This window comes from Gorilla gorilla, chromosome X, assembly GCF_029281585.2.
Source record: "Gorilla gorilla gorilla isolate KB3781 chromosome X, NHGRI_mGorGor1-v2.1_pri, whole genome shotgun sequence".
In the NCBI taxonomy this organism is placed as follows: Eukaryota; Metazoa; Chordata; class Mammalia; order Primates; family Hominidae; genus Gorilla; species Gorilla gorilla.
This window is the reverse complement of record NC_073247.2, coordinates 156868003-156940091: the sequence shown is the minus strand read 5'-3', so window position 1 is coordinate 156940091 and position 72089 is coordinate 156868003. Positions and strand designations below refer to the sequence as shown.

At 38.6% G+C, this 72089-nt stretch overlaps 1 protein-coding gene across 1 annotated transcript; it reads right to left on the bottom strand.

Annotated features, from left to right (window-relative positions):
- Nucleotides 1-32981: 32981 nt before the first annotated feature.
- On the bottom strand, nucleotides 32982-42191 carry SPANXN1 (SPANX family member N1). Its single transcript, XM_031006100.3, is given in 2 exon segments — nucleotides 32982-34009; nucleotides 42012-42191. Coding segments are annotated over 2 exon segments (369 nt in total). The 5' UTR covers nucleotides 42087-42191; the 3' UTR covers nucleotides 32982-33715.
- Between the last annotated feature and the right edge of the window lie 29898 nt (nucleotides 42192-72089).

Genomic DNA, 72089 nt, shown 5'->3' with positions numbered 1-72089 from the left:
CCACACTCTCCAGCTGACCCAGGGCCCAAGACTGTCCCAGTAGACCTTTGGTGCCAAACTGAATCCTATTGACTAAGGATTCAAGTCACTCCTCTGGACTCAGGCACCAGGCTAGCCTTGATGTATACAAACTGTCAGATAAAGAATATAACATTATTATTTTAAGCAAGATCAGTGGAATTCAAAAAATACAGTAAAACAATTGAATGAAATTAGAAAAACAGTACATGATGAAAATGAGAAATTTAAAAGGGTAATTGAAATTACTTAGAAAATCAAACAAAAATTCTGGAGCTAAAATATATAATGAAGTGGAAAAAGCAATGGAGAGCCTCAAAAGCAGAATTGATCAAGAATAAAGAATCTGTAAGCTCAAAGACATTATTTGAAAATCTACAGTCAGAGGAAAAAGAATGAAAAGAAATAAAGAAACTTATGGAATTTATGAAACAGCAGAATAAGAAAAATTGTTTGAATTACAGAAGTTTGTGAAGAAGAGACAGATAAAAGGATAGAATCCTTATTTTAAAAAATAATAGCATAACACATTTCAAATTTGGAGAAAGATATAAATATCCACATACAGAAAGGTGAAAAGTCTCCAATCAGATTCAATCCAAACAAGACTACACCAAGATGTATTCTAACCAAGCTGTCAAAAACCAAAGACAGAGAGGATCCTGACTGCAGCAAGAGGAACTAATGAAATAACCTATAAGGGAGTTTTAATGAGGTTGAAAGCGAATTTCTCAGCAGAGACCTTAAAGGCCAAGAGAGAAAGGAATGATATACTCATAGTGCTGAAGAAAGCAAACTTGCCAAACAAAAACACTGTACCCAACAAAGGTGTCCTTCAGAAATGAAGGAGAAATAAAGACTTTTCCAGACAAATAAAAGCTGAGGGAGTTTATCACCACCAGACATCTCTTAGAAGAAATACTAAAGGGAGTTCTTTAAGCTCAAAGAAAAATATGCTAATTAGTAACACAAAACATGTGAAAGTATAAAACTCAACTTGTCAAAGTAATTACACAGTCAAATTCAGAAACTTTAACACTGTGATGGTTAGGTAAATCACGTACATCTTTAGTATAAAGGTTAAATACAAAACTATTAAAATAATAATAGCTACAACAATTTGTTAAAGAATACACAGTATAAGATGTAAGTTGTGACATTACAATTTTAAAATGTGGGGGAATGGTAGAATAAAAGTGTAGAGGTGTTTCTGTGATCCAAATTAAGTTGCTAGCTGGGCATAGTGGCATGTACCTGTAGATTTAGCTACTCAGGAAGGGGAGGCTGAGGCAGGAAGCTGCAGTGAGCTATCATCACAGCAGCCAGCATGACTGAGTGATACCCTATCTCTTAAAAAAAAGAACCCAAAAAAACCATTAAAAATGATAGTGGTAAGTTCTTATTAATAATTATGTTGAATGGAAATGTATCAAGTTCACTGATCAAAATATCTAGAGTGGTTGAATAGTTAAAACACAAGACTCAAATATATGCTGTCTACAAGAGTCTCACTTCACCTGTTAGGACACACATAAACTAAAAGTAAAGGGATGATACAATACTTTCCGTTCCAATGGAAACCAAAAGAGAACATATGAAGCTATATTTATCTTAGATGAAATATCCTTTAAGTCAAACACTTTAAGACAGGACAAAGAAGGTCATTATATATTGGTAAAGCAGTAAATTTATCAACACAATATAACATTATAAATATATATGCACTTAACATTAGACACCTGCATATATAAAGCATATGTTAATAAATCTGAAGGGAGAGGTAGACTGTAATACAATAATATTAGAGAGCTTCAATACCCTACTTTCTGCAATGGCCAGATCATCCAGAAAGAAAATCAGTAAGGTAACATGACACTTAACCTACATTTTAGACCAAATGGAACTCACAGATATATGAACATCCCATCCAACAGCAATGGAATACATATTTGTCTTAAATGTGCACAGGACATTTTCCAGGATAGATTCAATGTTGGGCCACAAAACAAGATTTAAATTATATTGAGTATATTTTCTGACCACAATATTATGAAACTAAAAATAACAGGAGAAATTTTAGGAATTTCAAAAATAAATGGAAATTTAAATATGCTTCTGAACAATAACAAAATTAAAAGAGAAATTAAAAAGTCTGAGATAAGTGAAAATTGACAAACAAAATAAAACATTGTATGCACCTAAAGCTGTTCTAAGAGGGATGTTAACAGCAATAAATGCCTACACATAGCAAAAAGAAAGATCTCAAACAACTTAACTTTGCACATCATGAAACTAGAAAAGAAACAAATCCCAAAATTAGCAGAAGAAAGGAAATCATAAAGATTAGAGCAAAAACAAATTGAATAGAGACTAGAAAAACAATATGAAAGATTAACGAAACTAAGTTTATTTTTTTAAAGATAAACAACATCAACTCTAAAGATGCTACCAAAAAAAAAAAAGTCCTGTTAGACTAATAAACAAGTAAAACTGCAGGATTTAAAATCAATATACAACAATCACAATCATTCCCTTACTCCCTTTAAGTGCTCTCTTCAGTTGGCTTCAAAACACCTCCTTCCTTACTCTTTTCATTTACTGTGATATCCTCATTCTTTTTTTTTTATTTTTATTTTTGTACTGCTTCTTCCTACTCTCACTGATCTCCAAACTTTGAAATGCTCCAGGGCTCAGTCCCTGGATCTATACTCTTTCCTAATTATACTCACTCCATAAGTAATTACAACCAGTTTCATGACTTTTAATACCATCTATCCCCAGCCAAGATATGTCTTTTGAACTCTCAACTCATATATCCAATGGCCTACATAATATCCCTACTTGAATGTCTATTAATATGTAAATATGATCTTTCCTTCTCCTATAAATATACTCCTTCAGCAGTCACTCTCAACTTACTTAATGACAACTCTATACATAGTGTTCAAGGAAAACTTGTTTATATTATTTATTCCCTTCTTTCTCTTTCCCTGACTCTCCCGTGTCAGTTAAGTACAAGCTATTCTGATTGATTCATTCAATTCATGGAATAATTATAATGATATTTATGTTATGCTAATGAGAGTTATATGCAATTAATATTGATGAGTAAGGTTTATATAGAAGACAAATTTTCTCTAATGTTAATTTTATTTTTATTTATTTATTTATTTAGAGACAGGATTTTACTCTCGTTGCCCAGACTGCAGTGCAATGGCATAATCTGAGCTCACTGCAACCTCTGGCTCCTGGGCTTAAGCGATTCTCCTGCCTTAGCCACTCAAGTAGCTGGCACATATCACCATGTCCAGCTAATTTTTGTATTATTTGTAAAGGCAGGGTTTCACCCTATTGCCCAGGCTGGTCTTGAACTCCTGAACTCAAGCAATCTTCCCACCTCGGCCTCCCAAAGTGCTATGATTACAGATGTGAGTCACTATACCTGGCCTCTAATGTTAATTTTATTGAAGTTTAGGGGAAGAATAACACTATTTAAGTAGAAAACAGCTGCCAGTATATCATTTTACTACATATATTAAGACCACCTTGAGCTAAAGTAGGTTTGCCACATCTTGATTCTTCTCTTCTTACTATTCATTACCATCCAAAATAATTTTAAATATATTTAGTTACTGATTAATCTATTTTCTGATTCCCTTCCCTAAGAGAATGTGATCTCCCTGAGGCCAGTGCACATAATCTTTTTTCTTTTTAAGCTCCACACCTAAACAATGCCTAGAACTTTAAGAAACTCAGTAACTATCTGTTGGAAGATTGCATGAATGGATGCATGGGTACAGAAAGCAACTAGTAATTCTGAAATTCAGAGAAAGCAGGAGAAAAGTTGAGGACTCTGATAAAAATGAACTTAATGCAGCTCGTTAAAGGCAATTAACACAATGAAAATAAGTTAAATATTAATATAAAGTCAGCAGTTTTTTTCTCCCTTGGACATGGGACTTCTCCAGAACCCTATCCCATAGGGGACATACATCATGGATCAAGGAAGCATTTGTCAGTGTGATATGTCTTTTCTAAAAAACCTTATATTTCTGAAACTTTCTTTCCATTCGTGCCTAGGGCAGGATTATTTCCACAAAACAGTAAATTATAGTATTATCTCAATATTTAAAAGTAACATTTCAGAAGACTATTTCAAATGTCAAATTTTTTATAACTGATATTGCAACTTTTCTTAGCCAAGCCGTATAGTTTCTGAAAATTATTAATATTTTCTAATGAATCATCCTTTTATTTTAAAAAGTCCTGGTGTTCAGTTATTTTACTCAGGGTTGCCTTTCACATATACAAATATACAAATACAACTCTAGACAATGGTAACAGAAAACATGTTTCTTTATAAATGAGCTTATATTTCAAGGTATACTGAGAAATTATGCAGTTGTTATTTGAGATTTATTGTGTGGTAGAAAAATACAATGAATAATGTCTGGTAGTAAAATAAGAGCAAAAAAGACAAAGCACTCCAGATTCTAAAGTGCATTAAGGAAATTATTTAAAAAACTGAGTCCTGAGAAATGTTACATTGATTGGAGGGGGCTTTCTGGAAGAGATATTTAACTCTGTATAAAAAGAGGATATTCTATAGTATACATCAGAATAATTATGCTATTAAATGCTATTTCCATTTTCTCCAGTATTGACCCACTTACGCCTGCCATATATTTATTTCTACTTTAACCATTGGTGAAAAGTTTTAATAAGACCTCAGTGAAGGAGGTCAGACAAATAGGAAAAAAAGTGTGAAATAGTAAACATTAATTTACAAGGTCCTTGTATTAGTCCATTTTTATGCTGCTGATAAAGATATACCCAAGACTGGGCAATTTACAAAAGAAAGAGGTTTAATTGGACTTACAGTTGCACGTGGCTGGGGAAGCCTCACAGTCATGGTAGGAGGTAAGGAGGAGCAAGTCATGTCTTACATGGATGGCAGCAGGCAAAGAGAGAGAGATCTTGTGTAGGGGAGCGTCTCTTATTAAAACCATCAGATCTCGTGAAACTTATTCACTATCACAAGAACAGCACAGAAAAGACTTATCCCCATGACTCAGTTACCTCCCACCAGTTCCCTCCCACAACATGGGAGAATTCAAGATGAGATTTGGATGGGGACACAGCCAAACCATATCAGTACTTAATGGACTGAATTCATCAAGTGATTACAAGTAAATATTTTTCTTTTTAAAAATTTAACAAATATATTATATTCCTATTTGTTATTATTTATAAATAATGAATATATCAAGCAATAATTATCAAATGCTATATTTAAATGTCTAGTGTTTTTAGGAATATTGAATATCTTATTATTGTTATACTTTACTGATTAAAATGCCATGAATTAACATACATTGTATCCTTGCTTTACATATTTAGGTATAGAACCAGAAAATTAATTGTCTAAAATCTACTCCACAGTTAACTAATGCTGTATCTTCTTTGTTAATACACAAATTACCAGCACAAGAGGTTGAATAAAAACATGTGGCCAAATAATTTTTGTTTAATGTGTAAGAATATGCAAAAAAGGCCGGGCGCGTTGGCTCACGCCTGTAATCCCAGCACTTTGGGAGGCCGAGGTGGGCGGATCACGAGGTCAGGAGATCAAGACCATCCTGGCTAACACAGTGAAACCCCGTCTCTACTGAAAATAAAAATTAGCCAGGCGTGGTGGCGGGAGCCTGTAGTCCCAGCTACTCAGGAGGCTGAGGCAGGAGAATGGCATGAACCCAGGAGGCGGAGCTTGCAGTGAGCAGAGATTGCGCCACTGTACTCCAGCCTGGGAATCAGAGCAGACTCTGTCTCAAAAAAAAAAAAAAAAAAAAAAAGAATGTACAAAAAATTTATTTTTATTTATTCAGCGAATTAAAATTATTTATACTGAATCAATTGGCAGTGATTCCATATAGACATGGATAGAACTAAATTTTAGATAGTAATAGAAAATTAAAGTGCTATTAATTAAAATAAACTGTTTCAACAAGGAATGCCAAGTACTGGAAAGCATCAGTATTGCACTAACAAAAAGTCAGGGATTATACAATTATTTGATCTTTTACTGTTATCAAAAGTGAGCTGAAAATTGAGTATACTAATACAGAAAATAGGAAAAGTGATTACAAAAGGCTAGAATAAAAAAAGCTAGCAAATGGAAATCGAGCACTGGCAGATTCAGTATCAATTTTATGATAAGTAAATAATCATTCATGGTTCAAGCAATTGACTTTTTAACAAAATTATATATAATATGTATAATTTTGAAAACACTACCAGTTCCACGGAATATTCAACATACAACTACCGTATAATTCAAAAATTCCACTCTGGGGCAAGGAGGCATAGCAAGACAGTGGAATTGAAGGCTCCACTGATTGTTTCCCCAAGAAGGACACCAATTCAACAACTATTAATATCTGCACAGAAGAATCACCTTTATAAAAATTAAAAATCAGGTGAGCACTCAAAGTACCTGGTTTTCACTTTGTAATGCTGAAAGAGGCACAGAAGTGGTAAAAAGAAACAGTCTCAAGTTGCAGACACTACCCCTAATTTATAACCTGGCAGTGGCGGCATGATCCAGAGAGCATTTCTGAGTGCTGGGAGAGGGAGAACGCAACAATTGTAAGGCACTAAACTCAGTGCTGTCCTGTTAGAGCAGAATGTAAAACGAGACGAAACTCAGCCACTGCCTTCCCTGGAGGGAGCAGTCAAACCAGCTCTAGCCAGAGGAGAGTCACTGATCCCAGTGTTCAGAATTTCAATTACTGCAAGCCTCACCACCACAGCCTAAAGTACAATGGGGATCTAAATAATTGTGAAATACAGTCTAGGCCAAAAGAACTGCAACACTGAGGCAAGTGCTACTGCTGAACTGATCCCAGAACCAGTAGACTGGGGGGCACATGACCTACTGAGACACCAGGTGGAAAAGCTTAAGGAAGTGCTGGCATCACTTGTCCCCTAACCCAAGGCTACAAAGCTCACGGCTATGAAAAACAAAAACAAAAACAAAAACAAACAAAAAAAAAACCCTTTATTCCACTTAAGGAGAGGAGAGAAAAGAATGGGGAGGAGTTTGTTTTGCATATTGGATACCTGCTCAGGCACAGCAGAATATAAAATTGGTCAGAATCATGAGGCCCTCTTTCCAGGACCTAGCTCCCAGATAATATTTCTATACACACCCCGGGCCAGAAGGGTACCTGTTGTTTTGGAGGGAAGGACCAGCCTTGGCAGCATTCATCCCCTCCTGACTGAAGAGCCCTTGGGTCCTGAATAATGAGCAGTGATACCCAGGTAGTGCATTGAGGGCTTTGGGTGAGCCTCTGAGATGTGCTGGATTCAGTTAAGACTCAGCACATTAACAACTGTGGTAGCTATAGGACAAAACTCCTTCTGCTTGAGTAAAGCAAAGAGAAAATAACGGGCACTTTATATTGCATCTAGGTACCAGCTCGGTCACAGCAGTGTCAAGCACCACGCAGGCTCTCAGGATCCCTGATTCCAGGACATGGTTCCTCGACGCCATTTCTGTAACTGCTCTAGGCTGGAAGATAGCCCACTGCTCTGAAGTTTGAGTCCCAGGCCAGGCAGCATTTATCAAAAGCTGACTGGAGAGCCCTTGGGCATTAAAGGAACATTGGCAGTAGTCTGACAGTGCTCCCATTCAGCCTGTGGTGGCAGTGGCCACAAGGTGAGGCTCCTCTACTTTTGGAAAGGGGAAGAAAGAGTGGTAAGGATGGTGTCTTGCAGTTTGAGCACCAGCTTAGCCACAGTAGAACAGAGCACCAGGTAGAAATCTAAGGTTTTTGAGTCTGGTCCCTTGCTCTTGATGGTACCTCTGGACCCACCGAGGGCCTGGGGAATCTCACTGCCCTGAAGGGAAGGACACAGGACTGGATATATCTGTCACCTGCTTATTTTAGAATTCAGGGTCTTGAGCAAACAAAAAGTAGCCAGGGAGTGGTTACTGCAGGCCTTGGGTGAGACCCACTGTTGTGATGGCTAGAGGTCTGACCCAGTGCAGTCCTAGGGGTGTGACCAGAGGGGTGCTTGTGTCACTCCACCCCCAGCATCAAGTGGCTGTGAACAGAAAGAGACATTCCATTTGTTTAAGATAAAGGAAGGGAAGATTACTCTCCCAGGTTGTGTTCAAGACTGTCACAGCAGTATCTCTACAAGTCTGGAAGAACCACGTTACTGTGCTTGAGAAACCCCATAAGCATATACAGCTTATATCACAACCCTCAAGTCATTGTGAATATCTGGAAAGACTTCCCAAGAAGGAAGGGTACAAACAAGCCCAGACAGTGAAGAGTAAAATAAATACCTAACTCTTCCATCCCCATACATACACAAAGTATGAAGACAAACATGACCGAGCAAAGTATTCAGAAAAACATAACCACACAATGGACTAAATAAGTCACCAGAAACCCATCTTGAAGAAAGAGATATGGGACCTTTCAAACAGAAAATTCAAAATATATATGTTGAGGAAACTGAAAGAATTTCAATATTACACAGGTGGGAAACTCAGAATTCCATCAGATAGATTTAACAAAGAGATTGAAATGCAAAGAATCAAGCAGAAATGCTGGAGCAGAGAAATGCAATTAGCATAGTGAAGAATGCACCCGAGTCTCTTAATAGCAGAATTTATCAAGCAGAAAAAAAAATTAATGAGGTTGAAGTCAAGCTCTTTGAAAATACACAGTCAGAGGAGACAAAACAAACATGCAAACAAAAACCAATGAAGCATGCCTACAAGATCTAGAAAAAACCCTTAACAGGGCAAGTCTAAGTGTTAAAGAGGAGGTAGACAAAGAGAGAGGGGTAGAGAGATTATTCAAAAAAATAGCAACAGAGAATTCCCTGAACCTAAACAAAAATATCAATATTCAAGTATAAAAATGTTATAGAACATGAAGATATAACCCAAAGAAGACTGCCACAAGGAATTTAACAATAAAACTCCAAAGATCAAAGGTAAAGAAGGGATCCTAAAAGCATCAAGAGAAAAGAAGCAAATAACATAAAATGAAGCTCCAATACATCTGGTAACAGAGTTTCTAGTAGAAACCATACAATCCAGGAGAGAGTGGCATGATATATTTACAGTGCTGAGGAAAAAATAACTTTTACTCTAAATATCATATTCAGTGAAAATATCCTTCAAACATAAATGGAAAACAAACACTTTACCAGAAAAACAAAAGCTGAAGAATTTAATCTACATCATACCTGGCCTATAAGAAATGCTAAAGCAAATACCTCAATCAGAAAAGAAATGATGTTAATGAGCAGTAAGTAATCACCTGATGGTATAAAACTCACTGGTTATAGCAAGTACACTGAAAAACACAATAGATTATAATACTGTAACTCAGGTATGTAAACTCTTCTTATCGTCAGGATAAAATAATGGTGAACCCATCAAGAATGATAACTACAACAACTTTTCAAGACATAATTCAATAAGATGTAAATAAATACAGGGAAAAGATAAGGGGGGAAATGTAAAGGTGTAGAGTTTGTATTTTTTATTGGTTATGCAAACAATGTGAAGTTATCAGGTTAAAATAATGGGTTATAAAATAGTATTTGCAAACCTTATGGTAACATAAAACCAAAAAACAAAAAATGGATACACAAAAAATAAAAAGCAAGAAATTAAATTATATCACCAGAGAAGATTACCTTCACTAAAGAAAGAGAATAAGGAAAGAAAGAAGGAAGAAAAGACTATAAAACAATGAGAAAACAAATAACAAAATGATAGGAGTAAGCCTTTACTTATCAATGGTAATGTTGAATGTAAATGAACATTTATGTCAAAAGACATAGAATGGCTCAGTGGATGAAAAAACAAGATGCAATGAATAACCCGTTTCCCACAAAAAACACACTTCACCTCTAAAGACACACATAGAATGAAAATAAAGGGATGGAAAGATATTCCATGCCAAAAGAAACAAACAAACAAACAAAAAGAAGCAAAAATAGCTAAGCTTATATCAGAAAAAGCAGATTAAAAAAAGGTATAAGAAGAGACAAAAAAAGTCACTATGTAATGATGAGCAGGTGGACTAAAAAAGAGAATATAACAAATGTAAATATATATGAACCCAATACTGTGCCACCCTGATATATAAAGCAAATATTATTATAGCTAAAGAGAGATACCCCAATACAATAACAGCTAGAGTCTTCAGCACCCCATTTCCAGCTTTGGACAGATCTTCCAGACAGAAAATCAGGAAATAAACATTGGACTTAATTTGCACAATAGACCAAATTGATTGAAGAGATAAATACTTACAGACTAATTCATTCGTGGCTGTAGAATACACATTCTTTTCCTAAGAATATCGATTATTTTCAAGGATTGACCATATGTTAGGCCAAAAACAATTAACCATTTAACAAATTTAACCATTTAACATTGTTAAATAAACCATTTAACAAATGGAAATAATATTAAGCATCTTTGACCACAGTTGAATAAGATGAAAATCAATAAGAAGAGGAATATTGGAAACTATACAAATATATAGAAATTAAATCATATGCTTCTAAATGACAAGTGGGCCAATGAAGAAATTAAGAAAGAAATTGAAAAAAAATTTGAAACCAATTATAATCAAAACACAGCATACCAAAACCTATGAAACACAGCAATAACAGTGCTACCAGGAAAGTTTACAGCTATAAGTGCCTGCAAAAACAAAACAAATGTAATATTAGAAGAAGAGAAATAATAAAGATCAGAGCATAAATAAATAAAACTGAAGAAATAAAACAAAGATCAATGAAACAAAAAGGTGATTTATTGAAAAGTTACACAAAATTAACAAACTTTTAGCCAGACTAAAAAAAATCAAAATGTCAGAGATGAAAAAGGAGACAATACAACTCATACTGCCAAAATTTGAATAATCATTAATAGCTACAGTAAGTCTATAAGTCTCAGACAAAGGAACTTTTACCACTCACAGTCTTCACCAGATGCTCAAGAGAAAGGTATGGTACAGGGAGAGAGTACTGAGACACTATTTGCTGTGGTGCTGGCTTGAGGAAAGAGCACTGTAGCCACTGATGGAAGTAAATGAGGACCTTCTACATTTTTCTCCTCTCACTCCCCTATAAAACAAAAGGCTTAACCTGCTGGGGAAATAGCAATTAACACTGCTGCCCATAGGAAACTACAGAAGACCAAACATAGCTTAGGGAACTAAAAAGAAAAATGATTTTCTAGCTGTAGGAGAGAGACAGGATTGTGTCCTGGGCCCAGATCATTTGAGACTGGCCATAATAGACAGCAGGAAAGTCTTTGACATGGTCTCACTTGAAGACTCAGAAACACATAAGGTACATTAAGGCCTAAAACTGAGGCTAGATGAAAACAAGAGAATGGTTTATGACATCCCCACCATCATCCTAGTGTAACAGGTTTACAATACCAAATGACAGCAATATACTTGCTCAGTATAAACTGGGTAAGGGACAAGAACGCAGAGACAAACCCTCTCTGGAGTACATGCAACAGTTCAGATCTAAAGCTAAAGGTGGAAAGGGCATTGTGAAAAATCCCTTTGACAAACCTGTCCTCATCCTAAATACAAAGCAAAACAAGTGGAGTTTTGAATCCTGCTGTGCACTGAGAGTAACCATAGCAGGAACAAAACTCAAATAGCTCAACTGCAGACTATATTGACTTAATACCCCACACTAAGCGCCTAGCAGAAGAAAAAATACGCTTATTTACAGCCATAAAATGTATTTACCCTAGTCCCTATTTTCTACAAAAAAAAAATCCAGCTTTCAACAAAAAATTTTGAGAGAGAAGAAGCAAGAAAAAGAAAAACAGTGTCAAGACACTAAGAAATCAACAGAACTAGATTCAGATATGACAGACAGAGCTGTTGGAACTATGTCAGACACGAAACTGAAAATAACTATGACTAAAATGATAAAAGGCTCTAATGGAAAAGAAAAACGTCCATGGTTAAATGGATAATTACAGCAAAGAGTTTCAAATTATAAGAAAGCATTAAATGGAAATGGCAAAAAGGAAAAACAGTAACAGAGATAAAGAATGCCTTCTATAGACTAATGACTAGAGTGGAACACGCTGAGAAAAGTATCACTGAACTTGAAGAAGATAAATCAATAGAAATTATCCAAAGTGAAGCAGAACAAGAAGAGTAGGGGGAAAAAAAACAAAGAGAACATCCAATATTTGTGAGACTATAAAAACAGCCTAGTGTTACCGGTAGAAGAGATTTGAGTTACCTCGAGTAACTTACGGTGGTGTATCCATAAGGGTCTGCAGCCACTTCAGTTCTTGCCTTCTCAGAAAAAAGAATTCAACTGTGGGGCATAAAGCAGAAAAAGAGACCAAGGCAAGTTTCAGGGCAGGCATGGAAGTTTATTTACAAAGGGTTTAGAACAGCAAAGAAAGAAAAGTTCACTTGGAAGAGATCCAATGAGGGCGCCTGAAGGTCAAAGAGGGTCAAAAAGAGGCATCTAACCTTGCTTGGTTCTAGGAATTTATGGGCTCACCTCTTTTCCATGGTTCTTCCCTTAGGGTGGGCTTCCCATATACAAGGTGCTCTTCTCACCCTTGGGAAGTGAGCACACACACTGTGTTTTGTAAGTTGTATCCATGCCCATCTGAGGCTTTCTTCCCTTTCTCCGGTGGAGTGTCCCCAGAAGGTCATATTTCCCAGTTTTGTCTCTTAGTGCCCAAGCCCAGGACGTTTCTTCTCCCTGGCATCTGCATACAATTAACACTTTAATGGCAATAGCTGTGGGTCACCAGGAAATGGCTTCTCCCTGGTACAGGGCGATGGGGAGGTGGGGGCGCGGGGCTGCCCAATTATCATTTTTAGAGAGACAGTGTGATAATTGTCAAACCATCCCCTGACATCCCCAGTGGGTGGGAGAGAAGAGCCCTCTAGTGTCCCACTCATGCCAACCTAACTACCTGTAACACTAGCATATGTGTAACTGGAATTGTAGAAGAAGAAATGCTAGGGAAGAAGAAATAGCTGAAGACAATTTGCCCTGTTTAATGGTGAAGATTAAATGGAATATAAAAATGAATTCAAAAGAAGGTATAAAGGAAGAAAAAGGACACAAAGATGTAACAAGTAGCAAACTACTAGCAAGATGGTAGATTTTAATCTAACCATAATTGTCATTTAACTATAAAGTACCTAGGACACAAAATAAAATACAAGTTGGATTTTAGTAGAAAGACACATATATATGCTACATACTAGAAATCATTTAAAATTAAAGACATAGATACATTAAAAGGAAAAAAATATATAGTGTGAAAACAAAAATCTAAAGAAGGATAGAGTAGCTATATTAATATTACACAATATACACTTCAAGAACTATTACGAGAGATAAAGAGGGACATTACACAATTATAAAAAGATCAGACAACATAACAATCCTAAGTGTATGTGCACCTAACAATAGAGCTTCAAATAATAGACCTGAAAGAAGAAATAAAAGAATCCACAATTACATTTGGAGACTTCAACATTCTTTTCCTAGTAATAAACGCAATCATTAGAAAGAAAATCATTAAGGACATTGAAGAACTGAACAATACTTTCAACCACATTTATCTAACTAATATTTATCAAATACCCCATCCAACAACATGAGTATAAACATTAATTCAATTCATATAGAATATATACTGATATAAACCATATTCTGGGCCATAAGGAAAGCTCATCGAATTTCAAAAAAATTCAAATCATACAAAATATTATTTCTGACCACAAAGAAATGAAATTAGAATTCCAAATTGGAGATATATCAGGAAGACACCCAAATACTTGGACACTAAATAACACACCTCAAAATAAACCATGGGTCAAAGAAAAAAAATTAGGTAGCATTTTTAAATGAATGAAAATAAAAACACAATTTATCAACATTTGTGAGATGCAGCCAAGGTAGTGATTAAATGAAAATTTAGAGGATTAAAGTCCTAAATAAGAAATGTCACAAAAGTTAGGCCAGGTGCGGTGGCTCACTCCTGTAATCCCAGCACTTTGGGAGGTCGAGGCAGATGGATCACTTGAGGTCAGGAGTTCGAGACCAGACTGGCCAACATGGCAAAACCCCATCTTTACTAACAATACAAAAATTAGCCGGGTGTGGTGGCATATGCCTATAGTCCCGGCTACTCCGGAGGCTGAGGCAGGAGAATCACTTGAACCTGGGAGGTGGAGGTTGCAGTGAGCCGAACCGAGATGGCACCACTGCACTCCAGCCTGCGTGACAAAGTAAGACTCCATCTCAAAAAAAAAAAAAAAAAGAAATGTCGCAAAACTTAATCCAAGTTTCCACTTTAATAAGCTGAAAAAAAACAAAGGCAAATTAAATCCAAATAAGCAGAAAGAGGTAAATAATGTCTATGGGAGCTGAAACCAACAACTCCATATACCAAAAATATTTGTATGGCACATGTTGTACTTATTGTTGCAGGTGGATGCAGTGATTTAAATTAAACTACTACTTCTCCAAAACCATGTCCTGTCATCTGAGAAGAGGTGACTATAACGGAAGAAACCCTCCTTATCTAAATGGTGCTCACAAAAGTATGCAAATTACTTTAAATTTAATTAAAATTTAATTAAACCAAATCCAAATATTATGAGAATCATCAAACTTTCTAAAGTATCTAATTATGTAAAGGCAACCATAAAATCAGAAAAAATTGTGCTGGAAGTTTAGGTGTGTGTTTGATTCTCAGGGAGACAACTAATGCCCTTAAAACTCCAATAAACTCAAAACTGTTGTTTTATATATATATATAGTAAGTATATGTGTGTGGGGTATATATACATATACATATACATATATATCCTACAAATCAATACGAAAAAGACAACTCTATAGAAAAACACACAAAAGATTTAAATGGTTCCTTAAAAACAGGAATTTTACATACCTCATCAGTGTTTGAAATGGTGCTCAAGCTTATTAGTAATCGCAAAAGTATACATTAAAACCACAGTATGAGACCATTACTCACATTCCAGATTGGCAAAATTTTAGAAATCTGCTAGTATTCAGGGGTGAAGAGGATATTAAGGAAGATAAATTTGAATAATCTTCTGGTGGAAGTGTACAATTAATAAAACCACTTTGAAAAACATTTGGGAATTATCTAGTAAATTTGAAGACACATGCACTGTGTAGCCCATCAATTACACTCTTGAGTAAATACATCATAGAAAAGTGCATACATATATTTACCAGGAGACTTTGAAACAAATCCTTGTAGAAGTACTCTTCCTTACAGACAAACTGGAAACAATCCATAGGAACAGTATTGGTGAAGCTGGAAAAAAATGTGGCATTTTTTCCCATTATCAGCATAGAAATTCTAAATATGGAGTGTATCCATATTTTCTGAAATGACTATTTTCCTCAAGATTTTTTTTATAACTATGGAAACCGTCAGAGCTCAGGGCAGGCTCCATAAAATGGTATTGCACTCTGCTCTAGGAGTAACTGAGACCTTTACCAAGGTTTGCTCTATTTTTAAAAGTATCATGATTTTCATAGTCTTACTTAAAATTTCACTTAATATATATTAGCATATTGAAACCTACACAATGCTAAAGAAGCATCACCCTATTGTTATTATATTAATAGGCATGTTTAATTCACTTAGATTTCATTTTCCTCATCTATTAAATGATGATGAATCCCAACTCCATTAGCTAAGAATGTATAACCACATAACAAAGTACCTGAATAATGGTGATACGGTTTGGCTGTGTCCCCACCAAAATCTCATCTTGAGTTGTAGCTCCCATAATCCTCATGTGTTATAGGAGGTAACTGGTGGGGGGTAATTGAATCATGGGGGCAGGTTTTCTCATGCTGTTCTCATCATAGTGAATAAGTCTCATGATATCTGATGGTTGTATAAAGGGCAGTTTCCTGCACACACTCTCTTGCCTGCAGCCATGTAAGACATGCCTTTGCTCCTCCTTCGCCTTCCACCATGATTGTGAGGCCTCCCCAGCCATGTGGAAATGTGGGTCCATTAAACCTCTTTTTCTTTATACATTACCCAGTCTACAGGTGGCCTGACCAAATAGAGGTTATCTTCTCTCACAACAGCAACAACAAAAAATCCAAAAATAATCCATTGCAGCCATTGTTTTAAGTACTCAACAATGAATTAAGGGACCCAAGCTCTTTCTAACTTTCTGTTTCACCATCATTACCATCTGGCTGTAAGATGGCTCCTGTACTTCTAGGCATCATATTATATGCCATTTTCAGAAAATGACGGTAAGGGAAAGGGGCTACACCAACTACATCTGTCACTCCTTTTATCGGTAATCACAGAACACTACTTAGCTCTTTCCTTTTTTATATCTTTTTGGCTAGAACCATGTTTCAGCGAACTGGAAAACCAAGAATTCATTTTTCTAGTATCTAGGGTAGAAGAATGCAAAGAGAAGTTGAGAAATGAACATCATAAGTACCAATAGAACCTGGGGTAGTCTCGCCTTACCTACCTCATTGGATTGTTATGAAGATCAATTGTACTATCATATTTGAAAATCTTTGAAATGTGCAAAGTGCTAAAGAAGTGTAAGGAATTATTGTGTGCTGTCTTTTGAAACTAATGATCTTTAAGGTATTTTACTAAACTCAAATTACGATTCAATGATTAAGTACTAAAAAAGGTCTTATGTGCACACATTGTACTAGATGATAAAAATCTATCTGTCTTTACCTATGTTAAACACCAGCTAGCATCTGCTTTCAGTACAGTTTGGGGCTTTGCTCAGGTTAGAATATTTCAACTTAATGAACCAATGTGGAAAATCCCTTTCTTTTCTAGGAGATGAATCTGGAAAGGTTGCTGTATTATTTATCTCTGACTAAAGTTTCTACTGTGGACAGGTGGAAAGCAAAGAGAAAATATTCCCTATAGAAATATGGAAGGGAAACTGATATTGATTTTTGCAAAATAAATTCAGAGTAACTCTCAGAGGCTTTGGGTATATCTAGGTCACTGGGAAAAAAAATAAGCATTTTGCTGACAGGAGAAATATGGTTATTTCTTACACATGGCTATTAAATGGATTCAGAACCTTTTTATTATTATACCAAGATTATTCCAACCGAATAGAAATTACATACATATATGAGCAGAATGCAGGAAAAAAATCTTTGACAACATTATGAATTTAGATCAGTTTTCCATAAGGAATTCATGGTTAAATTCAAAATCTCAAATAAGATTATGCTAATGGATTCTGGGCTTAATACCTAGGTGACGGTTTGGTCTGTGCAGCAAACCACCATGGCACACGTTTACTTTTGTAACAAACCTACATATCCTGCACATGTACCTGGAACTTAAACCTTGAAGGAAAAAACATGTCAGCTACTTTGCATACGATTATGTGGCCCAACACAGAGTGAATAAGTCATGGGCTATGTCTCTCTCTTTGAACTCCAAAAACATGCAGGGTACAACATGGGCACTCTAGCAGCTATCAAAATATTGGCCTTCAATATTTTCCGTAGTAATAATTTAGCAATCTAAGCATACGAATCCAATGGACTAGAAATAAAAATGTCTTCCTTAGCCAGGAGTAAACAGTAAAGGTTGAAATAACGTATTTGACGCCTTAATCAGTCAACAAAGAAATATTAAGCACCTAATATGTGCCAGGCTTTCTGTCAGGCATTGATGATTCAATGGAGAACAAAAAGACATGATATCTGCTGTTATGGTGTATACAGTGTAGTGCAAAACACACATTTTAAATATACTTACATGAGATCATTTTTTTTGAAGCTTGTTTTAACTTTTCAGCTCTAGATAGCTCTTTTTTCACTTTAATTTTAGGTTTAGGGGTACATGTGCATGTTTGTCTTATAGATAAATTGTGTGTCACTGGGGTTGGGTTTACAGATTATTTCATCGCCCAGGTAATCAGCACAGTACGCGATAGGTAGTTTTTCAATCCTCACACTCCTCCCACCCTCCACCTTCAATTAGGCCCTGGTGTCTGTTGTTCCTTTCTTTGTGTCCATACATACGCAGTGTTTAGCTCCAACTTATAAGTGAGAACATGCAGTATTTGGTTTGCTGTTTCTGCATTATTTTCCTTAGGATAATGCCCTCCAGCTCCATTCATGTTGCTGGAAAGGCCATGTATTTCATAGGGTATATGTACCACATTTTCTTTATCCATTCTACCATCGATGGGCATTTAGGTTGACTCCATGTCTTTGCTACTGTGAATAGTGCTGCAATGAACATGCACATGCATGTGTCTTTATGGTAGAACAATGTATATTCCTTTGGGTATGTACCCTATAATGGGATTGCTGAGTTGAATGAAAATTCGGCTTTCAGTTCTTTGAGAAATCACTGAACTGCTTTTCACAATGGCTAATCTAATTTACATTTCCACCAGCAGTGTATGAGTGTTCCCTTTTCCCCACAACCTTGACAGCATCTGTTATTTTTTGACTTTTAGTAGTAGCCCTTCTGATTGGTGTGAGTTGGTATCTCATTGTGCTTTTGATTTGCATTTCTCTAATGATAGTACTATTAAGCATTTATATATGCTTGTTGGACACGTGTATGTCTTCTTTTGAAAAGCATCTGTTCATGTCCTTTGCCCATCTTATAACTGGGTTGTTTTTTCCTTGTAAATTTGTTTAAGCACCTTATAGATTTTGAATATTAGACCTATGTCAGATGTATAGTTTGCAAATATTTTCTCCCATTCTGTAGGTTTTCTGTTTACTCTGTTGATACTTTTTTTGTTGCCACACAGAGGCCCTTTAGTTTAATTAGGTCCCATTTGTCAATTTTTGCTGTTGTTGCTATTGCTTTTGGAGTCTTCATCATGAAATTTTTTTTCCAGATCCCATGCCAAAAACTCCCTAGGTAATCTTCCAGGATTTTTGTAATCCCCAATTTTACATTTAAATATTTAATCCATCTTGAGTTGATTTTCATATATGGTACAAGGAAAAAAGTATAGTTTCAATCTTCTGCATGTGGCTAGCCAATTATTGCAGCACCATTTATTGAATAGGGAAACCTTTCCTCATTGCTTGTTTTTGTCAGCTTTGTTGAAGATCAGATGCTTGTAAGTATGTGGCCTTATATCTGGGCTCTTTATTATGTTCCAGTGGTCTATGTGTCTAGTTTTGTACCAGTACCAAGCTATTTTGGTTACTGTAGCCTTGTACTATAGTTTGAAGTCAGGTAATGTGTTGCCTCCAGCTTTTATCTTTTTGCTTAGAATTGCCTTGGTGATTTAGGCTTTAAGTCCCATATTAATTTTAAAATAGTTTTTAAATAATTTCATGAGAATGTAGTTGGTAGTTTGATAAGAATAACCTTGAGTCTGTAAATTGCTTTGGGCAGTATGGCCATTTTAACAATATTGATTCCTCCTATCCATGATCACGGAACGCTTTTTTATTTGTTTGTGTCATCTCTGATTTCTTTGAGCAGTATTTTGTAATTCTCACTGTAGAGATCTTTCACCTCCATGGTTAGCTGTATTCCTAGGTATTTTATTCTTTTTGTGTCTCTTGTGAATGGGATTGTATTCTTCACTTGGCTCTCAACTTGAATATTGTAAGTGTCTAGGAATGCTATCAATTTTTGAATATTTATTTTGTATCCTTAAACTTTGCTGATGTGTTTTATCAGATCAAGGAGCTTTTTGGCAGAGACTAAGAGGTTTTCTAGGTATGGAATCATATTGTGTGCAAACAGGGATATTTTGACTTACTGACTTCCATTTTGGATGTCTTTTCTTTCTTTCTCTTGCCTGATTGCTCTGGCTACAACTTCCAGTACTATGTTGAATAGGAGTGGTGAGAGAACGCATCCTTGTCTTGTTCCAGTTTTCAAAGGGAGTGCTTCCAGCTTTTGCTCATTCACTATGATGTTGGATGTAGGTTTTTCATACAAGGCTCTTGTTACTTTAAAGTATGTTCCCTCAATGCCTAGTTTATTGAGTGTTTTTAACATGAAAGGATGTTGAATATTATTGAAAGCCTTTCTGCATCTATTGAGATTATTATGTGGGTTTTGTGTTTAGTTCTGTTTATATGGTGGATCACATATATTGATATGTTGAACAAACCTTGCGTCTCAGGGATAAAGCCTACTTTATAGTAGGGGATGAGCTTTTTGATGTGCTGCTGGATTCTGTTTGCTAGTATTTTGTTGAAGACTTTTGCATCTATATTCATCAAGGATATTGGCCTGAAGTTTTCTTTTTTAGTTGTGTCTCTGCCGGGTTTTGGTATCAGGATAATACTGCCCTCATAGAATGAGTTAGGGAGGAGTTCTTATTCCTCAATTTTTTGCAATAGTTTCAATAGGAATGGTACAAGCTCTTCTTTATACATCTGGTAGATTTGGCCATTATTCTATCTGGTCCTGGTCTTTTTCTACTTGGTAAACTTTTTATTATTGATTCAACTTCAGAACTTGTTATTGGTCTGTTCAGGGATTCAATTTGTTCCTGCTTCAGTCCTGGGAGGTTGTATGCTTCCAGGAATTCATCCATCTCTTCTAGGATTTCTAGTTTGTCTGCATTGAGGTGTTTATACTAGTGTCTGTGGGTTTTCTGTATTTCTGTGCAATCAGTTATAATGTCTCCTTCCTCATTTCTGATGGTGTTTATCTGGACCTTCTCTCATTTTCTTAATTAGTCTAGCTAAGCCTCCCCTTTCTCATTTCTGATGGTGTTTATCTGGATCTTCTCTCATTTTTCATTAATCTAGCTAGCAGTCTATATTGTTAATTCTTTCAAATAATAAACATTGACTTGTTGATCTTTTGTATTTTTTTTATGTCTCAATCTCTATTTGTTCAGGTCTGATTTTGGTTATTTCTTTTCTTCTGCTAGCTTTGGGGTTGGTTTGCTCTTGGTTCTCTAGTTCTTTGTGTTGTGATGTTAGGCTGTTACCTTGAGATATTTCTAAACTTTTCATGTGGATGTTTAGCATATAAACTTTCTTCTTAACACTACTTTAGCTGTGTCCCAGAGATTCTGGTATGTTGTCTCTGTGTTCTCATTAGTTTCAAAGAATTTCTTGGTTTCTGCCTTAATTTCATTATTTACCCAGAAGTCATTAAGGAGCAGATTATTTAATTTTCATGTAATTGTGCGATTTGGGGTGATTTCTATTTAATTTTATTTCTATTTTTATTGCCTGTAGTCTGAGAGTGTGGTTGGTATGATTTTTTTTGAAATTGGTAAGGATTATTTTATGCCTAATTAGGTGGTTGATTTCAGATTGTGTGCCACGTGCAGATGAGAAAAATGTATATTCTGTTGTTTTTAGGTGGAGAGTTCTGTAGATGTCTGTTAAGTTCATTCGATCAAGTGTTGAGTTCAGGTCACAAATATGTTTGTTGGTTTTCTGCCTTGATGATCTGTCTAATGCTGTCAGTGCAATGTTGAAATATCCCTCTATTATTGTGTGTATATCTAAGACTCTTCATAGGTCTCTAAGAACTTACTTTATGAATCTGGGTGCTCCTGTGTTGAGTACACATATATTTAGGATAGTTAAGTATTTTTAAATTGAGCTCTTAACCATTATGTAATGTCCTTCTTTGTCTTTTTTTTTTTTTTTTTTTTTTTTTTGCTATTTGTTGGTTTGAAGTTTGTTTTGTTCGAAATGCAAAATGTGAATAACAATCCCTGCCCTTTTTCTGTTTTCAATTTGCTTGGTAGATTTTTCTCCATCCCTTTACATTGAGCGTATGGGTGTCACTGCATGTGACATGGGTTTCTCGAAGATATCATACTATTGTGTATTGGCTCTTCATCAACTTGCCACTCTGTGCCTTTTAATTGGAGCATTTAGCCCATTTACAGTCAGGGTTAGTATTGCTGTCTGTGGATTTGATCCTGTTACCATGTTGTTAGCTGGTTATTATGGAGACTTGTTTGTGTGGTTGTTTTATAGTTACTAGTCTGTGTACTTAAGTGTGTTTTTGTAGAGGCTGGTAACAGTCTTTCCTTTTCATATTTTGCACTCTTTTCAGGACCTCTTGTAAGTCGGGTCTGGTGGTAACAAATTCTCTTCGCATTTGCTTGTCTGAAAAGGATCTAATTTCTCTTTTGATTATGAAGCATAGTTTGGCTAAATATGAAATTCTTGGCTGAAAATTTTTTTCATTAAGAATGTTGAATATAGGCCCCCAATATGTTCTTGCTTATAGGGTTTCTGCCGACAAGTCTGCTGTTAGCCTGATGAGGTTCCCTTTGTAGGTGACCTGCCCCTACTCTTTTGCTGCATTTAACATTTTTTTTTTCATTTTAACCTTGAAGAGTCTGATGACTATTTGTCTTTGGAATGGCCTTCTTTTGTAGTATTTTGCAGAGTTTCTCTGCATTTCTTGAATTTGAATGTTGGCATCTCTAGCAAGTTTGGGGAAATTTTCATGGATGATATGTTAACACATGTTTTCCAGGTTGCTTGCTTTCTCTGCCTCTGTTTCAGAGATGCCAGTGAGGGGTGGAATTTGCCTCCTTACATAATCCTGTATTTCTTCGAGGTTTTATTCATTCTTCTTTATTTTCTTCCCTTTTTTTTGTTTGAATTTTCTAGCTCTGAGATTCCCTCATAAGCTTATGCAATTCTGCTGTTAACACGTGCAATTGTATTATGAAATTGTTGAAGTCCATTTTTCAGCTCTATCAGATCAGTTTGTTTCTTTCTTAATATGTCCATTTTGTCTTTTGTCTCCTGTATCATTTTATTGTATTCCTTAGAATCCTTGGATTGGGTTGTGACTGTCTCCTGAATCTTGATGGTCTTTGCTCCTATTCATATTCTGAATACTATTTCTGTCATTTCCATCATTTCCACCTCTCTAAGAACCATTGCTGGGGAACTAGTGCAGTTGTTTGGAGGTAAGAAGACACGCTGGCTTTTTGACTTGCCAGAGTTCTTGCACTGGGTCTTTGTCATCTTTGTGGTTTATGTTCCTTTAATCTTTGAAGTTGCTGTCCATTGGATTTTTTTTTCATTTATCCTCTTTGATGTCTTTGGGGGTTTGATTACGTTATAAGGTGGGTTTAACTGACTGGCTTCATTTTTGTAAGACATAAGGGGGCCAAGGCTCAGCGCAGTATTCCTGGGCTTCATGCTAGGGGCTGGTATCAGGTCCCCGGCTTTGTTCTCTAACTCCTCAATGTTAGGAACCTGCTGTGCTGGAGGGGCCAACCTGTTCCCCGACCAGTGGTCACAATAATCCAATGGGTGGTTTCAGCCAAAGCACTTCATCAGGCAGTGACAGCAGGATCAGTGCTCATTAACATGTGCCAGCAGTAGTGTCAGTGCAGTGGGGTGTACACTCATCAACTGGGGTGTGGCACTGCTGGGTGCATGGGTGCTGGCCTTCATGCAGGTATTCACAGAGGCAGCATTGGTGACATGGCATGGTGGGGATAGGACTGCTGTTGTATGTGTATGTGTTCATGCTGATGGTGGTGTTGGTGTGGGGGCAGGGCACTGGCAGATGTGTGGGTGGTGCCCTCCTTGTGCACATTCATGCTGGTGACAGTGGTAGCATAGGGTGAGGGGGGCGAAGATCATTTTTAAGTGCCTACCACAGTATGTGACATACAGTAATCATTCAATAAGTGCCAGCTACTACTATTACTATTGATAATGCTAATGCAAGCATAAATAAATAAATGTAAAAGCCTATAAAAGTATAAAGCAGGAGGACGAAATCTATTTTGAGGTGATCATAAAAAAGCAGCAAAAAGCAGCAATGGGACCTCATACCCCTATATGCCAACTCTTAAACATACCCTTTTAAGTTTACAGCAATAAGAACAGGGCAAAAGAGGGAAAAATAAAGACAAAAATCCAAAATGTACAATTACAAATAGTTACTTTAATCCCCCTGCCCCTGCAGGGATATTCATTTTGAGAAAATGTTGCCAAATAAGCATCTGGGATGCCTAGACAAGAACCCTCAACTCACCAGCACCTAGGACAGAATCAGTGTGCCTACTATAAGCAAAAGGGCCATTGGCAATGAAAATGTCCTAACTATCCCTGGTGAGAGGAAAACAAAAGCTCCCTATCAATACTAGAGCTAACCTTATTCCACCAGCCTCAATAAGCTGCCTTGCTGAAGTAAGTTTGCTGGGAGTCTTGGACCCTGGACCCATCAGAAAGCTTCACGCAGTGGCAGACAAGCAGCTGCCCAAACATTTTTCTTCAGTGTCTCCACTATTGTGTGAGTTCTCTGGTGGCTCAGGGACTCCAGGGTTTCCCCTGAGCAATGCAGTTTGCACCCTCCCTTCCATATTTGATGCTGTAGGATTCACTTTCCTCTGTCTTCCTGTTTTCCACACCTATTGTGGCAAACAAAATTTGGCCAGGTAGATTGGTCATAGTTTTGTAAATGACTTGAATCCAGTTGTCTTGTATAGGTTGTTTTATTTACTATGTTTGTTTAGGTATATATACAAGTATTATGATGTGTGTTGTGTCTAGCATGTTATGAAATTGGCGTATAAATAAAAGAGCACTCATAAGTAAGACTAGTCAAAGCTTATTAGTTTCAAGAGAATGTTCTCTCTTCTAAAATTTAACTTGAAGATATTTGCATAGGTAAATTACTGATGTTCACAGGCTTTAAAATGATTAAGATGCTTTAAATGATGACTAACTTTTTGTGGTATCTTGGATCTTGGAGGAAGTCTAGATAAAACTGTTAAAAGTTAAAGAGCTAAATACAAGTGAATGAAATAGATGCTTAAATTGTGAGCTAGTTGCGCGGTTAAAATCTTAAAATGGTAGAATGGTTCTCATCTATAGAATGCCAATGTAAAATGAATAGTTCAGGACTTCTTCCTTCCTAGGCTTACATAAAATGTGCCAAAAAAGTGTATTTATTTATTTATTTTTTTGAGATGGTGTCTTGCTTTGTCTCCCAGGCTGGTGTGTAATGGCGCTATCTTGGCTCACTGCAACCTCTGCCTCCCGGGTTCTAAGGATTCTCCTGCCTCAGCCTTCTGAATAGCTGGGATTACAGGAGCATGCCACCACGCCTGGCTAATTTTTGTATTTTTAGTAGAGATGGAGTTTCACCATGTTGGTCAGGCTGATCTCAAACTCCTGACTTCATGATCCGCCTGCCTCGGCCTCCCAAAGTGCTGGGATTACAGGTGTGAGCTACCGCACCCGGCCAGGAAAAAAAAAAATAGTATATTATTTATTGAGAAAAAATAAATATATTTTTTGCTTAACTTTGAAGTTATCAAAAGGGAGGTTCAAAATACGAGGGAATCTGTGGGTAGAAAAGAGAGATATAAAGAAAGTTATGGGTAGAAAATGTATTTGTTTGTTTGCAAAGAAGGATATAAAAAAGAGTAGTTTTGTATGAGGAGGGATCTTTTATAGTACATTCTTGCCCTAGAGTAAAATGACTGGTTTTATTTAACAAAGAGGTAGTATAGGACAACTCAGAAAGTTCAAGCACATTATAGATGGTCTGTTTTAGTTGTTCAGAAAGGGGAATTTATAAAAGAAAATTTGTGGATGATTAAACTTGCTATGATTAAAGAAAATCGTTTGTGATAGGCTTTCTCGAAAATGGTCTATACAGCAGAGCCAAATTTAGTTTTGATATTAATTCACGAAATTACCAGAAATTTGGCTTTTCAACTTTGAAATCTATTTATTTGGAAATCTTCTGAGATTCCTGTAACTCTTTCCTTTGGCTTTTATGCCCGCTCCAGTGAGTTTTTCCCCTTTGGTTATGACTGCTATTATGGCCCAATGTTAAAATGTTTTGTCTTAAAGGTCCTTGGGAGCAGTGTTTTCTCCCACTACAGCTTAATTCTATTCTCTTGTTTTTCTCAATGTGTAATCTTATTTTGGCTTTTGCTTTTGATTCATATTGCTTAGAAAGGTTTTGGGGTCTGGTGGGTGCCTACCAAACTCCATTCCCTTTGGCCAGGAAGTGGGCATGGCTTCATTGTGTTGGGGGCTGTGGATTTTAATTTCAGATTTCATTTTATTCCTTTTTGTCAGTGTGTGCTGGAGGCAGCGTCAGTGTCCAAGCTTTTATTTTGTCCTGTGCCAAGGCTGGGGTGGCGTGCTACCTGCCCTGGGTCTATCATGTCCCTTAGTGGAACCCCTATGGCTGGAGGACTTGGAGTGAGAGGACTTATAGACAGTTATATGTTCTGGGCTGGAAGAGGGTGGATTTGGGCGAGCACCCATTGGTCCTTGAAACCCTTTTGAGCAGTATGGGAGCCAGGAACTGGGAGTCAGGGACTAGAAGCAGGAAAATATGGTTGTAAAACGGACTTGTCTATTGATTCTGTGTGTTCACCTGCTCCAGCAGAGGAGCCTCACCCTGTATCCACTGCCAACCCAGGCCAGAAGGAGTGCTACTAAACTTCCACTGATATTCCCTTAAGGGGCTCTTAAGTCAGCTTGTGCTGAATGCTGCCTGGCCTGGGACTAACCTTTCAGTGCACTAGCCCCTGCTGTGGCCCAGGGTAGATCCAGAAAAGCTATCCAGGACTAAAGTCCTGGAATCAGGGATCCTCAGAGGCCACCTGGTGCTCTACTCCCCTTTGATCATGTTTGTACTTGAAGAGAGCAACTCTCAGAGGCTCATCCTGGATGTAGTACCCGGGTATTGTTGCTGGTTATTCAGGGCCCCTAGGGTCCTTTAGTTAGCTGGTAATAAACGCTGCTGAGACTGGATCCTTTCCATCACGGCAGCAGATTTCCTTCTGGCCCAAAATGTATCTAGAAATGTTATCTGGGAGCTGGGACCGGGAACGGGGGCCTAATGATTCTGACTGGTCCCATATCCTGCCGTGGCTCAACTGATATCCATGGTGCAAGACACAGTCCTCCCCACTCTTCTCTCTCCTCTCCCCAAGCAGAAGAAAGGGGTCTCTCTTGGACACTGAGCTGTGTAGCCTGGGGCTGGGGGAGGGTGATGTCAGCACTCCCCTGATTGCTCTAGCTGGTGTCTCAGTATGCTGCACACTCTGCAAGTCCACTATCTCTGGGCCTAGTTCAGCAGGACTCACCTAAGAGTGGCAGTCCTTTTGGCCTAGACTGTCTTTTGAGTTTACTTGGAGACACAGCACTCTGGCCCTCAGTGGTGAGGTTTGTGAGAATTCAAGTTTAGACCCCTGGGATTGGCAATTCCCCTCTGGCTAGGGCTGGTTTAAATGCTCCCTCCGTGGGCAGGTGTCAGCTTAGTTTGGTCTGGTTTTCCTTTCTGCTCTAACAGGAAAGCACTGAGTTTAATGCCTCACGACTTGCTGCATTCTCCCTTTCCCAGTGCTCAGTGATGTTCTCTGTACCTTGCCACTGCTGCTGCTAGGGTGTGAGAGGGGTGGCATCAGCAATTCACGACTATTTTTTTCTCTCTTCAGTGCCTCTTTCAGGGATATGAAATTAAAATGAGGTACGAGGAGTGCTCACTTGATTTTTGGTTCTTAGGAACTTAGTGGATTGCTTGTGATGTGCACCACATTTTGGTTTAATGTTTATCCAATAATAAAACTGTTTTCTTTCTCTTCTATCTTCGTAGAAAGGCTTTCTGGGTTGAGAGGAGATTTGTTTAAAATTCGATTTGTTTCCCAACAATACCTCTTCTTTCCTTCCTTCCTAAAGTTTTTACTGAGCTAGTCTGTATCAGGTATTATCCCTACCTTTGGTGAAACACAGAACTTTCTTCCATACCTTTCTAATCTCAATTACTCTCACCACAAAACACAGATAGCTTTGCTAGGAGCATGTTATTGGTAAGGGAGAGGCAAAATGTTGGCTACAGTTAACTGTGGAAGTAATGTTAATTGAGTATTGGAAGACAACATTGTATAAAGTACTCTTCCTAGATTCTAGACATCTCCAACTAGAATCTACAAGTGCTGCTGTACAGAGAAGTAGGTTAGTACCTAGAGGGAGACGCCGGGTGGTGGGCGGGTGTGTTTGCTTTGCTTGTTTTGCATTTTGTTCAATAGTGGGAGTGACTGAGCATTTTTAAATGTAAGAATGTAAATTACTTAAGCCACTGTGGAAAACTATTGGGAAATTTATCAAAGAACTTAAAACAGAACTGCCATTCCACCCAGCAATCCCATTACTGGGTATATATCCAAGCGAAAATCAATTGTTTTACCAAAAAGACCCACGTACGTGTGTGATCATCACAGTACTATTCACAATAGCAAAGTCATGGAATCAATCCAGGTGTCCATCAATGGTGGATTGGATTTTTAAAAATGTGGTACATATATAACATGAAATACTATGCAGCCATAAAAATGAGTGAAATAATATCCTTTGCAGCAACACATATGCAGCTGGAAGCCATTATCCTAAGCGAATTAACAAAGGAACAGAAAACTACATTCTACATGTTCTCATTTATAAGCAGGAGCAAAACATTGGGTATTCATGGACATGAAGATTGGAACAATAGACACTGGAGACTACTAGAGTGGGGAGGGAAGGAGTGGAGCAAGTGTTGACAAACCATTAGGTACTATGCTCACTACCTTGGTGATGGGATTGTTTGTACACCAAACCTCAGCATCACTCAATGTACCCAGGTAACAAATCTGCACATGTACCCCCCTGAATCTAAAACAAAAGTTGAAGTTATATATATAAAAAACAAATGTTGACAAGAAGGAATAAGAAGCTGGTAGACAAGATTGAAGAAACAGGTGATAGAACATTTATGAATTAAATTCCCTGAAGAGGTGGTAACAAATGGGATTTGCCTCAGACTGAAGGAAAAATACCTCTTCATCTGAGATTGGAGATGGGAAGAGAGTAGGTTGAGCAAGAGTCCAGAAAATTGCAGATAGCTGGCATTTATCCTCATTTGGGTTTTGATGATCTAGACCCTGACATCTACTACCAATGCCACTATTACCACACACACACACACACACACACACACACACACACACACACACACACAGAAGCAATACCATGCCATTTTCCTTCTTGCATTTGGATTAGGCAATTGTCTTTCATGTATAGTCTTGACCCAGTCTTTATTCTCAATATCTGGCTGTGGACCCGCCAGTTTGGCCCCTAACCCTGCAGAACCCCTCTTGCCTCCCTTCTCACACCACTTGCTTCCTTTCTCTTTCTCCACCATCAGATAACTTGCAGAGACACATACACATATGGATGACACAATTCAACTGAAAACTTAGGGGCTTTTCACAACTTGTTGATTTTATTTTAATCATCACTGTGGAAGATTTAATCTCTACATTGTTAGTCATTACTCAGCAGGCATACCTCTGGAGACAGAAGAACTTTTTGAGAGGTCTGTTCTTCACTCTGCAGTCACGGGATGCACACTTCACTCGAGGTGGTGGGTTTCCCCAGGTTTTCTTAGTCTTAGTCTCCCTGATTTTGATTCACTTTCTCATTGGGCCTGTAATAATGACCAAATAGTTTTGGCCTTTGGCTGATGTAGGATTGCTTCAAGAGATGATAGTTCTTAGAGATTTTTCTCTTGAACACCCTTGAAAAACTACTGGCTACTTTTACTTTTATGATTATCTCCTGCACCTGGTAGGGAAACAGGGTGCTGTCAGGTCCTCTTCCCATAAGGCAGTGATTTAGGAGAAGAGAATGTGAAATGCATAGGAAGGACGGTTTACTGAACCTGGTTATGGGCTGAGGAGGGGATACATACCACATAAGGTTAAGGTAGGAGTCTTGGAAGTGGTAACGTAGTTAAGGGGACAGAGAAAGAACATGGGCAGCTTGATCTGACCTTGCCACTGTCTCTGGACTTGAGTTCCTATGGGATATTCATCTTCTTTCCTTTGGTGTCTGTGGTTGGTTGTTGCATGTCTGGTGTTGGTTGAACCATAGCTGTGTTAGGCAACTCCGGTTTGCCAGTTACCTCTTCCATGTTGATGTCAAGCAGTAGTATAGCCCGGGGCCCCACCCTCTCTATGTATACTCCCTCCCTCAACATGTGGGTATTACAATTTGGATTACAATTCAAGATTAGATTTGGGTAAGGATACAGAACCAGACCATATCAGTATGAAATCATGGTATCTTTGAATTTATATGGCAGAAAACATGTGCATTTACCATGAGCTTTCTGAGGAAAACTCAAGATATAATATTTATAGTGAATAGATACCAATTCAGCCTCTGTATTCAAGACTGTCTCGGTTTGAATCTCTATTTCACCGCTGGCTACGTGGCCTCCATTTCTCATTCCCTAAGGATGCTGATAGCAAAACTACCAGAATCATAAGCTTTTTATGAGGGTTAAATTACCTTATGCATATGAAGTGCTTGATATTTAGGAAATGCTAAATAAATGTTAGACATAATTATTTGAAAATGTTAGATATCATTAGTATTATTAGTAGTGTTATTCACATTTAGTGAAGCATTTCAAGGCAAAGATATATTCTTCATTTAAATGTGCATTATTTTATTTATTTATTTATTTATTTATTTATTTATTTATTTATTTATTTTTTGAGACAGGGTCTCACTCTGTTACCCAGGCTGGAGTGCAATGGCTCACTCTTGGCTCACTGCAACCTCCTCCCTTTGGACTCAATTCTCCTGCCTCATCATCCTGAGTAGTGGAGACCACAGGCACACACTACCATGCCCGGCTATTATTTTTGTATTTTAGGGAGAGATGGGGTTTCGCCATGTTGCCCAGGCTGGTCTCAAACTCCTGACCTCAAGTAATCTGCCCACCCCAGCCTCCCAAAGTGCTGGAATTACAGGCGTTAGCCACTGCACCTGGCCAAAATGTGCATTGATTTAAAGTTTACTAAAGTAAATTTATCTTTTGGGGTCTTTTAAAAATTAGGCTGTTTCTCAAAGAACTTAAAATAGAGCTACCATTTGACCCAGTAATCCCATTACTGGGTATATACTCAAAGGAAAATAGATCATTATATCAAAAGACACATGCACTCGTGTGCTCACCACCACACTATTCACAATAGCAAATGCATGGGATCAACCATAAATAGGTAGATTGCATAAATAAAATGTGGTACATATACACCATGGAATTATATGCATTCATAAAAAACAATGGAATTATGTCCTTTGCAACAACATGGATGGATTTGGAGACCATAATCCTAAGTGAATTAATGTAGTAACAGAAAACCAAATACCAGATGTTCTCATTTACAAGCAGGGATTAAATAGCACAAATGGACATAAATGTAGAAACAGTTGACACTGGAAACTACTAGATGGGGGAGGGAGAGAGGAGGGCACGGGTGAAAAAAAACTACCTATTGGGTACTGGAATCACTATCTGAGTGCAATATATTCATGTAACAAACCAGCACTTGTACCCCCGTAGCTAAAATAAAACTCGAGAAAAAAATTAAGGTTGTGTAAAATGAAAATAATAATATAATTAAGATCATTATATCTACTATCTATGCCTAGAAATTTTTTTGAGTAAATAACATCCTCAACTTTTTTGAGTAGATATCAGCCTCAGCATTGTATTAAACTTTCAACTAGAGAGACTTATTCCATTATCTTGGATATTTTGGATGTTTTTGCACTTAGATTAATGTGCTACATAGTCCCAAACATTTAGCAATTACATCTAAATTAATGGAATTAGGTACTTGGACATCACATTTAAAGGGTGTTTCTTTAACTAGCTCAAGATTATATTTTTAGTTATAACCACAGCTGGGGCTAGAACCTTATATAATATGAGTCACTATCAGTGTTTTTTTCTCATCACCATGCTACACTTCACTGTCCATGCTTGTGCCATCATTCAGCAAGTATTTACTAATTGCCTATTGTGTGTCAGGCTCCATGCTATTTCCAGATGATACCACAGCAAACAAGTTCTAATCTGAACTTTCAGGAAATTAGCAGTCAAGCTACCACACATCCTTGCCACTGTTCAAGTTTTTACATAACATAACTCTTATTGTTCAAATGACGTCAAGCTTAAAAAACCCAACAACTTTCTCCTTTACACCAGGGAAATATGGTAGCAAGTGTTAGACATTTTGATGTAGAGAGTAACAGGCATGGTGAGATATTCGCACCCACAGGAAAGAGCTGTAGCGGGCAAGGCCCTCTGAGGGCTCACTAGATATCACCAACAAAAGCCAGATTGATAGCAGAAGAGGTATACAGATTTGTTTAAGGGGTGTACATGGGACCCTTCAGAATGAAGACCCAAAGATACAGGGGAAATTGTGCATTTTATGCCTAGGTTTAAGGAAGTGTGGATAGAGGCTCAGAAATAGGATTGGACAAAAAGGGTATAAACTAATACTAATGAACTGAGTGGGGAAACACAGAAAGGCCTGTATGTCTAGATTATTCTTGGCTTCTTTGAGCAGCATTCTTCCTTCTGGGTGTGGGGCAGGGACCCCTCTGAAAGGGGGGGCTTCTGACCTACAGTCAGTTTCCTTATGGCTAGTTTTTACACGGAAAAGTGGAGTGAAAATGAGAGTAATATTTTTAGCCTTCTTTTTTTTTTTTTTTTTTTTTTTTTTTAAAGATGGAGTCTTGCTCTGTCACCCAGGCTGGAGTGCACTGGTGTGATCTGGGCTCACTGCAAGCTCCGCCTCCCGGGTTCACGCCATTCTCCTACCTCAGTCTCCCGAGTAGCTGGGACTACAGGTGCGTGCCACCACGCCCAGCTAATTTTTTTTTTTTTTTTTTTTTTGTATTTTTAGTAGAGACGGGGTTTCACCATGTTAGCCAGGATGGTCTCAATCTCCTGACCTCGTGATCCACCCGCCTCGGCCTCCCAAAGTTCTGGGATTACAGGCATGAGCCACCGCGCCTGGCCATATTTTTAGGTTTTATTGCTGGCTTTGGGGAAAATATGGTTTAGTTTCTATGACACACCTTGGGGAAGAAGGATTGTAGTTTCTATAGCTAGCCTTGGGGGAGAATGAGACTGAGAGACAGGAGAGTAGGAGAAGATTAGAGAAAGACTTTCGCTCCTGAGGTCTTCATTTTGGGGTATTGTTTTCCAAGCTCCAAAAGGGCAAAATTACAGTTGATCATTTTGTAAACAGCTTTTCCAGGACAAACTCGTCCACATCAACTGCCTAAGGGAGTTTATGCCACTTTCCCCTAAGTTCCCTACTGTGGTCCTACTAATCATAGGTATGACACTCAAAAAGTGTAAGTCTGACCTGATTCCACATGACACCATATCAGAGAGTGGAAGAAAGACAGTATGATCTCTCCTGAGGCTTTTGCTTTTCTGAGTTCAGTGTTCTCAATATATCATCCATTTGCTTCACCAGATCCATTCTCCACTCTACTTTGTGCTGCTAAAAATCTACTCATATAAACCATGGACTGTATTAATAAGCTGTCTTGTTCTATGGCTTCGGGTTAGTTTTAGTGAATGGTAGGTCCCTGCAGATCACTGGAGAAGGAGGAAAATGAAGTCAGAATATTTATTTATCTGGCTCCTTCCTTGGAGAATTTCTGTAATTTCTGAAATTTCTATTTCATTTCTTGACCTAGATGATCGCTTTTTCTCTAGGTCTTCATCCTCCTGTGAAGATCCTTCAGGTAAGTCTAGGTCTTCGTCCTACTGTGAAGATCCTTCAGGTGGGTCTAGGTCTTCATCCTCCTGTGAAGATCCTTCAGATGAGTCCAGGTCTTCATCCTCCTGTGAAGATCCTTCAGCTGAGTCTAGGCCTTCGTCCTCCTCCTCTTGGACTGGATTGATGGAGTTCTCTCGGGACTGGTCATTCTCCAGTTGATTTGAATGTATTTTCTTAGCCTTCCTGTAGCAAAACGCTAATACTGTTGACTATTCTGACGTTTTCATCTTTTTCAAACTTGGTTCGGGGGCTAAGTCCCTGTTTGGTGTCTCCTGCATCTGTTAAGAAAACAGGGAGAGGCCAGAAAGGCATTATTTTGGGTGAATAGGATAGACACTGGATAGCAAGGGGGGCTTTATGAGAAGGAATGCAGGTGGAGGAAGGGGTTTGATCCAGAGAAGAACAAGGTTGAATCATAGGGTAGGGATCTATGGGGAAGAAGAAGAGCATGGGTAGGGTCACCTGTTAGTCCAAAGTGCACCATTTTGTAAGTTCTTTGCCATTTTGCAGACCTTGGTCAAAGTGAAACATCCCATGGGTGTTCAGGCCGTGAGAAACATCCTGCCTAACCACCTGACCACAAGGCGGACAAAGGCCCAACTAAAGAAACATCCCTATCATACCTTGCTTGGCAAAGTTCTAAGGAACACCACAATGATATTCCACCAGAAAAAGGGCCAAACCACCTGATCGTAAGAACATCTTATCAATATCCTGCCTGGCAGCAAGCCATACTGCCCAGATCCCTCCCACCCATACCTGTAAGTACCCCAGGCTGTAAGCGGTGGTGGGATCTGGCATTAAGCTGTTCCCCCACTTCCACAAGTTTCTGCAATATTCCTGTGTTGCTGTTTGAGCTGCCCCATCTCTGTGTGTCTTTCTTTCATCCTCGCCTTCTCTTCAAAACCTGACATTTTGGTGTCAAAACCTGGAGTGGTGATTGGGTTCTAATGGGTAAGTTTTCTGCTGCAACCGAGAAAGCAGAAAGCAGCAAGCAGCACAAACTAGACCGGGGCCTGCTTCCAGATCCTGTGATCTCCCTGTTCCTAGTTCCGTTCCCGTTATACTCTAGTCTTCTCCAGACCTGGGATAACCTCCAGATATTGATCAAACTCTCGACCTTTTTTTTTTTTTTCCCTTCCTTCCCCTTACTGGGCTGCTGCAACAAGGATCACCCCCATTTCTGGACATCACATCCAACACTGGGCATCAATTAGTGGGTGAGTCTCCCTCTTCCTCCTTTCTGGATTCCTCTCTATTTCTGCCTGTTCTCCAAAAAACAATCAAGTGCTGGGTGAGAGGTCTCCCCAGTCACCAGCTGACCGCAGCCTCACTTCTCAGGGGACAGCCTCAGAATGCTTGCCACTCTGGCCGCTCCGGCCTCTGGGGAGCATGAATAGTACGTACGGGGCTGCCCCGACTCTCCAGGTCCCTTCTTCCAGGCGGAATCAAGTACTCACTTTCCTCTGGTGTATTCACTTCTCTCTGGAGTACTCGCTCCCCGCTGGGATATTCACTCTCTTCCAGGGTACTCACTTTCCTCAGGGGTAGTCACTCCCATCCAGAGTATTCACTCCCCTCTTCCAAAAAAACAAAACATTCAACTTCCAAATTCAACATCATCTGAAAAACTTTCTCCAACACAAGGGCAAATAATCTGAAGTGCTTTGCTTATCTTCGTTCACAGCTCACTCTCCCTCTCTGTCAATCTTGTTCACCTTTTCAAATCTTCCTCCTCAAGGAGAAACCCCCCAAAATGCCTCCTCCTCCGGACAAGCCTTCCTCGTCTGAATTTCAACCTGGCCAACAAACCCCTTTCTCTGCCTCCTGCCCTCTCCCATTCCCTCCACCTTCTCCTTCGGATCTGGCTCCTCCACCCCCTTACTGTCACCCTCCATCCCCCTTCCTTCTCCACCTCAAACCAGGTCTCACGCCCAACCCTCTTTTGCCAAAAACCAGGCACATGCCCGAAGGCCTTCCAAAGTCTTTCCCTTGCAGGAGGTTGCGAGGCCTGAAGACATAATCTGAATTCAAGTTCCTTAGCTGACTTCTCCCATATTGAAAAGAGACTTGACTCCTTTTCAATGGATCCTACCTCCTTCCGCAAGAAATTTCTGTACTTCCCTAAATCTTATGACCTTACCTGGCATGACGTATATGTCATCCTCTCCTCTACCCTCACCCTGGAGGACAGGGAACACATCTTTATTGGCACCCAGGCCCATGAGAACACCCATCAACAAAAAGATGCTGCTAACAACCCAATAGGGACCCTAGCTGTCCCCAGAACTGACCCCAATTGGAATTGTCAGGCAACTTCTGTAGACAGACAGAAACCAGGACATATCATATCATGCCTTCTAGCTGGCATATATATCACCCCTGCTCTTTTCCTCTCCTGCCTTCCAAAGGTCACAACTAAATATGCTACCTTAAGTCCTAATACCAATAAGGGCAAAATCTACCTCCATTTATACTTTATCTCCCAGTCAGCCCCAGACATTTGAAAAAAACATAAAAAAAATGAAGGATGGCCCTCAAACCTCCCAAAGAGACTTAATCAAAGTGGCCTTTAAGGTCTTTAAGAATAGAGAGGAAGAACCAAAAACCTCAAACCTAAAGAAGGACCAGGCTAAATACCAAATGCTGGTAGCTGCCAGTCAACAGGGTTCCCAAGGCATACAGAATTCCTCAACTTGGCGACAGTCAACTCCAGGAGCCTGTTATAAGTGCGTCCAACACGGACACTGGGAAAAAGCCTACCCTAATCCCAGGACATTCTGGAAACCTTGCCCCATCTGTGGTATCAAGCAACACTGGAAGTCAGACTGTGCTCAGTGAAACTCTTCATCCTGCTTCACCACCCGTACCTGAAGACAGATGGGGCCTAGAGTCCACTGCCCCTACTGCCATCACCACCTCGGAACCCAGGGTAATTCTGTCAGTCTCTAGTAAGCCCATGTCTTTCCTATTGGATGCTCAATAGGACAACTGGTTACTCGGTTTTACCCAAATATTCTAGACCCTTTTTCCGTTTTTCAATCTCTATTGTGACAGTCAATAGAATCCCCTCTAGGCACAGACTCGTCCTTTATTATGCAACCTATTCAACAGCCCCCTTCACCCACTCTTTCCTGGTTATCCCTCAGTCCCCTACCCCTATCTTGGGATGGGACATATTAAGTAAATTCCAGGCCTCCATGCAATGTGGCTCCTACGATTCTACCCCTTTGATATTACTCTGCCACCCAAATGCTTCCCTCTCCCCCCACTCATCCTCACTATTTACCCTGTTACCTTCTGTTAATTCTAAACTTTGGAATGTTTCTAAACCCACAATAGCCACACATCACATCCCAGTTAAAATAACCCTTCAGAACCCCTCCATTTTCCTTTGTCAGTCTCAATATCCACTTAATCCAGCCGGTTTAAGGGGCCTCAATCCTATTTGTAAACTTTTGCAAGCTAAAATTCTCAAGCCTGTCAACTCTCCCCACAACACCCCTATTCTGGCTTTCCAAAAGACAGACAAGACTTACCCCTTTTTCCAGGATCTCCAAGTTGTTAACCAGGCAGTGGTACCAATCCATCTGGTGGTCTGCAACCCATATACTCTACTCTCTCATACTCCTACATCTACCACACACTCCTCTGTGTTGGAGCTAAAAGACGCCTATTTCGCTCTTCCCTTAAACCCAGCTTACCAAAGTCTCTTTGTTCTAACTTGGCCAAATCCTAATACTCACATGTCCACCCAACTAACATGGATTATACTCCCACAGGGGTTCCAGGGTAGCCCCCACCTATTCAGACAGGCCCTCATCAAGGACCTAGCTGAACTTCCGCTTTTTCCTAGTGCCCTCCTCCAATATATCAATGACCTCCTTCTCTGTAGCCCTTTCCTTAACCTGTCCATTCAACACACCACTCAGGTTTTAAACTTCCTCCATAATCGAGGAGATTGGGCCTAACCCACAAAATCTCAGGTAGCACAAACATGGGTTTGTCCTAACCCCTAATTCTCGAGCCATCCCAACCCAATGAAAGGAGCTAATTTGGGACATGCCCTTTCCCCACACAAAAAAAGGACCTCCTCTCCTTCTTGGGCCTTGTGGGATACTTTTGGCTGTGAATTTCCAACTTTGACTTGCTGGCCAAGCCACTCTACATGGCCTCATATGGGCCCATCCTAAAACCCCCAAACCCAGCTTACCCCATCAATTCCTACTAAAACAAAACAAAACAAAACAAAAAACCAAAACCAAAACAAACAAACAAACAAAAAACTTAAAAATGCCCTTTTAATGGCCCTGGCACCAGGACTGCCCAACCTCACCAAGCCCTTTACTTTGTATGTACATTCCGACTAAGGCCTTGTCCTTGAACTACTCTGTCAAACATACGGCGACGCCACACAAGCCATTGCACATCTCTCAAAACAACTGGACTCTGTCATCCAAGGCTGGTCACTCTGACTAAAAATCTTGGGTGTGGTCACATTGCTGGCCTTAGAGGCACGGAAACTCCCTCTCTACCAACACATTACTATTGCATCTTCCCATTACCTACAGGACCTCATAAACCATCAATTTCTTCTATCCCTCCCACCATCCTGCTTACAGCAGGTACATGCCTTATTCATAGGTAACCCTCTAATCACCTTCCAGACACATAAAACTCTCAACCCAGCCACCCTCCTCCCTGTAAACACTTCTGACTCTAAGCTCTCTCACTCCTGTCTGGACCTCTTAGACTACCTCTCTTCCCCCTTCCAACACATTTCAGATGCCTCTTTGCAGGGAACACATACACGGTTAGTTAATGGAAGCTCTTTTAGGGAGCCATGTCCAGCAGCTGGCTATTCCATCATTGCTGAAAATAAACTCGTAGAATCCAACGTTCTCCCACCCCATGCTACCTCTCAACAGGCAAAGCTAGTTGCCCTAACCAGGGCCCTCACCCTAGCAAAGGGAAAGAGGGTCAACATTTACACCCATTCCAAATATGCATACCATATCCTACAGTCTCATGCCTTCATCTGGCAGTAACAGGGTTTCCTAACTACAAAAGGAACCTCCATAAGAAATGGCAAACTTATACATAAGCTGCTGGGGGTAGATAAACTACCACTAAAGGCCACCATTATCCATTGCAAGGGACACTGAAAGGCTACAGATGCCAAAACCGAGAAAAACCTTTCAATAAATTTGGCAGCCTGGCAGGCATCATTATTGCTCATTTTTTCCCAGCATACACCCTGTATATACCCAGCAGGAACAAACCCCACTTGCCCGGACTGGCGCCATTCAGGAAAAAATGGTTCCACCTCAATGATAAAAGTGTCTTGTCCAAGTTTAAAAAACCTTCCGTACTTTCATACGTGCATGACCATTTCCATGCCGGTTACTGCCCCTACTCCAGCTTTTAAAAACATACATATATTCTTCAGCCATGGCTGCCCATCTCAAAGATATTACTAAGGCATGTTCCCTTTGCACTCAAACTTCCCCTCAGGAAGCTATCAAACCACCTCCTTTCCAACACACGAGGCCTGAGGACACTTACCAGGGCAGGACTAGCAAATCAACATCACTCACATGCCCCCCAGAAAGTGATTCCTATACCTCACAATAGTAGATACATTCTCTGGATGAATAAAAGTTTTTCCCACCACCACCAAAAAGGCACACACCATCGCGTCTGTTCTCTCCACCCATATTATCCACCGGTTTAAACTCGCTCTTGCATCCAGTCAGACAATGGGTCAATTTGTTTCACAGTTTAACCAACAGCTGGCAAAGGCTCTAAACATTAAATGGGCTTTCCATATTCCTCACCACTGTGAATCTTCAGGAAAAATTTTATAAAAAACAACTAACCAAACTCTCCCTAACGGTTAAAATGGCCTGGACTTCACTTCTCCCATTGTTCCTCATGCGATTATGAGTCATTTCCCAAAAGCTCCTCAGCCTAAGCCCATTTAAACTCATGTACAAATGCTCCATTTATCCTCCAAAATATCCCCGTATTTTCTCCCCCTTCTATATGGAATACTTGGCCGGCGTTACACCTCACCCAACATCTGATAAGACAGTACACAAATGGTTACTTGACCCAGCCTAAAAGTCCATCCTCAAAACACTCCTCCCTGTCCCTACAACCAGGGGACTGGGTCTGAATCACAGACTCCTCCTCCCCCTCCTCCAACCTAAGTGGAGGAATTCTCACCAGGTGATGCCAACTACTCCCACAGCGCCAAAGCTAACATCCTTTCCACACTGAATGCACCATTTCAAACTAAAAAGAGCACCAGATCCACATCTAGAAATTTCCTCACCCCCAAATTATTCTCCTTCCCTCACAGGACCAGCCTCACTGAACTTAACAAGAATTCGAGAATTTGCCAATCCAGAACACCCTAGCCCATAACACTCTCCGTTGCCAATTTCCAATCTTTTATCTCCTACTTTGTTTCAGATCTTTCCTGGTTTCTCTTCCCTATGTCCCTGGATAGTCTATGCCAATTTGTCACACTAATACAGGAGGTATGACTTTAGGGCACCTTCCAAAGTTTCACTCCTACTCAAATCTCCTTTTTCTCCTTTGTCCTCTTTGTCTGTGGGATATTCTAAGTCCCCACCCCCAACCTCTAACAGTTGAGCCCCCTTCATCAGCCTCACACATTGCCCATTAAATCAGTCACACTCCCCTTTTACTTCCAACTGTTAAACTTGTTTGTCCACACAAATCCAGCAGTTCACATCCCTTCCTGTCAACCTGGCCACATAAACCTGGTCGAAAATAAACCTGCATCTCACCTACTTAACCAATTCATTCCCAAATCCTGTTTATAATCTTGCTCGGCTAATCACCTTTCCCCCCAATCCATTAAATCCACCCACACCATCACACACAGGGCTGTCACCCTCCTTCGCCTCATAGCCTCTTAACTAAACATGTTACAAGTCTGATTCCATAAAATACCTCTTACCAACGCCTCCCCTCTTGGCTAGAGCCGCTCTTCATGTATCCAACTCAAGGGCGCTCCCTGGAAAACATGCACAAACAATTCCCTCAACTGCAACCTGTATCCTTCTGCCCTGTAAGGACCACAGTGGCTATTAGTTACAAAAACCCATTTCCCCCTCTCTCTCCAAAACCAAGCAGCCTTCACCTCCTCCACCACCAACATTTCCTATCAGGCCCTCAGAGGGGCTACCCTTGCTGGCAGCTATTCAACTTGGAAGAATATAAAAGTTAAAACAAAGTGTTTGTGGAGAATTCAACCCCCACCTTCTCATGGCTTGCCACCATAACCTACAACTTTCGTTAACCGCCATAATCTACAACTTTTTTGTTAATCTAAACATTAACATTTTGCCTAACAAGCAGACCATCCAGGTTCCTTTAGTAGCTTCTGTCTCATCTTCCTCCATACACACTAAGCAGGCTGTACATCTCATTCTAGTGTTAGCAGAACTAAACATCTCTGATGCACTCAGCACTGGGATAGCAGGTGGTCCCTTTCTTAGGGCCGTTAATCTTCCTCCTCCTGATACTACATTTGGCCAATGTATACTCACCTTCATATCCTGCTTTATCTCCGGAAGGCTAAACTCTCCTATCCAGGCAGCCACCCTGCAATACGTTGAAACCAGCCTTCTCCTCTGCCGAGTCTGGTACCAGTGCCTCCAGGAAAACAACTCTGAAGTCCAACACCCCCTGCTTCAAAACCCAAACCCTGATTACAGCTCCCCTATTCAGCAGGAAGCAGCCAGATAATCAACCATGCCCCTCTTCCTTTTATACTAAAGTGGAAGGCAAGAATGTGAGTCCAAACCACCATTTTGTAAGCACCCTGCTATTTTGCAGACCTTAGTCAAAGTGAAACATTCCACGGGGGTTCAGGCTGTGAGAAAAATCTTGCCTAAGCGTTGTAACACAAGGCAGACACAGGTCCAACTAAAGAAACTTTCCTATGGTATCTTGCTGGGCAAAGTTCCAAGAAACACCACAATGACATCCCACTGGAAAAAGGACCAAACAGCCTGATCATAAAAACATCTTATCAATATCCTGCCAGGCAGCAAGCCATACTGCCCAGGCCCCTCCCACCCATACCTATAAGCACCCCAGCCTGTAAGCAGTGGTGGGTTCTGGCATTAAGTGGGTCCCCCATTTCCACAGGTGTCTGCAATATTCCTGTGTTGCTGTTTGAGCCGTCCCTTCTCTGTGTCTTTCTTTCACCCATGCCTTCACTTCAAAACCTAACAATCTTACCTCATCATTTTCATTGTTGGATTCACAGGGGCTCTTCCTGTTCTCCCCATTGGTGCTTGAAGTTGGCTGTTCCATGATTCTGGTTGGTTGTAGAATGTCTATAGTAGGCTCTTGTAGACTGCAGACTTGCACAGCTATATTGAAGCTTCCCAGGAGGATGTCCCAGAGCTCTTGCCCTCCCTATATATACCCTCCTGATGACAAGGCAAAGCCACACCCTTGAGCTTTGTTTGATCATACAGGCAGTGTCCCAGCCAGTGGCAGTCCTAGGGTAGCTTTGACATCACAAAGCACCACTGCTGACCAATCCCTGGGCTTGTGGGGGAGGGGTGACAGGAGTAGAGGAAACCAAATGCTGCTGTTGTTTCAGCATCCCCTGAAGATGCATCCCAAACTGCTCTGCCGCCGCTCCTCATTTCTCCATGTTTAATGTTCATGGTTCACATGGAAGTCAGAGGATGATTCCTTCAAGCCCTTCCCCACAGGCATTCCTATGAAGTGATTCATTCTTTTGTCTTCCAGCCCTCACCATGACTTAGTATTTTCGATGTCTCACCTCAAATCCCCCAAGCTAGTGTGGCTACATTTAATTATTGGTGGAGATGTGAATTATCCCATTTCCCTCCTACAGTTCCTTCATATGCACCTTGAAGACCATTTATTTTTGGGCTACTGCCAGGCAAATTTCAACCCATGTTCTTTTACCCAGTGTCCATGTAGTTCTTTTAAGTGTCCTATTTCCAATCTGAAATAATGGCCTTCAGTCTGTCAAAACTTTAGTGAATAAACATTCTTTACCATGTATCCTAGTCTTGTTTCAAATCAGGGGTGTGTGTTCATAGTAAATGTAGTATCCCAACATGAATTCTACCAGTATGTGGGGTGGGGGAAGGAGTAAATATTCAAGTGCTGGAAGTTGTTCTGAGTATTTACCTGCAGGATACTATAATCTAAGACTAACATGAGGGTACAAGCTTCAAGCCTTGGCGGCTTCAAGCTTTGGTGGCTTCCACATGGTGTTAAGCCTGGAGCTGCACTGAGGGTAAGAGTTGAGGCTTGGGCTTGGGAGGCTCTGCCTAGATTTCAGAAGATGTATGGAAATGCCTGGATGTTCAGGCAGAAGTATGCTGCAGGGTTGGATCCCTCATGAAGAACCTCTACTAGGGCAATGTGAAGGGGAAATCTGGGGTTGGAGCCCTGACACAGAATCTCCACTGGTCACTGGAGCTGGAGAGAGATGCTCACAGAATGGGGAGAGACGAAGGTTGCTTAGAATTTCAAGAAAAATAAACAATTGAGGATGTATACAATAACACTGTTTGGCCCTGATTCCTGACAAGGTGTTTGGTAGCAGGAGAAGTCAGAGATCACTCCCGGTTTTAGGACCAGGTCACTTATTGATGACGAGAATATTTTTTAAAATGCAGAATCTAGACAACAATTTGGAAGGAAAGGTGAAGGGTGTCATTTTGGCATCTCAGGGTTGAGCTGAAGCTGGGCTGTGCAAATGTAAATGCTGTAGGCAAGAACTGCCACTCAGCTGGAGTTTCATATGGCGGGGGTCCTGGGAGGGATGATATTTTATGTAATGGCATTTTTAAAATTTTTCAAAAGTAGTAAAAGGAGAATATCACTGGGCCAGGAACTGAACTTTGCACAGTGCTTAGCATGAGTAGTGGGAGAGAAAATGATGCTCAGGAGAGGCGATGGAGAACCAGGAACATGAAGTGTCAGGGCAAAGGTCAGAGCAGGAAGGAGTCCGGCGAGCATACCATCCTCTCTTACTCACCCACCCTTGACATTACACAAGTTATCTCCTCTGCCTGGGATACCCTTCTCCCACACTGCATCCCAATCACCAGGATAACGTCTGTTCCTCCATACATCTGCAGCGTAGATGTCATTATTTCCAGACAATCTTCCCTGGACCTCCTCCCTACCACTTCCTCACAAATTAATAATAATAGCCATGCCCATGCTATTCATCTATTGTATTTGTACAAGTGCACACAAGACTATAAATTGGCTTTGAGATAAGGATGTATATCAGGTCTCTCTCCGTGGCTTGGAAATGTCTGTCTTCTCACCTTGTGTCTTCACATCATCTTCCTTCTATGCATTTCTCTCTGGCCAAATTTAATTTTTTTTATTTTTATATTTTTTTTGAGACAGAGTCTCACTGTGTCACCCAGGCTAGAGTGCAGTGGCACAATCTCGGCTCACTGCAACCTCCACCTCCCAGGTTCAAGAGATTCTCCTGCCTCAGCCTCCCGAGTAGCTGGGATTATAGGTGCCCACCACCACACCCAGCTAATTTTTGTATTTTTAGTAGACACAGGGTTTCATCATGTTAGTCAGGCTGATCTCGAACTCCTGACCTCAGGTGATCTGCCCACCTCAGCCTCCCCAAGTGCAGGGATTACAGGCGTGAGACACTGCGCCCGGCCCCAAATTTCCATTTTCTGTAAGGACACCCATCACATTGAATCTCATTTAACATGATTAACTCTGTAAAGCAGAGGTTTCCAACCTCCAGGCCATGGACCAGACCGGTTCGTGGCCTGTTAGAAACTAGGCCGCACAGCAGGAGGTGAGTGTTTGGTGAGTGAGCTTACCAGTGGCATTAGATTCTCACAGGAGCATGAAATCTATTGTGAACTGCACATGCGAGGAATCTAGACTGTGTTCCCTTTATGAGACTCCAACTAATGCTTGATGATCTGAGGTGGAACAGTTTCATCTTGAAACCATTTTCCCACATGTCCGTGAAAATATTGTCTCTCACGAAACTGGTCCCTGGTGTCAAAAAGGTTGGGAATCACTGCTGTAAAGAATGTATGCCTAAATAAAGACATATTTTGAGGTACCAGGAGTTAAAACTTCAACATATGAATTTTAGTAGACACAATTCAACCCATAACACTGTCTAAACCAGGGGTGTCCAATCTTTTGACTTCCCTGAGCCACATTGGAAGAATTGTCTTGGGCCACACATAAAATACACTAACACTAATGATAGCTGATGAGCTTTAAAATAATAATCAAAAGAAAACCTCATAATGTTTTAAGAAAGTTTACAAATTTGTGTTGGGCCACATTCAAAGCTGTCCTGGGCCACACGTGGCCCATGGGCTGCAGGTTGGACAAGGTTGGTCTAAACCTACCTTTATTGCCTACAAACATAGCGACAACAAGACATGTGTGATGATGGTCTACACCCAGGCCTGAAATCCTCTGCATTTTATGTGAAATAAAGATAGAGAACACTGGCGTAGCCTCATCCATACACAATGAGCAAACACAAAACTAAAGGAGTCTTGGCACTGCAGCCTCTTCTATAAATGCACGCATGCAATAGACTCATTCCTGACTTCATCCATTACTCAATTCACAGAGTTAGTCATTTACCAGTAGTGGAGAACCAGAAGAAATTCAGGGTAAGTGAAGACCTCAACTACTGCCTAATAGATCAGCTCACAGGAAGCCACAGCCAGGCATAGAAAGAGTAGAGTCAGGCTGACCTTGTGCAAGTCACTTCATGTCTTTAGCCCCAGTTTCTCATGAGTAAAACGCAGATGAGAATAACTATACTACCATGCTGAGCTGTTCTGAGGATTGAATAAGATGTGAAACAAAACTTTGCATCATGGTGCCTGAAATATAGTAAGCAGTCAATAAATGTTAAAAGTGTGTAATCCATGGCCAGGTATGAGGTAAACTTTCATCCTACAAGGTTCACTAAATTTACAAATGATAACCAGATGGTCACCATTTATTTTATTTAGTGTTCTCTGAAGACCAAAATGGGGTTAGTCCGCTTCCATTACAGATTTCTAATGTGTTAAAATAGTTTCCCACTGATGATTCCAAGTTTCATAGGAGGCTTTCTTTGAGATCGGAAATACAGAAGAGATTATTCTAAACATATATAAATGGTACAGATAAGGGTAATTGTTTCCATAGAAACAAGGGCCATGTGAAAATGCTCAGCAAACTTCCACTCCATCGCAGTAGCCTCGCCTCCTCCCACTCTTCTCCTCAGCCCAAGTTTTTTGCTTCATGGTTTTCAGAGATTGAAAAACCCAACAACGTATTTTGAATATGTACCACAAAAAACATATTTTAAAAGACAGGTGCTGCCAGCCTAAGGTTTTAAATTGGTATCAATCATTTCTTCAGATTAATGGAGTTGTCAAAGTGTGAAATGTATGTGTGTGGTGGGAGGCAACATTAATGGGTTGTAATTCCAAATATCTGTTAAAAGAATCCTTGATTTCATTGAGGATAAGAAATAATAATCCCAGCACTTTGGGAGGCCGAGGCGGGCGGATCACGAGGTCAGGAAATCAAGACCATCCTGGCCAACATGGTGAAACCCCATCTCTACTAAAAATACAAAAATTAGCTGGGCATGGTGGCACGCACCTGTAGCCCCAGCTACTCGGGATGCTGAGGCAGGAGAATTGCTTGAACCCGGGGGGCGGAGGTTGCAGTGCGCCGAGATGGCGCCATTGCACTCCAGCTTGGTGACAGCGCGAGACTCTGTCTAAAAAAAAAAAAAAAGAAAAAAGAAAGAAAAGAAAGAAACTCTCTTTTTAAGGTCAGGAAGTCTGGTAAGATAAACTGTGGAGTATTTTATTAAACTATAGAGTTACGTTGATTAGAGGAAGTACACTATCAAAACATTTGCCTTGAGCCTTCCAGCACTAGAAATGTCTTTGCGAAAACAAACTTCCCTGTCGTCTGCTGCCACAACTCAGGAATACCCAGCAAATGGTGGATAAACTGAATAAAACTGAATTTGGTGAATCTCTTTACCAAAACTGAAACCTCAGCATCTTTGATCTCTTCCTTTCTCTGAAAAATGTAATGAGAGTCAGCCAATTCCGCCATTAAACTATCTTTGGAATCTTGCCAATCATTTTTGTTTTCATTGCTGCAGCCAATGTTTCAGGCTCTTACAACTCACATTTGTCCTTGCAATCATTTGGAACTACAGATAAAATGAAATCTGAACTTTCTGGCGTGGCATTCCAAGGCTCTCTACATTGGAGCTCCAAGCTGTCTACCACCAGCCCCCTATGCCCTTTGGGGGGTGAAACTCCTGGAGCACAAGTTTATCCATAAGACAAAATGGCACATGTACCCCTGAACTTAATATAAAAGTAAAATAAATAAAACAGATTTAACTACCCTAAAATCTACCCCTTAAAGTTTACACTTCATTGGTTTTGAGTTTGTTTACAGGGTGGTGCAATCATTACCACTATCTCATATCAGGACATTTAGTCACCCCTAAAAGAAACCCTGTACCATTAGCAGTCACTCTCTATCCCTTCTCCCCCAGAACCTAGCAACCACTATTCTACTTTGTATCTCTATGTGTTTGTTTATAATGGACACTTTTATATAAAATAAATGATGCTATATATACATGCACTTTTTGTGTCTGTCTTCTTTCAGTTACCGTAATATTTTCAAATTTTGTTGATGTATCATGTGTCAATATTTCATTCCTTCTAATCACTGAATACTATTTCCTTGTATGAATATGCCATATTTTGTTTTTTCACTCATATGTTCATGGTCATGTAAATTATTCCCACTTTTTGGCTATTATGAGTAGTGCTCCCATATATACTCATGCACAAGTTTTTGTTTGCTCATATATTTTTTCTTCTTTTGGGCATATATCTAGGTAGAATTGGTGGTCACACGGTAACTCCATGTTTAACATTTTTAAGAACTATGAGACTTTGTTTATAAGTGGCTGTAATATTTTACATTCCCACCAGCAACATTTCCTTCATGTCTTCTCAAAGAATTACCATTGTCTGGTATTTGTTTGTTGGTTTGTTTGAAGTTTGTAGCGATTCTCTTGGGTGTGAAATGATAATTCATTGTGGTTTGCATTCTAACACCTATTATGGTGAGCATCATTTCATGTACTTATTGCCTATTTGGAGAAATGGCTATTCAAGTACTTTTCTTATTTTTTTTTAAATGAGTTGTTTTCTCTACTGTCAAGTTGCAAAGGCTCTTTATATAATCTAGATAATAGGTCCTTATCAGATAAATTACTTACAATTTTTTTTCTTTTTCTATAGGCTGTCTTTTCACTTTTGTATAGTGTCCTTTGAACCACAAAATATCTTAATTTTGATGAAGTCCAATTTATCTACTTATTTCTTTGGTTGCTTATGCTTTATGTGTCATAATAAGTAAGCTTTGCTACATTAGGTTACTCTCTCCTCCTGTTAACACTTTATTCAGTTGGCCTCTGTATTAGTCCATTCTCACACTACTATAAAGAAACAACCTAACCTTGGGTAATTTATAAAGAAAAGAGGTTTAATTGGCTCATAGTTCTGCAGGCTGTACAGGAAGCACGGCAGCATCTGCTTCCGGCAAGGCCTCAGGGAACTTTAACTCATGGCAAGAGGCAAAGCAGGAGAAGTCATCTTACATGTCAGGAGCAGGACCAAGAGAAAGCAAAAAGGGAGGTGCTGCACACTTTTTAACAACCAGATATCATGAGAACTCACTCACTATCAGAAGAACAGCACTAAGGGAATGGTGCTAAACCTTCATGAGAATTCCAACCCCATGATCCAACCACCTCCCACCAGGTCCCACCTCCAACACTGGGGACTACAATTCAACTTGAGATTTGGGTGGGGACGCAGATCCAAACCATATTGGCTACCTAGGCACAATGTTCTGAGTTTTCTGCTTAAGTCACTGGTTCCTACACAGTCCCTTTAGCTGGTTCTTCTCTTCCTTGTGTCTAAGTTCCTCTTTGCTTTATGGACATGCACATACTCCCTGAATGAATATTTCCAGTCCAACGGTGTTATGTACAATCTGTATACTAATAACATCTAAGTTTATATTTCCAGTTTAGACCTCCTTTCTGACCTCCACAGAACATAATTGCCTACTCAGCATCTCCATTTGTATGTCTAACAATAATACCAAGTTTAACTGATCTCCTAACCAATACCACATTTTTCTTGAAATGGAAATCTCCTCATTTCAATAAATGGACATCTTATTCATCAGGAAATCCTATAGGCATGCTTTCTAAAAATATATTCAAAATAACCATTTTAACTGGTAAGTCAGAAAATGACATACACTGTGGCTCCAAACTTCAGTAGCTCCCCTATTGATCTTGGATTAAAAGCCGGTCACTGTAATAACTTCCAAAGCCCTACATTAACCAGTGTTCTTTTATCTCTCTGATTTCATGCCTAAAGACTCTTCCTGGGTCACAGCTCTGTAGCCACACTGGCCTCCCTGATGTTCCTAGAACTGACCAGCCGCTCTTCTATATTACGGCATTCTCACAGGATGTTCCTTAGGCCTGTTCTTCTATGTAAGTTTCTATGATGCCTTTCTCACATCCTTCATATATTCTAGAAGTTTCTTCAGAAAACACCTTCTCATTGAAGACCTTCTTGACCACTTTAGTTTTGCAACCAGTCCCCACACCAGAACTCCAGAACCCCTTTAACCTGGATGTGTATTTTCGCCCTCAACCTTTATATTTTATGACTTCCCAACAGTGCTTACATCTCTGCCCTCTCCCTGCACTTAGAATGCAAGTCCCATGATGATGAGTATTATTATTATTTTTTGCTTAATGATGACAGACTACTGACACCAGTAAATATTTATTGAATGAGTACCAATGGCACTGTATAGCTAAATAATTAAAGCAATTGAACATCTAGTTTAAGAAGTGACCTGAGGATCATTGTAACAAAACCGAAAACTCAAATGTTGCCAGGACAAATTTCATATTACAAAAAAAAGGAAAGTGAAAAACCTCACCTCTCTAGCATTTACCAAAATAAATTCCATATGGGTTAGAGAGTTGATGTATAAAATGCAAACCATAAAATCTCCCCCACTGATCTGGGGAGAAACCTATTTTATCTTTTTTAAGCAAGAAAAACAAATTGCAGACCAGGTGCAGTGGCTCATGCCTGTAATCCCAGCACTTTGGGAGGCCAAGGTGGACAGAGTGCATGAGCCAAGGAATTTAAGACCAGCCTGGAAAATACGGCAAAACCACATCTCTACTACAAATACCAAAAAGTTAGGCGTGATGATATGCACCTCTAGTCCCAGATACTCCGAGGCCTAGGTGGGAGGATCACTTGAGCCCAGGAATTTGAGGCTGAAGTGAGTTATGGTCATGCCACTGCACTCCAGCCTGGATGATGGGAATCAGACCCTATCTCAAAAAAAAAAAATGCAGAAAACTGCTTTTGTATAATGAGCTCATATTTGCACAAACAAATAAGGGGGAAAAAGCCTTCCATGTGCATATGGGAGTTAGTAGATGATTGTGTTAGCAAGGACAACAGTGTGGAGGGACAAGTTGGGGGTTTTTGTAATGGTTGAGTCAGGGTATGGGGATGGACTACAAACTTTCCTCTATATAGTTGAGCATTGTCTCAAATATTAGAATAAGCAAGTCGTATCTTTCTATAAACTTTTCATACAATTTTTTTAATTTAAAGTGAACTTACCTCCTACCACTTACGTGTCCTGTGACATTTAACAATGTCTGCAAGTTTCAAGCTTCCTAAGCTGTAAATCAGGGAAAATTCATGCCATTAAGCCTGGTAATGACAATCATGATAATGACAATTACTAACATTTCCTGAGTTTTCACTGACATTTCAGGCAGCACACTAGGAGCTTTTATTTAATTCTACTCATTTAATCTGCATAATGAACTAATGACTGGTAATATTATTACTTTTACCTTGAAAATCCATCAACACGAGTAAATGCACAACACACAGAAGTACTCCTGTAAACTGAACAAAACTTAGAAATAGAAGCAATTACATTATTTTAATGTGCTGTCACACATCTAACAAAACAAATTATTTAATTAAAGTTAGTTTAGTTCTTGAGATCTTACATACCTGGCTCTCAGAATATGAACATTATGAACAACCCAATACATTAGCTAGACTTAACCACTACCGTAATATCACCATGTTGTCCCGTATGATAGCTATTAGTCACATATATCTATCAGCCCTTAAAATGTGCTTTGTCCAAATGAAGATGTGCTTCAGGTGTGAAATACACACCACCAGGTGCTGGGCATTTGGTATGAAAAAATAAAGTGAAATATCTCATTAACATGTTTGTTACATTGATTACATGTTGAAATTATACCATTTTCATGCATCTAACTAAATAAAACATATTACTAATATTTCCACATCTTTTTTATTTTTAAAATACGGCTACTAGAAAATTTAAAATTACATATGTCGCTAACATTGTGTTTCTTTTGGCTAGTGGTGCTTTACAACTTGTTTCTAGTGAGCTTTCATGTGGATACTAGGGCATCACTAATTAGTCTGCATTGAAGGCCTTGCAAAATATTACCTGAGGGCCCACTTATCAGCATAAGGTTGAGAAAAACTTGGAGTAAAAGGATTGGTTGAAGTGGTGGCATTGAACATAGGCTGTAAACTCAAAAGCAAGGAAACTGAAAAACTTTTCAGTTTCATGATCCATTGAGAGCTTTAACAAATGTGATGATCCAGTATTTCTTGGCTATGATATTGGAATACATCTAACACACATGTAACATTACCAATATAGAACATTCAATATTCATAGAAAATCTGTGAATACTACTGGCAAGACATTTCTGAAAGTTTGGCAGAAAAATGAGCAATTTACATTTAGATCTATAGTTTTCTTGTATTCCAGCAGTTATCAACTATAATATACAAATATACAAATATAAAAACACCACTCAGAATAAATTTTTCATTAATATTTCAAGAAACTTATTGAGAAAAATTCCAAGGTTTACAAAAAAGATGTATTGAATAAATAAGTGAGCATTTTCAATACCAGATACTAGATTCTGGTCAATATACTATAGAAGATATTGACTCAAGACTTCCAGAGATTGCCACACTGACTTCCACAATGGTTGAACTAGTTTACAGTCCCACCAACAGTGTAAAAGTGTTCCTATTTCTCCACATCCTCTCCAGCACCTGTTGTTTCCTGACTTTTTAATGATCGCCATTCTAACTGGTGTGAGATGGTATCTCATTGTGGTTTTGATTTGCATTTCTCTGATGGCCAGTGATGATGAGCATTTTTTCATGTGTTTTTTGGCTGCATAAATGTCTTCTTTTGAGAAGTGTCTGTTCATATCCTTCGCCCACTTTTTGATGCGGTCGTGGCACATATACACCATGGAATACTATGCAGCCATAAAAAATGATGAGTTCATGTCCTTTGTAGGGACATGGATGAAACTGGAAACCATCATTCTCAGCAAACTATCGCAAGGACAAAAAACCAAACACCACATGTTCTCACTCATAGGTGGGAATTGAACAATGAGAACACATGGACACAGGAAGGGGAACATCACACACCGGGGACTGTTGTGGGGTGGGGGGAGCGGGGAAGGATAGCATTAGGAGATATACATAATGCCAAATGACGAGTTAATGGGTGCAGCACACCAACATGGCACATGTATACATATGTAAGAAACCTGCACGTTGTGCACATGTACCCTAAAACTTAAAGTATAATAATAATAAAATTAAAAAAAAAAAGACTTCCAGAGGTCATCAGAACAGAACTGCCATGACTCCGGTGCTCCTGTTACCAGTTACTCTCAAATTAAATGCTAGGTTTGGAGTCAGTATGTTTAAAACAGTTATTGGATCAAACAATATTAAAGCTCATCTGCAACCAATAAATTAGTGAGAAAATTCATGAAATTAACCACAAAAGATAAGTAATGAGGGATACTTGCCAAATTGTTGTAAAATGACAGTATGAAAAATGCCATCAGGGAGACTTCGGTATTGACGCAGATCAAAAGATGAGAACCAAGAGCTCTTATGACAAACTGCATATTTGTAGACGAGTCTTGGGAAAAGCAGTTAATTCTTGCATCTCACCAAAATTCTCCTCCCCCAAAAAATCCAAAAACTTTCCTGGAAATAAAAATCCAAACAAATCCGGTGCCAGATTATGATTTGGACATTAAAACATGAAATATAAAAACCTCTCCCTAAAGGGATTACTCTACCTCCTAAGCGATCAGAGTATGAACTGCATGTGGACCGAGGAAGAAATCGAGCCCTGCCCATCTGTCCTCTGAGCTGCGGGGCAGGGGTCAGGAGTGAGGGAGGCTACCCAAGATAAGGTGGACCTTAAAACTGGTTTTTCAGGAGGGCAGCCTTGGAGGGCCGGTCCAGGGAACTCCACGCGATTTCTGCTTGTACATCTTTGCAGCATTTCACCGGTTAGGATGAACAAGTGATACTTCTGTAAGTAAAATATCAGTAAAAAACTGATCAAAATACATATTAACTCATGTGTGTGCTTTTAGGAAGTCCCTCAATTTCTCTGTCTTAAAAGCTCCCATCTGTAACAATCAGATAATTCCTGTTCTTTGAATACAATAATGATTTACTGAGAGCTGTGTAGAGCCCTTATAAATAAATCTATAAAACGATAATGAGGAATAGAACAAAACCTTGCACCAAAGGATATACCCACATATCTGCATGGCAAGGTACTGTACTGCAAAATGTTGGTTTTTATCTCGTTGGTGGTTTCCGGAAACTGCATAAAAAACCCCAAAGCCGTGACACTCTGGGGCACTGCTGTCCAAGAGAGATTTCTGCAATGACTTCTGCAATGATGGAAATGCTTTACATGCAATTGCCCATGTGATAGGCACTGGCCACTTGTGGCTACTAAACACTTGAGATGGGACTAGATTGTATTTAATTTAAAACAAATCCAAATTTAAATGGTCACATGTGGTCAGTTCAGCTTTAGGCAATTCATTCATGAAATAAAGAGTAATGACATATTTCTCATAATAGATACTGAAAGGGAATTATAACACTACCAAATTAAAACTGTATGGTTTTTTTTTTTTTCTTTTTCTCAAGAATGAACAGAGTTGAAACAGGTACTGTACTAAGGTCAAATGCTGCTGGGAAAATTAGATATTTGTGAAAAAATTAAACTGTTAAATCAGCACTTCAAAATTTACACTCAATAAAGCTTACACGAGTTATGAGTTGGAATTTTAAAATGTAATACGAGATAAATCTATGGATCTGGAAAACCCTGGAAAGACATATTTGGCATATTTTAAGTGAGAAAACATTAGAAAAATTAAAATGCGTAGCATGCTGGCTGTTTTCAAAAAGGAAATAATTTCGAAAGGTTACCTGTATATTGACAGAGGGAACTCTCTGCCTGAGCTGAATGTGCAGAAGTGCGGGTAAACATGCCCTGCCCTTGAGAGTATAGTTGGAGCAGCGCAGTTGGCGGGGTGGCAGAATTAGGGGATGTGGGTGTGCATATGGACATATTTAAGTGGCTTTGTATCTATCTTATCAGGGCTTCCAACAATGGATGCCTTAAGGGTAAGTGGGGGTGGCGGGTGGGGGGAGAATGGGTTCCAGAGATCCTCTTTGTCTCTTGAAATATCTTTGCTTTCCTTCCTCCAGTCACTTGAACATGCATAACTCCTCTAATCAATACATTTTATTTCTAAAACTTCAAGGAAATGCTCATCTTTCATTTGGTCTACTACCCTTAACTTCAATTTTTTCACGTATTCAGGAAGAAAATGATATCTTCTAGTGAAAACAATTGCAATAGTGAGGATTTATTGAGCATTTTGTCCAGGCCAGGTACTGAACTGTGGCCACATGAAGATTCTCTCCTCAAATCTTCACAGCAGCCCATGTGGCAGATGTATTAATTGCTCCAGCTCCCTTGCCAAGTAGTCACACAGGTCAAGCGTGAATCCACTGGAAAATACTCTGATAAACTGCAAATTAACCCTGCATGCTAAGAGGTTATGTTACAAAACATGATTCCAACTCTACAGCCCACATCTCCTGGTAGCACGTTGCTTTGCTATCTAATGTCCAAATACTTTCCACTATGTGAGTGAGTGCAGGGAACTTCTCTAATTGCTATGATTTTAGCGCCTTGCAAGCACTGTTGGCATTTGCTATAACCAAAATATCTCAGAGCATTTGGGGTTTCATTTAGGCAATTACCCCACCCCCCAGCCCCTCACCACCAAAAAAAAAAAAAATGCTCTCTGACTCATGCTATATGGCCATGTGTATGAAGCGTATATGAGGATGTGGTGAGTGCTTTTTACAAAATCTTTTTTTAAATTGTTAAATGTGTGGTATTCACTTGATTTATATCCTTAGAAATCCAAAGTTAATAAGTTTAAAACTATGAAAACCACTAAAACAGTTTATTCTGGTGAGTATAAATAAATAATCTATATCTATACCTATGTGTACATGCAAACATGTCCTAAAGACAAGCAGTGATTTTAGAAAATGTGGTCAAGTCATTCATGAAAAAGAACAAAAATGCACCGGAATAAACAAACATATCAAGAATCATTCCACATGTATAAGGAGAAATCACAAATATTTCCTTAAGGCATAGGAAAAGAAAGTTGAATGAATATATATAAATACACATATTACTGAAAGGGAATATTTGGTATTTGTAATGAGTTTTTGTTCCCCAAATTCAATGTATGTTTTATGGTAATTGCATTTAAAAAATCCTTGCTAAGTTTTTTTATTACATGAATTTAGCAAAATGGTGTTAAATTCATCCAGGAGTACAGCCAGGTACATATTATAATAAAATATGAAAAAGTGAGACTAATGAAGGATACCAGGCACTAATTGGCATTTTATGGTCAGAATAATTAGCCCAGGGTGGTCCGGGCTCACACACTGACAGTCAGGTCCACCGAACTATGTTAATGAAGGAAATGCTGGGGAGGTGTCACAGCACAGTGTCACTTTACACACCATGCAACCAGATGACACCGTAGAATAACTTAAACAATTTCATTTAGACATTTATGAAACCACTAACACTTCGACACGTATTTCTACAAAGCAGCTTTAAGTTAGGGAAGAATGTTTCTCTTCAGTGTTCAAAGTACAAAAGCATTTAAGCAAGAGTTGCAGCCAAGACCGGGCTCGGTGGCTCACGCCTGTAATCCCAGCACTTTGGGAGGCCGAGGCGGGCGGATCACGAGGTCAGGAGATCGCGACTATCCTGGCTAACACGGTGAAACCCCGTCTCTACTAAAAAAATACAAAAAAAATTAGCCGGGCGTGGTGGCGGGCACCTGTAGTCCCAGCTACTCAGGAGGCTGAGGCAGGAGAATGGCGTGAACCCAGGAGGCGGAGCTTTCAGTGAGCCGAGATCGAGCCACTGCACTCCAGCCTGGGTGACTGAGCGAGACTCTGTCTCAAAAGAAAAAAAAAAAGAGTTGCAGCCAAGCCCTATGAGATGCAGATCTGTGTGCAGTTATCTCTGCCCCCCTGGAGGATGGCACAGCACTAGGTGATTGATTATGCAAGGGCTTCCTCATCTCATCTTCCCAGCAAGCCTTTGATGCTGATGTAATTATTACAACTAATTCATTGAGCTGCAGCACAGATCGAATGAGGAAACCAGGAAACAAGTCAGCACACAAAGTTAAGGATAGTCGTCACATTAACTCCATGTCTCGAAAAATGCATTTGCTAATGATAACTAGACTTCCTATTTGGAATCTCCAGAACTATCAGGATGGGGGCTGTGAGTCAACCTGCTAACTAGCTGGGTTTAACCCTTGTGGTTATACTGCCAAACAGTCTACCAAAACTACCCTAAGAGTGTGGCTTCCATGTGGCTGCCAGCACAAACCTGGGCAGCAAAGTCATATATAACTGGTTACCTGAAGGTCCAGATGACATCACAGAGCTAATGAGGTCACTGTCCAGGGAAGAAAGGTCCCCAAAGCAAGAGGCCTCCTTGTTCTAGATGAAAATGTCTAGCACTTAAAGAATACAATGTGCTTTTAAAGTTATACTGCATCAAATATACAGACAGCATTATCTGTTTTAGAACCTGAGGATACCACAGCAAATAAATAGAAGACGTTTTGATATAATGTTTACTAAAATATATAACATGTCTGACAAGAAGTAAATGTTATATGTTTCTTAAGTGCAATAAATATATAAGCTGTATAAAAAAATTAGTACTTGTAGACCAGCAAAAATCCATCAGAAAATAAAATGGAAAAAAACAAAGCAATTTGTGACAGTGATAAAATCAAAATGCCTAGAATGAACTATTCAGTGACATTTGTTAATGAATTATATACAAGAAAAAAATTAAAATTTACTCTAGAATCCAAGAGAAGACTTGAGTAAATGGATATTTTATTCCAGGAATTTTCCTAAAAGGAAAACCTAAAACTAGAAAGATGTTGACTTTTAAAAAATTTGTTTTTGAGTTGCAAAAGAATGTTTCTGTAGTCCCAGTGGAACTCTTTTGAGGGGAGTTTGACAAGGAGATTTTAGGCAATCCACAAGACAAGTAAGAATAGCTGGGGAAGGGGCGAGGAAGAAATACACCTTAATGAATCCACTGGAATTACATGGCAATAACAATGAACCCCTTGCAGTCTTTGCCCAGGACTTCACGCATGATGGAACAGGAATAACTAAGGTAATTAATTTGGATATATGAGGAACAATAATTTGTTAGAGCATGTCTTTACCCAGACCCAAAAAGACTTTCAAAATGGATTACAGAATTAGATTTTGAAGACATGAAACCACAATCATCTATGGACACAAAACATTCTCCACGACTTACTATTCAATTAGACCAGCAAGTTGAAGAGGAATCCACATAAAATAGCCCCATTTCTGTACATCCAATGAAGACCAAGCCTTCTTCCAAGACGTTTGAGCCTTCATGTATGTTTCAGTATTCTCCTTGAAGAAGATGATTAGGGAAAGCCTTGTGTCAAGTATTAAAACTGTTCACCTCAGTAGAGTAGAAATGAAGGTCAGGTGGGTGAGGAGATTACAGATTTTTTCTTTACGCATCTTTGCTGCAAGATCTTTTTGTTTATGCATCTTTGATTCTATCCGCTGCAATTCAATTGTACTATTTTTCTAACACATTTCAGTAGATACTTTTTGAATGATTGGTAATATGGCAACTCAAGGCATGAACTTCTTTAAGCCTCAAATTCTAGGTTCTGCGCAACTAAGATCCTACCTGCTCTTAGGAGTAACAGCAAAACATGCGTTCTCACTAAACATATCCCAAGTCCATGTGCATAAGGCAGATAGAGACCCTGCTGCTGTTTTGTCATTACTGTGACGGCAGTCCTGTGAAAACACAGTGTCATTATTTCAAGAAATGACACTTCAGAGAGGGCATTGAGCAAAATAGTGCAGCATAGACTTTGAAGCCAGAAGCCAGAATCCAGGGCTAAATCCACTCCTTGCCCCCACTCATTTGCTCAGTGATATTAGGCAAGATGGCTGAATTCTCTGTAACTCAGTTTCTTCATGTGTAAAATAAGTACAGTAATATACCAACACCTCAGAGCACTGTTGTAAAGGCATGGGTTGATGTATGTATGTATGGGATGAGGTACGTAAACCACTGAGAACAGTGTTAGGTGTGTGATTCACGTCATGAAGGGTGTGTTAATATCATACTACCACATGGATTTGCTGGCAGGAGCAAATGAGGTAACATATTTGAAAAATTTTATAAACTTTAAATCTACACATACTATTGCTGATATTGTCTACTGAAGAAGGTACAGGGTGTGGTTTGTTTTTAATTACTTACTGTATCAAAAAAATAAAAATTAAGTCAAAACTTACTAACAGGTTTCTATTCAACAACTTCTTATAATTCAGACCCTATTATCTGAATTTTTTTCTTGTATTAATATTTATTTTTGAAGGAAGAACAACACTGGGATGAATATGAATTATAAACACTTTATTAAAAAACTTTGTACCTCTCTGTTATAACCTTTATATAGGAAATCCACTTGAATAGCCTGAACAAAGAGAACCTACAATTTTAGTCTGATACTTCTTTAGCCTTTTCAGTCACCGAATGGAGAAGTGATTGGACTAGCTCAAACAGAGCTTTAGTAAAGCTCTGCTACTCTACAAAATAGCTATGTGTGTATCTTTGTATGTGTCAGTGTAGGTGTGTGTCTGGCAGTGTCACTTACTGGATTATTTCTTGCTCTGTCACCTGCACCCTTCGTCTGTTTTTTATACATTTATTTGACTACTAAACATTTTAACTGGAGGACTATTAGCATCTGGTGGGACACAAGTATTTGAGGCACCGCAATTTAGAAAAGTCTCAGTCAATGTTTTAGTTTTTGTGTTTTTTAACACAAAACTCAATATTCATCTCAATTAATAAGTCCATAATACAAAGATATTTTTAAAAACTAAATTCTTCCTTTTGATTCCACTTCCTGGAGTTAATCAACGCTAAGGGTTTGATGTATGTCCTTCCACATTTTATTATATGAATACGTAAAATATGTTTTTGAAAAGTTTAAGTACATTAAATTTAACAGAGCTTAACTGAGCAATAAAGAAGAAGAAAAACAATCTGGGAATGGGGCTGCCCCCAGAATAGGAACAGATTCAGAAAGACTCTGAGGTCGCCACATGTTTGGATAACAATTGTGAACAGAAAAAGCGAAGTGACATACAGAAAAGAGAAATGCGGTACAGAAACAGCTGGATTGGTTACAGCCCAGGGTTTTGCCTCATTTGAGCAATGTTTGAATAATTGACCACCTGTGAGTGCCTGCTGTATGGCTGCTGTTATTGGTTGAGACTCAGCAAATCTTACAGAAGCATTCGCCTAAGTTAGGTATTCAGTTTGTTTACATCGTAAGTTAGATTGAGGTTCATAAGAACTCAGTATGCAAGTACATAGGATTTTTCCGGCCAAATGTAGTTTTATTTAACACTTAAATATACGTACATAAATATAGGTTCCCATTGCCTTTTTAAAAAAACATTGCTCTGCAACTTAAAACAAAAATCTGCTATTTGTAAAATAAAACACAGAATCAGCAAACCACACAGAACAAAAGTATGACTTAGTACAGTGGTTGACAAATGTTAGAGTGCATCTGAATCACCTGGAGAGCTCGCTAAAAGGCCCATTGTTGGGCACCATCTTGAGTTCTGATTCAGAAGCCTGGGATGGGGTCTGAAAATGTACATTTCTAACAGTTTCTCAGGGAATGCAGATGTTGTTTACCTGATACCACACTTAGAGAATCTCTAGCTTATTGGATTGATGTAAGATACACACCATTTTAACATTAATGCAGGTGAATAACTAGAACTTTCCAGCTATCCTGGAAGACCCTCCAAATGGCCCATTTCAATTAGAGCCCCTCCTGCTTTCCAAAAAAACCAGTATTCTGACTTCTATAATCATCACTTCCTATTTTTTTTATTTTTGTCTCGCAAGTGTGAATTCCTTAGACACTTTGGATTAATCATGTCTACTTCTTCAATTTAATATGTCTTTTAAATTCTTAAAAAGTGTTTATTAAAGAATTCTGGCCATTTGACCTGTAGAGTTTCTCATAATCTGTATCTTGCTCATTTCATACTCTTGGTATAGTTTAGCATACTCACCTGCTCTCTATATTTCCTTCAAATTTATAGCTGTATACAGAGACTGGATCATATTCATATACAGCAGTTGAGCAAGAGTATGGGTGGTTTTGAGTTTCTTCAGTAGGAGGCACATAAAGTCTGGCTTTTGCTCTATTTTTAAATCAGCTTTCTTGAAGTATAATTTACATATAATAAAGTTCACCACGTTTAAATGCAAAACTTAATGAATTTCAGTAAAAACGGAAGAGTCAAAAACTGTAACCACATAGATGATATGGAGTATTTCCATCACTACAAAAAGTTCCCTTATGTCTTTTTGCAGTCTAAACCTCTGTCCATTCATCGTCTCCTGAAAATCACTAATTGCTTTCTATCACTGCAGTTTTGACCTTTCTAGAATTTCAAACAAATGGATTCATACAGGAAAAAACATTTGCGTAAGAGGATAGGAAAATGAGAATACACTGAACCTAAATAGAAGAAAGGAGGGAAATAAGATAATGGTAGAAATCACTAGAAAAAAAAAGGTAAAACCCTGAAACAATAGAGATGATTAACAAAGATATAACCTGATCTTTTGAAAGTACAAAATAGATAAACACAGCTCTTACAAGACTGATTCAAGAAAAAAGTTGTAAGATGTAAATACAATTCGTAATGAAAATGGTAAATTGTCTACAAATATGTGAGATTGAAAATACTTAGAGAATATTTAGAGCAAGTACCTGTCAAACACTGGAAAAAATAATGAAATTATTAAAATATTGTAAGTAGTAAATTGGCAAAAAAAGAAGTAAAAATCCTAGGTAGGCAAAAACCATAAGTAAACTGAAATTGCAATAGCAAATTTATTCCTTCTTCCTTTAACCTAAGATTTCTCTAACATTATCCATTTGACATTTTGGGCTAGATACTTCCTTGTGGGGGTGGGGCTATCCTATACTTTGTAGATGTTGAGCAGCATTCCTGGTCACACCTGCTAGCAACCCCACTCACCAGTTGTGACAACCAGACACTACCAAATGTCCCTTGGGAGGCAAAACTGTCCACCTTCTCTGTTGGGAACCATTGTCTTAAGCCGAAGTCCAAGGCCTATAGAGGTTACACGTAAGTTCCACTAAATTTTAAGAAACAGATCATTTATTTTTATACAAGGTTTTAGAGACAACGGAAAATGAGATAAATTCTGACTCATTTATGGGACTAGGATAACCTTGAATTGTCCAAGGACGGTATAAGATATGATGGAAACCTAAATAAAACATTAGCTTAACCACATCCAACAGAGTATTGAACAGTAATACAACATTATCTAATACAGTTTATGACAGAAATACAAAGAAAGTTCAGGGACAGGAAATCAGTAACAGATGGAATTCTCTATGCTAATGGACTATAGGAGACCAGAAGATAATCTCAATAGATGTAAAAAGAAATGTAGGATAGTTTGACCCGATATCTAATATTGTTGAATCTATTTTGACACAATCCATGGGAAAAGTTACATATTATACTTCACAATTAGAAGAAACTACTGGCTTCCATTCTAGGAATTTTGGCATACATTTGGCACCAAAATCAAATATGATATAAAATCTAATTTTAATGATTTTTTAGACAAATAATACCTGTAGAGTGTAAAATAAAATCTACATTTATGTATATATATTATGGATAGTATATATGTCATTAAATTAGTGGTATTATGTAATTTTAATAACATGTTGATGTACAATAAATATATTGGCTTAAAATAACTTTTTAACATATGCTACGCAAAAACATGGGGGAAAAATGTAAAAAGTTTCTAAGAGAGTGCATAAGATTGTATATTATTATGAAAGTCATAAGCCAAAATACATCAGGAAATGATATTCTAAGGGAGACCATCTCTCAGACAGTCCAAGCACTCAATAAATTTTATGTGGTTAGTTGATATCTTGTATGCAGTCTTTTGCCTTGCTTCTGTTTTAGCATTCCTTCCATCTACCTCTTGTTCCTACATCCTCCAGGGAGGGGAGAGTTAGAGGAGACGGAATTGAAAATTGACTGCAGTGGCTCACGCCTGTAATCCCAACACTTTCAGAGGCTGAGTGAGACAGGCGGATCGCTTGAGCATAGGAGTTTAAGACCAATCTGGCCAACATGGCGAAACCTCATCTCTATAAAAAGTACAAAAATGAGCCAGGCATGATGGCTCACTCCTGTAGTCCCAGCTACTCAGGAGGCTGAGGCTGGAGGATCACTTGAGCCTGGGAAGCAGAGGTTGCAGTATGACTTGATGGCACCGTTTCGCTCCAGCCTGGGAGACACAGCCAGATTCTGTCTCTCTCTCTCTCTCTTTCTCTCTCTCTCCCTCCATATATATATACATATATATACACTGATTGTTCATATATATGTAAACTGATTGTTCCTACGTCATGAAAGCAGCATTAAACTCTCTAAAATACGGGATTCGGAGAGCTTCTGGATTGGTGAACACATGAAGGTACTTGGATGGTGATGTGCCTGGAGAGGGCATGGAAGCTCTCTGACTCTGTGCCCATTCCTTGCCCTATCCATGTTTTCCATGAGGCTGCTCCTGAGTTGCATCCTCTATAATAAATCAGTAAATGTAAGCAAATGTTTTCTTGAGTTTTTTTAGTCATTCTAGGAAATTATTAAACCCAAGGAGGAGTTCACGGGAATTCCCAGTTGATAGCTCCTCATAAGTATGGGAGACCCAGATTTTCCACCGGCATTTAAAACGAATAATCTAAACACTTAAGTTTGCTAAAGGAAAGTGACATCCTACTAATTAAGTTTAATTGAGTTTCAACATCTTGTATTCTTCTCTGTTCCTATTTTTTAGAGCATTTAAGTGAAAATGAATAGATAGATAATAAATAGATACATAGATTGACAGACAGATAGACTGTCCTGAAAAGTTTGCTATGAGTATTCCTAAAGAGCAGTTCATCCAGAAATTACTTAATTATGATTTTGGAATACGTTAAATACCTTTTGGTTAAATGGTTTCCCTTTTCTGATTGTATTGTTCTTCAGCTCATATTTACGTGTTTGTCTTGTGTAGCACACAGGGATGGTAGAGAGAAGCAGCCTAGGTGGTCACTCAGTAGCAGAGGGAATCAGCTGATTCTCTAATCCGCGAACTTTAACAGTGAAAGCTAGTACTTGTAAACCAAGATGAAGAGCAGTGGGGATTGCACTGCTGGATTTCAAAAAATTAAAAGTTTCAAAATGCTTTTGTTAAGTGGTGGTAATGGCAAAACCATACACCTAAGACACCAAACCCACAGCAAGCAAGTATTTCTCTGGCATGTAATAAATGCATTATTCTGACAAACAGGGTTTGATGAAGGCTCCAGTGCTTTTTAGGAAGATTGGTGTTTTAAACAAAAAAGGAGAACATTCTATCTGTCTTTCTCTCGAAATTTCAGTTTAGAAACACATGGCCATATGGGGAAGGTTCATTTTAAAAGCTGCATGTCTTTTAGTCTAAAGGCTTATTAAAAATAGGTGCCAAACTGGGAAAAGTAAGAGATATACGTAATGGATATATGTCATATATTAACATTCAAATCACTAAGAAAACATCAGCTTCTCTTTGGCGTGGATTTGGTGCAAACAAAAAATTTCCGAAGACTCAATAACCTGTGTAAACTTGTAATAGATTACATAAAGTGAAAATAATATTCCCTCAACATCCTATTAACTACCTTACCACAAAATAACTTCTAAAATTAAGTCCTTTTCTTTTGTAAGCAGCTTCTCAGAAGCACATTAATTCCCATAGGAAGCTGTTAAACAGGCGAGCTCCATGAGGCCCGCTAATAAAAAGTGACTCTTTGGTATTTTAACCACATGTCAGTGTTTTAGGAAGCAGAGCTGCCGTGTATCCTTAATATAATCATGGTCACAGAGCTAACATCCCCTGAGCATTGACCTTGGGCAAGGTCCTCTGTTAAATGCTTTATATGAACCTGTGGCGAGTGCTCAGAAAGTATTTTTTGAATTGTGTAAGTATCATATTTAAGCATTTTTACCACCTGAAGGGACACAAATCTAATCACTTATAATAATATATTAATGTAGATATTGATAACAGAAATTTCCAGATCAATCCACTTATGTTCAGAGACATTTTCATGCCCAAGTTTAAGTGGCTTGTAAACCGATTGTCTATTTTACTTTACATTTTATTTTTACCAGCTTTAGTAAGGTATAATTGATGTATAAAGAGCTATACATATTTAATACGTACTGATGAGTTTGTGCATATACAAATACCCATGAAACCGCCACCACGATCAAGGTAATAGCTGTATCTAACACCTCCCAAAGATTCCTGTATCCCTTTTGGTGTTTGTTTTTATTTTTGGTAGGTAAGAACACTTACCGTGAGATTTAAACTCTCAACAAAATGTGAAGGGTACAATACCATATTGTGAACTATAGGCACTATGTTTTACAGCAGACCTCTGGAAATTATTCATCTAAAATAACTGAAATGGTATAGGAATTGAACAATGTGACATCATAAAAATATATTTCTGTCTCTGCCCTTGGTTCCCGACACAGATCTCCTAAAACCCATGTAATGTCTATAGTAATAGGGGTGCTGGGAGGATCTTTGTTCTGATATTTGATCTTTGACTCTGGTTCCTGACATAGAGCTTCTAATTCCTTAGATTTCCTGATGAAAGAAGCATATTTTGTTCTACTGAGACAATCCTTGGTAGCCTCCTGGATAGAGGCTGTCTGCCAGGTAAATCAAGGCATGATTAGAACATGGAATTTTCAGCCCATTCCCCATCCTCCAGGGAGGGGAGAGTACAGAAGATTGAGTTAAAAATCAATTATGCCTATGTTGTGAAGCCTGCATAAAAATCCCTAAAATATGAGGTTTGGAGAGTTTCTGGGTTGATGAATGTAGGTAATGGGAGGGCGGTGTTCCCACATCCAACCCCGCTACCTTGCCCTATTCATCTCTTCCATTAGGCTGTTCCAGAGTTGTATCCTTTATGATAAACCAGTAAATGTAAGAAAATGTTTTCCTGAGTTTTGTGAGCTATTCTAGCAAATTCTGGAACCTGAGGAGAGATTAGTGGGAACACCTGATTTATAGCTGTTCAGTGAGATTTATGAGACGATCTGACTTGCCATTGGCATCTGAAATGGGGTTAGTTATTGGAACTGAGCCCTTAACTGGTGGGGTCTGCACTGACTCTGAATAGTCAGCATCAGAATTGAGTTAAATTATAGGATACTGAGTCAATGTTTGCTGTGAATTGAAGAATTAGTTGGTGTCAGTAAAATCCCCTGTTGGTGGTAGAAGAGTGATGTGAGTGGAGAAAACAGTGAGTTTTCCCTCTTTTGACAGCCCCTCCCCATTTGCCACCCCCACATCCCCTGGCCACTACTAATATACTCTCTGCTTCCATGAGTTTCACTCTTATAGATACTGCATATAAATGGAATCATAAAGTATTTGTCCTTCCATACTTGGCTTTTTTCACTTAGCATAATGTCCTCCAGGTTCATCCATGTTGTCACAAATGACGGGATTTAGGCTGAAGAGTATTCCATTGTGTATATATATCACATTATCTTTATCCATTCATCTGTCAATGGACATTGAGTTGTTTCAGTTACCTATTTAAAGTGCACGACAACTCCATTAGGCTGGGATTATTATCTCCATCTTATACAAAGGAATTGAGGCTTAGAGAGATTAAGAAACTTGTTTATTCTCCCAGAAAATAAATGACAGAACTGAGGTATAAATGGGATGTCTCTGAGGCTAAGGACCATGCTGACATATTCTAGACTACAGAAAGATTTAGTAATGTAGGCCATTGTCTACATGCACACAAACTTACTTTCCCTAAGTTCCCTTTCAATAGCGCCCATAACACTGGGCATCTCTTCTGCCTTTTCTGAAATTCCTACAATGTCTGTCTTGTTACAAAACAAATGAGGATGCATTATCTATAGAACACTTCAATTTAAATGCTTGAGTGTTACCTGGGACAACACATTATCCAAGCTCTACCATCAGACAGGCAAGCTACCACATTGGAAAAAAAGGAATGATACACACGAGGTGTGCATTTAGGAGTGCAATGTGGATCAAGGGGGATTAAATATAGAGAAGATAATTTAGAACACTCATCTTAAAAGAACTGATGACGGTCTAAGAGAGTGCTGTAAAAAGGGAAAGAATGCACAGAAACATTGTGAAAAGAATAATTTATAATGTAATTGTGGGTAATCATGAGTTATCAAACTTCCCTACAGGCTAAATTGACATATGTATGATGGCTGAAACAAAAAAAAATCAGATGTTTTCCTTTAAAAAAAGTAATTTGTTTCTGCTACCTTTGAGGCTAAATAAATAAAATCAGGGGTGACCTTATTATAAAGTTATCCATACCATTTATCTTAAAGATGGTCTCCATTGGGAGAAAAAAAAAGATTGAATCCATCATATTTTTATCTATTGCTTTTTCTGTGCATAAGTCACACATTTGTATATCGAGTGTATACATATTGATTGTACCTTGACCTTAACAACTTCTCATTTAGTTGTATACCATCGCCCGCCATGATAGATGTTACAGCTAAGGGTCTAGCCGCAATTTCATTATAGACCCCACTTTGCAGGGTTTCATAAATAAGCAGTCAAAATCTACTGCAGGCTATGTAACGTTTTAGTTTGCATATCTATATTATCATTTTAGTTCCATATTGCGGTTTCCATCCATCAACTATAGAGTCATTTTTCATTTTCAGAGGCAGTTCTTACAGGAAATCATCTTAATGACCATCAAGTGAAGAGGAAACTTGCAAAGAGTAGGAAAAATATTAAATTTCATTCCACCCCACCAAAATAAATGAATAAACAAATAAGTATATAAATGGAATGACTGAATAATGCACGTTCTACTCTGTGCTATACGGTGCACACTTGAGGTTTATAGACGCTTATATAGAATTAATTAACAAGCATGTAAATCGAGTGTTTGTTAATGGCCAAGAACAATAAATATATGATTAATGAATAAATGACAAGTAGGTTAAATATTGTGGAAGATAAAAGTTTTAAGAATATGCCCACACTCTCAACCAGCTTGCAATCTAAGAGAGAAGACAACTCACTCATATACAATACATTCCTATTCATAATAATCCTGCTATTCTCCTGTCCTGCTTGAATCAAAGTCTCTTTCCCTGTATTTACCACATATGCATATTTTAGCAAGTCTTTACTTCTCTACGTTTCTGGATCTTTATCGACACAATGTGAAACAATGATGCATATTTATATTTATATATTATATATTTATAGAGTTGTTATGAAAATTCAGTGAGTACAATGTGCATAAGACTTCCTGTGTGTACTCTAAAATAAAAAGGCATGCACCTATACAAAATAAAGGTGATATATTTGGGGTAGTAATAATAGTAAAAAATAACAGTGTTGAACTTATATGGTTAATATAATATTACAATGCTTCTATTGATAATTGTAGTGGGTTAAACAGTGTTCACCCAAAATTCATTACTACCCAGAACCTCAGAATTTAATCCTATTTGGAAAGAGGGTCTTTGGAGATGTAATTAATAAAGAATCTTGAGGTAAAAATCTAATTAGTTAAGGATCTTGTATTAAAATCATCCTGGATTTAAAGTGGGCCCTACGTTTAATGACTGGCATCTTTATAAGAGAAAGGAGACGGAAATTTTGACAGAGACACAAAGAAGAAGGCCATGCAAAGACGGAGGCAGAGATTGGAGTGATTTGACTCCAAGATGAAGAATGTCAAGAATTGCTGGAAACCACCAGAAGCTGGAAGAGGCAAGAAAGGAGTCGTTTCTAGAGCCTTCAGAGGGAATGTGGCCCTGCCTACATCTTTATTTCAGACTTCTAGCCTGCAGGACTTGAAATAATACATTTCTATTGTTTTAAGCGCCCAGTTGTGATAATTTAATATAGCAACTTTAGGAAATTAATACATGTAGGAGGTCTACTTATTTTTGTAAATATACATTGTTCAGTGGATAGAAAATATCCTGGAATACCCACCTTAATGGATCTTCTTGAATTATCTGAGGGCCAGGACTAGGCTCTGACTTCAAATATGGATTTTGTGCTATAAGCATCACCAACCACCGCGATCCCTTCCCACATATTATACCTGATTGCTGAATTTCATATATTTGGTACAAAGTACTGTATGTCTTTGTTAGAATGGAGGATAACTATGAGACCTGTGTTGGTTAGAATGGAGGATAACTATAGTGTCACAGGAAAAAAAAAACTGTATTCTGAGTCAGAGACAGAAAAAAACACACTGCTTGTGAAAATGTGAAGAGAGGTAAGTCATTTACATTACTTTGGCCTTGTTTTTATCATCAGAAACGAGTAATTTTTGATTCATACATTTTCTCTGGAAATCAACAGATAAAACGTGTGTAAAAGCACAGAGCACAATTCCTGGCCTTGCAGCACAGTCGTACAACTTCCGTTCTATTCGCAACATGCCTCACATGTCCTTTTCTTCCGTCTTGCTTTACACACCCCGGTTTTTCACAGTACAGATACTGAACTTATCATCTTAAGAGGGTGCAGTATTCATTGACTCAGTGACAATTACAGAAAACTAAATTTTGCCAAAAAGCAATAAAACAAATACAATGTCTGGGGGAACGTTGTCATTTGTTTGTAAAATGTCATTTTAAATTTCAAGTATATGCCAGGGGGAAATAAAATACAACTTCTCTCCAGCCTCAACCACCATATTTTAGGAACTATTGTCCCAGAATGAATTCTAACATTAATTTGAATTACCTAACATGTTTGCTAAGTATCTGAAAAATAGTATGTATTGCTTGAGGCAAAAAAAAAAGGACTGTTTCTGAACAAGAAAAGAATCTGTGAATCTCTATTCAGTAGATACCTAGAAGAAGTAATTAAGGAACACTATAAGGCGATGGTAAGTATTTTAGGGGGGAAATAAATCTTTCCCTCACCTATGCTAGGTTTATGCCTGAAGATCTTATGACAAAAGACAGATTAACAGAAGAAAAGCATAAAAAATTATTTAATATAAAGTTTATGTGACAGAGGAGCCTTCGGAAATGAAAACCTAAAGAAACAGAGGAGCCCGTATATTTTTCTACTTAGGTTTAGGAAAGCGTGGACAGCGTGGAGAAGTATGATTGGGTAAACAGGGTATGATCTAAAGGTAATAAACTGGGGGGAACTTTGCAAGAGCTGTTTAAGATTCGTCTCTGTATCCAATGTCTTCAGAGATAACGATGATCCTTTCTTCTAGTTATAGGGTGAGCACCTCTCAAATGAGCATTTTATAACCTGCTTCAGGGAAGAAGGATGAGGAGAAGGTGACAGAGAACTTTCTGCTTTTGCAGTTTTCTCAAATGCCAAGGTGACATTTTCGAGTGTAGTGTGTCCTGAACCCATTAGTACTCGGCATTGATCTTTTAGAAACAGCAAAGATGTGTTAGAAATATTTGTTGTGCTTCTTGTTATAGAATTTTAAATCTTCTTTTTAGAAACATGTCTACCTTCTCTTATTATCTTTTCTGTCTCATGTTATGATTCCCCCAACTATCTCCAACTTGATGTGTATGAAAGGCAAATGATTGCAACAGAAGACGTTTGGAGAAGTAGGAGCTTGTCCCAATAGGATTAAAAAGAAGGTAGAACCATCCTACTTTCTTTGTGTTTATGTGTACAGTTATACATAACAATTATCTTTTGGAAATTTTGAACATCTCTTAGACTCATTTTCTTGAATTCTTAGCATTAATAATAGATACTGTATGTTTTTTGAGGGAGGAAGGCATAAATTAACAACAGGTAGGAGTGTTCTTTTTTCTTTTTACGTTTGTTTTTCCTGATATATAGCATGAATTTATCTTATCAAATTTGTCAATCCTGAGGAATAACTTTGAGGAAGGTCTTACTGACTGTCTTCTAAAGATATGCATTAGGGGACCTGATAAGCTTTCTGCTAAAAACATACATAAATTGAGCAAGAATATTTTTAAAGTTACAGTTAACCTTAGAAAAAAGTAAGGGATACTCCTAGAGGCCAAAGACAAAGAGGAAGCTAAAGAGGAGCCTGGCAAAGGCATGGAGAGCTGAAAAAAGAAGCTTGTTAGTCTCTGAGCTTTGCAGGGGAGTGGAGACTTTCTTCCTATGTGTAACCTGAAGCCTACCCTCAATGCCTTTCAGATTAAACTGAGACTATATGCAAAACATAGATACCCTGAGCTGAGAAAGTAATATAAAAACTATTACCAGCTTCTATTTGCAAAAATAAATACAAGATATCTTTGGAGGTAAATTCTATCAACTCGAACATTTACAAGACTGTCAAGCATAAAACTGAGGATAAACTCGCAATGCAAATTTCCAAAATCACAATGAAACAATTTAACATGAGAGTCCACTGACATGAGAGATAGCAGGTTTATATTTCCAAAACAGAAAATAAAATGAAAATTCCAAAATGGGTATGTTTAAAATAAATAAGGATATAAATATATGAATCTAAAATATAAGAAAAGAGCAAAATATTATTAAAAATGGATCATACATAGGAAAAAAATCAACAGAACTTCCAGAAATAAAATGTATTTTCATTGCAGTTAATTCTCAACAAGCTTCCTAGACGAATATCACAAATAAACTCTTGCACATGTGTAGAGGCCTTGGTTTTAGCAATACTTCTCCCAAAGATCCAAGGAATAAGTTTGAATATCTCACAAACCCCTAAGTCATTGTAGAATAAAATCCTCAACTCATTTAATAAAACTAACAACATTTTAAAACCAAAAGTTGGCAAGGACAGTATAATAATTAACATTATAGGACAACATTCTCTTGAACACAGATGAAATGACCATTAGCAAAATATTAGCAAAAAAATCCAGTAGTGTTTACCTCAGGAATGTTAAAGATGGTTTTACACAAGAAAATCAATTAGCTTACCATGTTTACTTATTGAAAAAAATTACAACCATCAATAGGTGCAGAAAAAAATTTGATAAAACTCCACATCTCCTTTATTTAAAAAGAAAAACACATCTTTAGCAAAGTAGAAATAGAAGGTACCTTTACTAGCCTGAAAAATGGCACCTACAAAAATTCACAGCAAGTAGCATACTTAATCATGAAATAATAAAGGCATTCCATTTGAAATCTGGAATGGCAAAAGGTTTCTCACTGCCACTACTTCTCTTCAACACAGTACTTAGTATCTGAGTCAGTGCATTAAGGCAAAATAAAAATATATAAGGATTAGAAAGATGCCTCTCATTATTCCCGTAAGATGATCACTTATGTGCAAAATCCAAAATATATGCATATAAATTACTAGGCTTAAGATAATTTTGCAAAGTGGTGGGATGCATAATCAACACACAAAAAATATACTTCTACCCACGAACATTGCAGAATTAGAAAATATAATAAAAATGATAC